Genomic DNA, 71,251 nt, shown 5'->3' on the forward strand with positions numbered 1-71,251 from the left:
TGTATTTTATACTTCATAGTACCTCTCAATTTGTATGAACCACATTTCAAGTGTTCAATAGCCACATGTGTCTACTGAACTGAACAGGTGTTAGAGGGTTTTCATTGACACTCAGCTGTGATGAGACAAATCCTCAATTAAGTTGTTCCCAGACTGGGTGCATAAATAGAGGCACTGTGCCTAAAGTTATACCACTCAGGAGGATTTAATTCTTTTAATGGAAAAAGCAAGGATCTGGGCTCTTTGACATATAAAATCATTACTGGCGCTGCCTAGGACCTGTGTCCAATCATTGATTGTGAGTGCTGGGGCAATTTCAGTGACTAAAATACTAAAATTTTAAATAAGTGAACATTTACCAAATGGTTTTTTCTTCTCTTGCTTATCTCCCAGTGTATTTGGATAAGTCTTTTTGTTCATGGTACAAGTCATTACTAGAGCTAGTAGTAGCTTATCTTTTTTCAAGGAATAGAATAAAATTCTCTATTTCCATTTCTAATAACATTCAATGCAACTTTTCAAATAAGTTTTAAGTTTCCACATCCTGTTCCCTTTTCAGTGATTTCTGGGCACTAATATCCATTCAGGAATCTAGCAACCTAACCAATAGTGAATGCAGCTGAGAAGTAGGAAGTAAACATAAGTGAATGAAAAATAAAATGAATATCCAAAAAAGACGTTAAAAATGCACAAAAGCTCAAGCTCAGAAATATCACCCTTCATTATCTCCATTTTGCAGATCAGAAAACTGAGGTTCAGAAAGGTTAACTGGCTTCCAGTGTCCCAGAGATTAAGTCTGTTGTCAGGCCAAGCATCCTTTCTGCCTTATTACATAGCTCCCTGGAATAACACTTTCCTTGCAGAGCTGAAGACACTACTATCTGTTCCCCCAACATCATTACTTAACATCCTTCTTCCACTGTGTTTATTCTCTCTGCTTGTGAATTCACAGTAGTTGAGTACATTCTCTGGAGCAGGTTGCTTTGGTTCTAATGCCGCGCCCACCACTTGTAAGATATGGGATGTAGCTTGATTTCCTTATCTGTAAACTGGGGGATAACAAGAGTCCCTTATCCATGTCAATGAATTTATCCATGTAAAGCACTTAGGACAGAACCTGGCTCATAGTAGGCACTAATTAAGTATTTCTTTTACTCAGTGGATAAGAGACCAAGTTTTCACTGTTCTTCACTTGCACTTTTCTAACACATGAAAGCTTCTCACTTGAAGGGAACTTACATACTGCCTACTATAACCTCCCAGCCTAAGAACCTCCTCTGCAATACTCCTGGACAGATGGACATCTTTGGTTTACTTGGTGAGAGCTCCCTGCTACTCCACTTTTGGATAGTACTAACTTCTGGGAAAGAAGTTGTACCATAGTGCAAAAAACTTGGGATTCAGAGCCTGGTTTTATGATCCTCCCATCATCCTCCCTACCCCTCCCACCCATTACTATACTTTATTGTGAGAAAAATCCATGGAACTTTGATATAAATCTGTCCAAATTATAATGTGCCTCAGATAAAGTACTTAAAGCTAACTAAAGCTCATAGAGTCCAATGATAAGAAGATATTCCTTTTCAACTCATTAAAGTATGGCAGTTGACCATGGATAAAAAGGAGTGACAAAGCCCCATTAATGTTCTTCTTTGTAGGCAGAGCATTATCTCTATGGGGTCTTTCTAGCCAAGACTAGTAACTCTAGCTCTTAGTATCATCACTGACTTTTGCAGACATCTTGGAAAAGTATTTGCAAGTGCAAATAATGATCAAGCATTCTCCTGGGCTCAGATATGTAAGGGAAATGATCATTTTTAAGAAATGTTCAACTACAGGCAATTCAGTACATAATGAAACTCAAATGTACAAAAAGTCTACTAAACTTATGTATTTATGTGATTTCATTTGTTTTCTAAGATAGTTTCAAATAGTAGCACTGGCTGCTGCTGGAACTATACTAATGGTTGGAAGGCAGATCCACCACACTGCAACAGAAATTGTTGAACAGCACTACACATTCACTAGCAGAGGTGAACATACATGAAAAGTAGAGTGTGATGTGACCGTATAATGTAAAAAAAGTGAAGAAAAGTGAAGGAGGTTCAAAAGTCAAATGTACTCAAGTCACATACTATTTGAATCAGGTGCGTTCAGAAGAGGCAAATGAAATTTGCAATTCTACTTAAAATTCATTTTCTAGAGCCACTGGTAATTCTTGTTCCTAAACAAACCAAAGGCTTTCCAATCATGAGGTCAACAGAGACTATACACATGAAAGGTACCTTCTAAACAGTAAAGCATCCATATCGTGTTTTTATAATTCCCAAATTAAATGGGAGGAAATATACTTTCTTAAGGACAATTAGATCTTTGTGTAACCTTAATTCATGTGTCCCAATCTCTAATCTATTCAGGTTCTTCAAGCTTCTTTCTATAAGATGCCATTGCCGTGTGTGTTTAATTGGGTATGAGGGCTGGATCTTTCTACTCTTTTGCATGCTTGTGCATCCAACTCGCTTGATGGGAGAAGGACAACCCAACTATCTCACAGGAGAAAAGAAACAGGAGTCACGAAAAAAATAACAACAAAATGTATTTAAAAACAGACTTCTCCAGTTGGCATTTTGAATGAGATAGTTAACAATTAACTCCAACCCTCTGTGTTGTGTTTCTTTTGCTCCTGGAGTCCTCTTGCAGCTTTAATTCTTGAAACTCAGGTGGCAGCACCAGACATTAAATCCCCAAAGGGAGAGGTATTAGTAAACCTTTTGCTTGCTGGTCATTCTTTTCTGAATGCAATGGGCAAATTCTTAAGCCCTCTTATTCATTTCATGACGATCATTAGAAAAAAAATTAAACCAAACTTGCATATTGAAAATAAAAACAAAAACACAAAAAGCCCTGCAGATAATAAATATCGCTGATTCACTCATTTTAAACAAAGTCTAATTTTATTCACTCTTAATATCCTTGCAGTCCATTGTATACCTTCTGCATTGATCCTTGTTTCAGTAGCTGTTTGATACCTGAAGAAAGGATGAACAAATCACTCTATTAACAGAAAAGTAACTTCCCTAGAGTTTAAAGAGCATGTTTCATGGAAGGCTCATAAAAGGCCTTATGACAACCATAGATTGAATTAAACAAGTAACTACCAATCTCCAACTGGATTGCATGTAGATAACCAGCCCCCCACACACGTGCATCCAAGATGATCCCTTGTCTCTTTCTCTCAGGCCCACATTCCACATACATAACCCCACAAAACCCTATGAAATGAGGAATGAGAAGAAGCAATAAAAAAGGAAAGAAAACTCTTCAGCTAAGTCTTCCATTCCTCCTTCTTTATCCTCTTTTCATCTCTCTCCTTTCTTTTCTCATTTAGGAGCCTCAGCTGGGCCCTCTTCCAAATCAGTCATCATAGATACCCACCCCTAAGCTTCCAGTCCTTCTATTATACCTCATCTTCCCTTTTGGAGTTTAGTCCAGCTCGTTTGTTTTAAGTCCAGCTCATCTGTTTCACTCCCATACAACCTGTCACTCCCTAGGTTTCAAAGCCCAACTTACACAACCTTTTGTTAACAGTGACACAAGGATTTTTTTTTTAACATTGCCTTTACAGAGAAAGACAAGTTCACTCCTATCCTTGTGTTCTACTAGTATTAATTGTTGATGTCTCATATCACTGGAGGGTTTTGCATCTATTGCCACCCTCCTAACACACATAGAACAACAGCCCCCCCCCACCCCCCCCCCCCCCCCCCACACACACACACACACACTCATTATAGTCCATACCTTCTCTTGCTTCCTCTGTTAACTGTTCTTTTGGAAAATCCACATCAAAAGTGATTATCAAAGAGCCCTTGATGTTGTTGTTGTCAAAGCTGGGGAGCCCTTCCCCCTTCTTCCATAGCTTTGCTCCCGGCCTGGTGATCTTATCCCGGGAAATATGTACCTGGAAAGCAAAAGAGAATGGACTGGAATAGATCTGGCACACCCAAAGTACACTAGTGAGCACTGGTGCACAAAACTAATGTCACAGCTCAGCAAAAGGAAAGGATGAAGAGGCAAAGGAAATGTATTAGGACAATGCAAGTCACAGAAAAAAGGTTTTTTAAAAAAGAAAAATCAAACACAAAAACAAGTTAAAAAAGTAAGGTTTTTGTCAGTAGAATCTATAAGAACGGGCCTGTCAAGGGCTGTGCAGTCAACTCTGAGTAGCTGAAAGGTCTGTGGCACTGTTACTGCTGGACGTTCAGCAGCAGAGTGATGAGAGGAGGCAGAACAAGGTCGAGAAAGGAGTCCCTGTGGTTCTAAATGATTGAGGCAGCTGATATAATCTCAAAACTACCCATATGAAGGCTTTAAAAGGACAGAAAACAAGAAAATTGGTCTGTTTACCTTGTGACCATCCAAGTGAGTAATGTCCATCTCAAAGCCAACCAGAGACTCAACTAGTGAGATTGTCACATTTGTGTACAAATCATCTCCTCTCCTTTCAAATATTGGGTGCCTAAAAACAGAACAAGGTAAAAATTGTTAATTTCCATCTTTCTTTGAGTTCAAAAAGTTGTTAGAAAAATCTTAGATAAAGATGAACACTACTCTTTCAAACAATTAGCATTTATCAGACATGCTTTTGTGTATAGTATTATACACAAAAGACTATAAAGTTGAGACTATAAAGTTGTATAAGTCTTATTAAATGCTACTCTTTTTTTTTTTTTTTTGAGACAGAGTCTCACTTTGTTGCCCAGGCTAGCGTGAGTGCCGTGGCGTCAGCCTAGCTCACAGCAACCTCAAACTCCTGGGCTTAAGCAATCCTACTGCCTCAGCCTCCCAAGAAGCTGGGACTACAGGCATGCGCCACCATGCCCGGCTAATTTTTTCTATATATATATTTAGCTGTCCATATAATTTCTTTCTATTTTTAGTAGAGATGGGGTCTCGCTCTTGCTCAGGCTGGTCTCGAACTCCTGAGCTCAAACGATCCGCCCACCTCGGCCTCCCAGAGTGCTAGGATTACAGGCGTGAGCCACCGCGCCCCGCCAAATGCTACTCTTAAGGAGCTTACAATCAGCAAAAGCCAAAATACGTAAGTAAAACTATCAGTCATCAGATTATGGAAAAGAGAGAAAGACAACTTCTAGCAGAAGTTGGGGAGATAAGCAACTGAAACAGATCTGTGGAGATTTCCCGTGCTGTTCTTGAAGGCCAGGTCAGCTCTGGAGATGCAGATAAGGTAGGTGTGAGGAAGGGGGAATAGGGTGAAAGAATTCTGGCAAAGGCAACAACTTGAGAAGGTACCAGGTTTATTCAGGGAATAGCACATATTCCATTTTCTCTGGGAAGTGATGAGAAAGACAAGGTAGGTAAGGAAAGCTGGGGAAAAAATCATTGAGATTAAAGAGTGAGGTGAGTGAAAAGTCCTAGGCAGTGGTGGGGCATTTTTCCATACTTCAATAGGAACCTGTTTCAACGAATCCTTAGGTATCACTGGTTTCCAAAGTGGTAACAGGAGAGAAATAATAAACAAGAAAGCCCGAGCCTCAGGTAAAATTGTCTAAGCAGCACTTGATGCTGAAAAGCTCACAAAAGCTCTGATCATAGAAGCTGCATAGTATGTAATAGAAGGTCCTTTCTATGGAAAAGTTGCTCATTCTTATATGGTGCCACAGTTTCTCAGCTAAAATCTTTGCTCTTCTTGACTCCCTATCTTGTTTGCTTCTCGTTTATAACTTCTTACTTGTCTTATCCAATCTTTCTTTTTAACATCTTTTGGATTTGTGAGTCTTAAGTAAATAACTGGGGCTCAATCCTAGGGCCCAACCCCAAATTTTCAGTGGTATTATTAAAAAGTTACAAATAATTGTTTAGGGTATGAAGGGCATGAAACAGAAAAATGTCTGCAAGTGCTCTGGTGGCTACCCACATCTCTATGATCTGACTCATCTGAAAAGCTGGGGCTAAAGAGAAGGCCTCTAAAATTAGAGTACTTACTTGACAACTTTGATTCGGAACCGTAAATCTCCAGGCTCCCCATCCACGTGAGGCTCACCTAGTCAGGGCAGATTACAGCATACTGTAAGTCACACAAGTCGAACATCACAAATCTACTTAGCAATTGAGACAATTTTTTAAAGCCACTGCCTGAGGCATTGACTCTGTCAAGTCTACCTGTGAGGGCAGTGTCTATGCCTGGTTATATCAAGTTTCAGGTTACTAGTGAAGATCACCTGTGCCTTGGGTACAGCAATAAATAACATGACCTATTTCCTAAACAAAAGAATGATTCAATGGTTTCCTGAACCTGAAGTTTTAAAGCTTTTTCTTTTCTTTTAGAATTTTAAATTTAAGTCCATAGGTAAGGTCTGAGAGCATTTTATTAATGCCAACGCTAGAGCTACATTATCTTCTTTCATCACTTAAAATTAATCCATTAAGGTCAGAACACCCTAAATTTTGATAAAATTTAAAACTTAGGCTACCTGATAACTTTTGGCCATGATATTCGAAGGATAAGCAGTAATGCCACTGCTTCAAGTGACTAACCATGATAGTCATAAAAAACATTTCTGTATCTTAAAACTGGGTGAAGAGTGTTAGAAATTATATATGCATTTACTATGTGGCCATTAAGATCTGGTAAAGTGGAGTGAGAGGTATTCATAAGCAAGCAGAGAGCAGAAAGTTATAACAATAAAACATCAAATATCAGTATTTCACCTTCTCCAATAAACGGGTACTCCATGCCGTCTCTCACCCCAGGTTCTATTTCTACCTCTAGCGTTCGTTCTTCATTCACTAGTCTGAGAAAAAGAGAATTAAAAAAAGAAAAAAAAAAAAAAATGAAAACACAAACAAAACCCCAGATACAGATAGTAGTTCCAGTTTTGTGTATTTTATCAGAACTTGTGTCTCTACTTGACAAAGCCATCTGATATCCATTTACATCTTCTACATGCTAAAATTCAGGGCGAAACTACTATATATTACATATACACATAAGAATGATCTAACATTCCAATTAGGAAGAAAATGAAGCATTAACACTTGTTAAATACATTCAGAAATAAAGGGTGCTGTTTATTAGTTCAGAAACATAAAAGTATTTAGAATACTTAAGGAAAAAATAAAAAATTCCTTTTTTTTTTTTTTGCTCTTTTGATAGAACATGGTGGGGGAGGGAGAGAGAGCGAGAGAGCAGGGAGGGCGACCTAGGTATGGACCCCTAGCATTTTATTAGACAAATGAAATTACATAGTGTTTCTTGATAGAACAAAGAAGAAGCTTTCACTTACTTGACATTAGGGCACTCATCGCAGACCACCTCCTGGGTCATTTGGAAGCGCCCAGGGCCCAGCTGGGTGGTCCGCATCTCTTGCCGACAATTGCATTTCCGTTTGCCTGGAGCCTGCCTTGCCACAGGTTTGTTTCTAACTACCTAAGAAGTGCATAAACAATATCAGCTTCTCTCTCATGCAAAACAGCCATTAGTTTCCTCTACCACTCAGGGCTCTGCATGCATGGGTAAACTGAAACTTCCCCTTCTCTGGCAAGCTATCCCTCAAGGAGACCTAAAGCTGATAGAACTCTTTGAGGAGGACAGATCAGCCTAAAAATAGGAATGAAGCAAACACATACTTAAATGACTCAAATTCTAAAGTTGGAAAAGAGAGAGGAGAGTAAGAAAGAGAACCAAAAAATAAGATGTATGATGTAAGCATTTCTAAGCCACAACTAAATGGTACTGAGTTAAAGTAGTTCATAGAATCATTATCTTTTAAGAAATCTGAGCTGTGTAAAGCATACTGCGGAACAATCACAGCCCTCAAAAACTGGTATGTGGCTACCATCTAATCCTGTGATTAACCTAATGAAAATGCCTCCTTGCTTCAGGCAACTCGATCTAGGACTATTTTCCTTTAACAGGCAAGAACAGACACAACAACCATCTCTTTATAGCTGACTGCAAACAAACCTTCTGATCCCTCTAAGTATATGAAATTAATATATAGGAAGAAATGTATTCCTATTTTTATCGGTTTAATTAGTCAAACACCAATCACAAGGTATGTGCTCATGCCACAGAATGACAGGAAGGCTTGAAGAAAAATCCCTTAAAGTTTACTAACATATGAAAGCCCAGGACAACAGAAGAAATTATAACAACAATAACAGTAATTAGAGCAAACACTTTTATAGTAATTATTATAATACATGCCAAGCAATGCTCTAAACACTTTTGTGTATTCTTTTAATCCTCATAACAACCTTATGAGGTAGGTACTGTTATGATCTCAATTTTACAGATGAGGTAATGAAAGCATAGGAAGGTTAAGTAACACAACTAAGGCCATGTAACTAATATATGACAGAGCCAGGATTCTAAACTAGGCAGTCTAGCTGCAAAGTTCATGCTTCTAACTATTGTACTATCCTATCTATCCCTCAATGTAATTTTTTCTTAATCAAAGAATTTACCGTGCGGTCATTAAAATAGCAAAGCCATTGCGTCCTTTACAATGATTAGATTAAAAGAGAATTTGTATAGGGGCACACTAACAGCAAAATTGATGTATACTGTGTATTAGTTATGACTGCAGAACAACAGGTTTGGAAGGGATTGTGGGAGTGAATAAGGCTCACCTCTTTTCTCTAAACAACCTCTCCTGTTTTTGAAGAAGAGATGGCTCAAATATTTTTAATGCCCTTTTCTTCTATCCTGCAGCCTGAACAACAGTATTACAAGCCAGTAGCATCTTCCCTGATTGTTTAGTCCTCTTCTTTCAACTATTCAGTGCAAAAGCTACAACTAAGAAGAAAATGCTTCTCATCAAGATGGCACATATGCATAGGTTACTGGCTATCCCCTCCAAAATCCTGGAAAAACTACAAGAAAACATGGATTCCAGGAAATCATAACTGTAAGACAGAATATATGGGAAAATCCCAGAGATAGAAAGCTGTTTTGAACTGATATGTGTGTAGGGTGATGGCTATAACCTGAGCAACAGCAGCTAGTGAGGGCTGTGAGAAGACATGAGGAAAAAGTAGCTGAAGTTCTGCTCTTGCCTCTCTCCTGAACTGCCTTGGAACAAGCACTGTTTGCCAACCCCCCCCCCCCCCAGAAGGAGAAAACAAAAGACCCAGACACCAAACAAAACCCAAAACACCCCCAACAAACAAACAAAACACAGCTAAAAACCACTGGGGAAGGGCTCACCCCAAGATGCTCTACTGGGAAAGGTAGTTGCCAATACCCATAAGGTAATTAATATGTGTTCACAGGCCAAAATAGCTACACACCCCAAGAGTCCAACTATCTGCCCCCTAAAAGACAACAGACTGGATGACATATATTCCAAGCAAATATGCTAGAGAAGACAGACCAGGAATTTAAAATAAGCATGATAATATTTCAGGAGGTATGGAAGACATTATTAGCAAAATGAAAGAGTAAGAAATAATATAAGAATTAAAAATATTTTGTATAAAAATATGAATTGAAATTAAAACACCGCAGATGGGAAATTATTAGAATGGATATAGCTAAAGATTGAACTAGTGAGCTGGAAGATCAGAATGAGGTATTCTCCCAGTAGGAAGGAGTAAAGGAAAAATAGAAATTATTTTTCATACTTAAAAGAAAGTTAAGAGTAGACAGACATGACAAAGGAGAGAATTAAATATTTGAAAAAATACGGAGATATATTTTCCAGAATTTTAAAAACAATGAGTAAACTAAAAAAATGACAAAGTTTTAGTAGAAAATATAGGTGAATAACTTTCTTATTTTATTTTTAAAACTTTTCTAGAGACAGTGTCTCACTATGTTGTCCAGGCTGGAGTGCAGTGGCTGGACCTATTCACAGGTGCAATCATGGCACACTGCAGTCTCAAACTCCTGGCCTCAAGTGATCCTCCCACCTCAGCCTCCCAAGTAGCTGGGACTATAGGTGCCCAGCATTGTGCCCAGGTGCTTTCTTATCTTAGAGCAGAAAAGAATTTCTTAAACAAAACATAAAAACTAACCATAAAAGACTGATAGATTTGAACTAATTCTATTCATTAAAATAAATCTTATTTATAATGAAAAGACAAGTTACAAATCGATAGGATGTATTTGTATTACATACAGCCGACAACAGATTTGCAGCAAGAGTGAAGTACTCTTAGAAATCAGTAAGAAAAGGGCAAAAGAAAAATGGGCAAAAGACATGAACAAGTATTTCACGAGAGAGGAAACAAATATGGGCAATAAACACAGGCAGAGATTCTTATTCTAACTGGTAATCAAGAAAATGCAAAATAAGACCACAATGAGAGAACATTTTATGCCCATTTGATGGTCAAAAATTAAGAAGTCTGATAATTCCAAGTATTAGAGAGATAGCAAATCTATAGATTCTCTTAGTAAATTGCTGGTAGAAGTGTTGATACAATCAATTTCAAAAATAATATGGTATTATCTTGTAAAAATGAACATTAGTTCACATTACTCAGAAATTCTACTCTTAAGTAAATCCACCCAAGAGATATTCTTGCTTATGTGAATGTGGCTATATATGCATAAGAATGTTCATAAAAGCACTGAATGGAATTGAAAAAAACTGGAAAAAAACCTAAATGCCTATTCATAACATGTGGCCACAATAAAATTTATCTGAAATTATAGCTATAAGCAACAAGGATAAATCCTAGTAACATAACAGTAGGTGAAAGAAGCCAGTCCCACAAGATAATGAATAACATACCATTTTTACAAAGTCAAAAGCAATGAAAACAATACATTATTCAGCTGTTTGTATATACATGATAAAACAAACAAGAATGGCAAAGGAATAAAGACAAAATTCAGGATAGGCGTTACTTCTGGAGGGAGGCAGGGAATGGAAGAGAGAAGTAGTGTGAAAGTAAAGTAAGTTATGGTATTGTTTCACTTAGCTCTTGAGCCGGGTGGTAAGTTCATGAAACAATGACAATAGTGTATCATAAATCAAGGATTATGATTCATTCAATTCTGTGCATCTGATTATTCTCCCTTGCCCTCTAAAAGACAGAGAAGGTACACAGAAACCTCTCATTTTAGTAAGAAGTATAAGTTCTGAGAGTCAATACGAGCGGCTATATTGTTTGAACTTACTTCCACAAAATTTCCTGCATACACTTCTTCCAAAGTGACTTCTAGATCTACAATAATATCACTTCCTCTCGGAATATTTCTGTCTTGCTGACGAGGGGTCCCTCCAAACATGAAACCAAAATCTCCAAAGAAGCTGTATATAAGTGTAAAATCATCAGGAAAAGAAATCAGAGTTCATGTTTTATAATTATTTAGTTTTCTTCACAATGATAAAATACTGTTTCCTACCCACACATTGTGCAAAACTGAAAGATATTTTTAATACACTGGAGTCATATACAATACACAATTTTTAATTTATACTATCAACTATATTACTCCTTACCACCAAAAAATTTACTTTTTAATACAATATGGCTCATACATATAGCACAGTATATACACATATAGTATTCCAATGAATTCAACACTAGATTCAACCAATGAAATAACCTGTTTCAATATTGGGAAAAATCCAGTGATGGTGGACATACTGAGAAAGGGTATAGTATATAAACTTACATAATGCTGAACTTCCTGGTTAATTTAAGGAATTTTTAAGGGTAATGTTAACATATGTAGTGTTCGCTTTACATGATGAAAGAAGCTACTGCTGTGTACAAAAATCTTGGGTATGCAATTAAATAAGCTAAAAATGCACTAGCCTTAGTAAAATTCTAGTTCTTAAAGAGAAAGAAGTTCTAGTCTCTACAAGACAAAAATTAGTATTTCTAAGTAACAAAAGAATCACTTTGAGATTAATAAAAACAATGACCTTTAATTATGCAGGTGTTCTAATCTTAATTTTTGGAAGAAGCCTCAGAGATTAGCACAGTGAGGATGACAATTATATATAATAACTTCTCCTCCACCAACCAGCCCTGGTGAGTGAATTCCCTAAATCTCAAATAAAAGCAAAAAGGGAGAATGAAATGGGGGTTATGGGAAGCTTTTTCTCTTTCTGATATCCCTAGGTATCACTTTGGACAGCCAAGGGGAACAGGACACTTTCCTAGCAGGATAAAAAGCCAAATTAATCCTGGGGAAGATAAAGATGTCCTAATCATATTACTCACACATCTTTACAAATCCTAAAAATCCATTGTCACTCCCAAGCACTAAATGGAGAAATCTATTGTATGCAACAGTGATTCTTACTTCTTTTGGGGAAGGGTTCACAGAACCCTTTAAAAATCTGAAGAAAACAATGAACTCATTCCCCATAAAAATACAGTTTTAAATATTTTTTTATTTATAACTTCAGATTAAGATCTCCTAGTATATGGCATCATCAGGGTATATGGAAATACAAATGCTGAACAAAGAGGAGTTTTAAGAGGGAGAGGGAAAGGTGTTTATGATTCCAGACACCCAGCACTCCCAGAAGGCAGGAGATAAAAAGCCTCTACCTTAATCCCTTCCCTCAATGCTGGTTATCATAATCATCCCTCACTTGTTGACAGGATGAAACAGAAGCAGTTCTGGGTATGGGAATAGGAATTTTTCTCTCTCTGCTTACAGTACTTTTGCTCACTAAATGGTTTGCAGATTCCAAGACAGCAAGTAGGCAAGGACAATCTGGTTTCCAATATATATCCTCCATAATTGTCAGGGTTGATTTAACTAATATGGTTGGCTAGAAGGACAGCCCTTTCAATGCTATCTGTCTTTCCTGAAGCTTCCACAGGGAAGACAGTAATTGATTATTGGATCAGCTGACTTGCACTCTTCATCAAAAGCTTCTGAAATAGGGAATGAGGATAATTTTTTAATAATCACTAAGTGTCCTATTCTCAGTCACTAATACTTTGTAGATGGGTAAATCACTTACTGTGAAAAAATGTCTCCATGGGAGCTCTGATGACCATCTTTTAATCCTTCCTCACCATAAGTATCATACTGTTTCCGTTTCTCATTATCTGACAGAACCTAGGGATAAAAACCAGTAAAGGAAAAGATCACGAGCTGGTAATATTCAGTTAAGGCACATTCATGTTTGTGTGTGTGTGTGTTTTTTTTTTCCAACTGTGATAACTGGGTCTAAGATTTCAGTGGGATGTAGTTTTCATTATGTATTCTGTTAAGGCATGTTTATAAAGCTATTTTCTCTAACAGACTAAATTCTTTGATGCACTGTTAATTTCACATTGCTCAATTCATGTTTTTAAAGTTATCAAATCTCACCCAGTCACTTAAATATCATATCTGAGATTAGTGATGTACCTGTGAAGGTCAGGCTGGTAACAGGAAAGAAGTGAGATGGATTCCTCAGGTTTACTTCCCATGCGGCTTGACTCTAGGGCTTATGCTGTTAGCCACCATACTAAATTATCTCTCTAAACTATAAATTAACATATGACTATGAAGATAGAAGCAGTTAATTAGGACAGCCTTACAAATAGCTGGGCCCCACATGTCTACAATCCCCTGACGCCCAAACACACACACACACACACACACACACACACACACGTAAATATTAAGAGATTGGCAAATGAAGGGAATCAGATGATTGGTCCTCCAGAGGTCTACACTGTTATATTTTCATATTCTTTTTTAAAAGACACACTTTTGGCTTAGGGTCTGAATAATATGTAAGGAGTCAGAGTAAAAATTTACTAACATTTAAGATATACTTAAAAGGATTAATAGAAATTGATGCACGAAAGAGCAAGCCTTCTTAAAAACAAAGACAAATGGGTTAGTCCAGAAGTGACCACAGTACTTCTGGACTGTGACAGTCCAGAAGAGAGAAAGGAATGTTTGGACAAAGATCTTTAGAAAATAGGTACTAGGGGAAGCAGAAATAGGCAAGATTAACTTAAAAAAAACACAAAAACAAACTCTTATTACTACATGATTTGAATTTCCAATATTTCTACTGTCGAGTCTACTTCTCTGATCTTGTCTCAGCAAAGAAATAAACCTTGCATTTGGGTCTATAAAAAACACCATTTCAAAACCTCAAAATAATAACTGTTTTAAGTCAGTTTCTTCCTGGACATCAGAGGCTTCTATAATAAGCCCCCCAAAACAACCCCTGAAGTCATTTATTTATCATTTACTTTCTCCTCACTTTTCTTCTAAGGAATGCAATTTTATTCCATGGTCTTGGAAACAATTTTATTTTAAAAGAAAAAAAGGTTCTCAGTTGATTGGCCAACCAACACACTGATTTTCAACAATTAAAATGCCAGCAGTAATCCTAGCTCTGTAGAGAAAACAAATTTCTCTTCACAAAAGATTCTTCATACTGTACTGGGATTCTGATTTGTGAAACCTAATTTACCTAAGACTAAACACAATCAAGTTTGTGACCTGAAGGAAGGTTTCTCTGTGTTATATGGTTTTTTCTATAGCCATAGCTTTTATTCATACTTTATCCTTTTTCCTGATTCACCTCATATGCAGCACCTAGATCCTGGAATTTCTCCTGGGCTTGTGGATCATCAGGATTCCGGTCGGGATGAAGCTGCAGGGCTAGTTTTCTATAGGCCTTTTTAATATCCTTTATAGAGGCACTGCGAGGCACCCCCAAGATCTTATAGAAATCTCGCCTGGGAAGTGGGAAGAGAGAATACTTCATTAAAGAGTTATACATTACATTTTAAAAGTAAAAGTGGATTTTCCCCCCTTTATATTTAGGTTTGTGTCTGAGCCAAGTGGTACAAAAATGGAGATATACGTCACATTCACATATACACAGAATGACTAAAAAGAGAGCACATCAGAAATTGTAATGAGTCTTATATATTGAAGAAATCACAATGAGAGGCTATGTTTTGGGGGCATTGCTAGATTATTCAAAACACCTGTGGCACTCTTCTTTTAGAACTACCTTCAGTTAAGAAAACCATTTTTATCATTTTATGGTCCCATGTTATTATTTTCAGGCAATAACTGTATAATCAAATTAACTCTCCACCCTTTTCCCTATATTGGCTCCAAATGAATGCTGCTTACTTCCAAAAGTCAAATAACAACCTCAAAGGATGAATTCCTTTATTCAAAAAGATTATGTTACATAAATATCCTGACTAACAGTAACACTGTTGGAATGTTAAAGATGAAATAACTGAAATAAACTTCAGAGGTTAAAATAGAGGTAAGCCAAAGCCCAGATAATTCTGAAGAAAGAATAACACCCATCAGGATGCATGAGTTGTGTTTTTTGCTTAAAGAGAAAATATCAATCTTGTATTCATTTCTAGTAATCATACTAGTTTGTCTAGATCAAACCTTTATTACAGACAGCTGCTAAAGCCCACACGCAAGAGCCTCTATGTCTCAGCAGCTGTGAATATGTATGGCATGAACTGGGTAGAGATCCACCGACTTTCTTGCCAGGGACTATGCTGGAATCAAATTAATTGTAAAGCAATCTTCGCAAAAAGGGGTAGTGGGAAGATAGAATAGGACTATAATAAATTCTCAAGGCAGGGATCTTATTCAGCCCATTGAAGAGACCAATAGAAATACACTGAATAAAATGAATAAATAAGAACACTCATAAAAATCTATTTCTTTTGCCAGAATCATTTTAGCCACCAAACTTTATTCTGAAAATGCATTCTCTCAACAGTGGGAATGGGGAAGCTATTCACAATAGAGACAGTAACTTAGTAGTGATGGTAATTTAAAAATGCACTGGAGGGCCGGGCACAGTGGCTCACACCTATAATCCTAGCACTCTGGGAGGCCGAGGCGGGAGAATCACTTGAGCTCAGGAGATGAGCCTGAGCAAGAGCAAGACCCCTCTAACTAAAAATTGATGGCTAAAGCTTGAGGCTATGGTAAACTATTATGATGCCACTGCACTCTAGCCTGGGCGACAGAGCAAAACTCTGTCTTAAAAAAAAATGCATTGGGCTACCAAGACCAGTTGATATATGACAGAATATTAAAAGCTCTTAGTCACACTTTAGGAAAAGTCACTTAATTATTTCATATGTCTGTTTTTAAAATCATCACTCACAAGGGGCTCCATGAAGATTGATTAGGGGCTTTTTCCTCCCCCCCAAATCTGTTAAATTTTTACATCTTTTGAGATAAGAACAAAATAATCAAAAGGATTGCTAACATTAGTAACAAAAGGGCTAACGGTATAAAGAGTGAGGCTTACTTAGAATATGCTTCATATAAAAATGGTTAAGTAACAGCATAGTAAAATGCAGGGAAAAGATGGCTAGCACAGCTCAGCATCAACATTACAGTTCCTAAGAGACTCCTTTATGAATGACTGAAGTCTAAAACAATAGTGTTAATATTTATGTTGATGTTTTCTTAAACACCTAAGGATGTTGCTATAAGTGTAAAAAATACTAACAAAAACAGTATACCAAGAAAAAACAATAAAGCATTTTCTAGGAGTCATCTTTTGAGAAATTTAAGATGTTTCACAAAAAAATGACAACAAAGTTAAAGCATACATGCACAGAGAAAAACCTTTTAAGAGAACCAGTACTTAAAATTTAAAGCTCTCCTAGGTAGTACCTTCCCTGCTTAGAACCTATAAACTGTCAGAAGCTGAGACCTACTATTCCTTGCATTCTAAAATATGAGGCTGGCATACCATATTCTGGGTCACAAGGTTTATAGGATTATGGATGTTAAAGGAAGAAAGAATCCTCAAGGGTTCATCTGCTCCTATTCCCTGCATAAGGGTGGCACATTATTGTCCCAATGTTAGAGAATTTAGATGGTTCCTTCAAGGTTACATAATTCATAAGTGAGGTGGGGGCACCTGGGTAGAATCCCAGTTTACTACCTGTTGGTGAACTGCTCTTCCCGCTCAGATTATTCAGCTTCTCAAGGATGTACCACAGAGAGAGAGGCATGATGACAGTTTAGGCTCACTAAATAGCTCAAGAAGCTGGGAAGTACAAGGGCTCTCCAAAGGGTCTTCTTGCTCTCTCAATCCAATTTCTTTCAGTCCCTGCATGGCTTCCCTCTCCGCCCTCCTCACTCGACCTGACATAACCCACCCACTTTAATGTCAAAGCCCACCTCCCACCCTCCCAGTGGTTCGTCCAGGCTAGGTGTAGCATCGTCCGCTCCTCCAGCTCAGCAGGGCACAGCAACCCATCTCCCGGACCAAGGAAATATCCATTCCCTCAACCTTGGCCTGGCACTGTCACTGCCTTCGTGACCGTCAGGCACCCCTCTTTCTTCCTCAGCTCTGCGTGACACTGCTTCTGCTCACAATCACCTCCTTTCCCTCAAACTGCCTTCATCCCCCAGATGCTGTGTTCAGCAAGGCATCCGACTCCCACTCCTCCGGGCAAACCTAGTTCTAAGGGCCTCTGGATCTAAGGCCATCTCACTGGTGTCACCCACGGTTCTCCTCTCACCCCACTAGCCTGGCCCATAACATTCACTCCTCCGCCCCACAGCGAAGCCCCTCTCCACTCCTCAGTCTGGCACTGCCGCTCCCCCCACAGCCCCCTCCTCAATCCCCCCTCCCCCTCACACACACCCACTTCCCCAGCAAAGGCTGACCCACGGGCCCCGCGCCTGGCGGTGCCTGTTCCTCACCCGGCGATCACCGCCCCGATGAGGTACAACAGCAACAGGCAAAAGGTGCTCAGGTTCTGCGGGGCCATGGCTCTTCTGTCCCGGGCCCGGGCCCACGCACTCCTCACAGCCTCCGCCGCCGCGTCGGCTCGCCAGCCCACCGGGCCCAGAGAGGCAGCCTCACGCCGGGGGTCTCCTACTTGGTCCGCAGAGACAGCTAGCTTACCCCCTCCCCTGTTGGTCCACTTCCCGGGAGTCCCGAGTCCCGGCGAGAGAAGCCCCCGGCAGGAGAGGACCAATCGCGATCCGGGGCATCACACGCGGCCGGCGCCTGGGAACCAATCGGCGCAGTACACTTCACCTCCGAGGCGGCGCAAGCAGCCAGTCAGGCTTCGGAACAGCAGCTGCAGCTCCGGGCCAACTAGAAGAGGAAACGTCAGAGGATCGCGCCGACGCGGGAGTCCGCTCGGCCCAGCTCCGGGGAGTCGAAGAAAATTACGTGAAAGGTAGGGGTGGTGCCACGTGAGGGCACCCGAGGTACCGGTCTCCCCTCGCCCGCCTCCCCGGACTTTCCGCCAATCACGAGGCTCCTCCCCGGCACTGACCAATTGCGGGAGGGAGGTTTTATCTTGGTTACAAGTCTTGGAATTTCATTCAGTTTGAGCTCCAAGCGGGAGGAGGTAGCGGACGCACGAAGGCGGAATGGGCGGGGAAAGTGACTCCACGCCTACTGCGCCTCGGACACTTAGCCTAGGATATCTTATTCCCCTTAACTACCCCGTAAGAAAATTGTATCGGTTTTATGGAAAAGAGGTCTTGTACCTTACAGAGAAGCAACCCTGGAGACAGACCGATTTAAGTTCAGATTCGATCGCTTCTGGGCCTTTTGGTTAAGATCAAGTGTACTGTCTGTTCTTATCAGTTTAATATATGAAACGTCCAAAAATTCTTTTTTTTTAAAAACGATTCGGCTTCTACCACTACTAAGCGGTGAAAGCCCCCACACCCACCCCCAGTCAGAGTCTTAAGTTTATTAACAAAACTGAGGCAGCGTTGTGATTTGTGATTTTTTTAACAGGAAAAAATATCTGTAAATCGTCTAGCACAGCATCTGGCACATAGTTAGCACTCGATGAATAAAAACTTATTAGAGTTTCGAGCAGAACTCTTTGATTCCCCCTCTGCCCCCAGTGTTGCTCATCACAGTAAACACACCACCTAGTTGTTCAGAACAAAACTCCAGATGCCTTCCTTGATTCCTGCATAACCTATCCAATTCTTACCTCTAAGCTTATCTTGAGCTTAGATATAACTCGAGATATAGCTTAGAGCACTGTGCCAGACAAACGGTGCTCAACAAATAATTGCTGTTGCAGAAAACTACTCTACATCTCTATTACTAGGTCTCTGGGCCAAGTCACATCATTGTTCACCTGGCAAGGCCTCCTAACTCGTCTCCTTATCACCCACTCTTAATATCTTACTTAATATCTTAATATCTGTTCCTTACTCTTGTCTCCCACCCCACGATTTTTTAAAAACATGTCAAATCATGTCATTCCCTGCTTAAAAGCCTTGAATGACTTTCCAATTGCAATTAGAATAAAATCCCAACTCTATGCTAGTTTACAAAACCTTGTAAGCTTTGTACCCTCACCTATTATACTCCTCACCATGTTCCAGCAAAACTGGCTTCCTTTCTCTTTCTTGAATACACCAAGCTCATTCCTACCTAGGGCCTTTGTACTAGCTGTTCCATTTATGTGAACAGCTCTTCCCTCCCTCAGATCCTAACATGGGTGATTCCTTTTTTTTTTTTTTTTTAACTCAGATATCAGCTTACATATCACCACCTTAGAGAAGACCTCCCTGACCAACCAATCAAAATTATCCCCTACTGAATCCCTTATTCTTACACTGCCCTATTTCATTTTTTCCATCCCCAGCTCTTCTGGACTCACACATTGAAATGCCAGTTTCGTGAAAGCATGGATCTCTAGACTGTGTTCAAAGATGTATAAAACAGTACCTTAGAACAGTGCCTGGCATGGATCTCAAATATTTCCGAATAGAAGTTGCTTTGACTGTGATCTTCGAATGGCTGGATTCTTATTCTTCAGGCCTCAGCTCAACTTCAGCACTACAAAGTGGCCTTCTCTGACGTCCAACCCCAATCTTCATAGCATTTACTGCTATCTGAAATTATTCCATTTTATTCCTTAATATGTATTGTCTGTTCTCCCTATTAAATTATACACCCCAAGAAAGCAAGGACCTTGTCTGTTTTGTTCCATTGTAACTTTAGTGCCTAGCACTGTGCCAGACACACAGTGATGCTCGACAAATAATAATTGCTGTTGCGGAAAACTAAGGCACAGAGAGGTGATGAAATCTGCTGGGGGTGGGGGGGGCGACAAAAAAAAAAAAAGAAATTTGGTCAAGGTCACTGAGCTATTAAGTGGTGTAGTCTGGATCCGAACCCAGGTCTATTTAAATCTGAAGCCCCTGCTTTCAGGAAGATGCCTAGTAGGGGAGAGAGGCCACTGTAAGAGAAACTAAATTGCATTTTATGATCTGATTTACCTTTGTATCTTTTACACCTAGAGACGCCATAAACGAACTAAGAAAGCAGGAAATGTCCAGAAATCATGAAATGGAGGTTTAAAGGAAGGAGTGAGATTTTCTGCTGGGTGGAATCCAAAAAAATCTTCATGAAGGCAGAAACTAGGAGGTAAAGCTAAGTTAAGGAGCGAACGCTAGGTGGGGTGGGGGTGGGGAGAAGGAGAGAGGGCGGCGCAGGGAGTGGCGGTCTTGCTTCAGACGGCCTGGATTTGAATCTTGGCTGTCTTGTATCACCACCTTAGGGGTGTGTTACTTTCACCTTTCTACGCCCTAGTTTCCTCATCAGTAAAATAAATGCACCTAAAGGGTTCTTGGGAAGACTGAAATAATACACATAAAGTTGCTTTATACAGTGCTCAGGTCATAGTAAACGCTCTATAAATGTAAACTGCCATCATCATCGTTATTATTACTGAGGAAAGCGTGCTGACCTTAACAGCAGCTATTGGCTGACCACAGTTATGTGAAGCAATAGAAAACTTCCTACTCCCCTAGGCTGAAAGGCGCAACACCAGAAAGCCATGGTCTGGCTCCAGGCCCCACCATCGAGATCTCTTGGCCTCAACTAAGTTTCTCCGAGCCGCAGAAGCGGCAACTTGCCGCTCTAGCAACGGGGTCCGCCGGCTCTCGGTGGTGCGAAGCCTCGCGCTTGCGCTGTGGGCCCGGCGGAGGCCGAGGGGCGGGCCAGGGGAGCCGGTAGCGGGCTGCGGTGGCGCGCGGAGGGTTGCAGTGGAGCGACGCCTGCCTTCGCAGGTAACTGCGCCCGGGCTGGCACCAGGGAGGGCGTTGTGGGCCGGTCAAGCTTCAGGCTCGGGCTGGGGAGACTGCCTTCGCGTTTGCCCAATCTCGGGTCGGCGGCGGACCCTGCCAGCTTGGGTGTCTGTGTTCCTGAAGCTTGGTCAGGCGCCTGGGCGGCCCACGCCCCAATCACGTCCGAGGTGGCGGGCCAGCCTCTGGAGGACCGCCATGGGCCCACGCCCATCTCTCGTCCTGAAAAACCCTAACTCCCGCGCACCTCGAGGGCAAGAACCCCAGTGTATGTTTGTTTATGAATTTAGCCCTGCCCAATCTCGGAGTTAGAATAGAGGGTTCATCCTCAGGGTCTGCACACATCAGGACAGGAGCTCAGTCCTCACAGAGCAGCCTGTTACATTTTGCAGAGAACTAAGGTCTTCCTCACCTAATTTTCATCGTCTGGTTTTACTCAGAACGACACCAGGCCAGCCCCATATTCGAAGAGGGCTGTCATTTTACCCTCCCACGCCCTTCTTTTGGGTTCATGCTCCCATGTTGTTTCACCTGGCCCTTAGATGGCCTCATGTCTAAGGCCCTTTATGCTGGTAATTCTCTTCTGGATTCGTTCCCCTTTTTCAGACTCTCCCAAAACTGGGTTCCCAAAGTACATTTGTACCAATGCAGTTCCCAAGTCAGACCTGAATCCTAGTCTAGGGCTGTGCCAACAGAGTATGTGTCCTTGGGTAAGTCCCTTAACTTCTCTAAGCTTCAATTTTCTTACCAGAAAATGAGGACGATCATATGTACTATATCTCCAGGTGGTTGTGAGAATGGAAGAGGTGAAAGATACTGATTATGCTACCTAGCACGTGGTAAGCACGTGATTGATGTCAGTTATTTTTTGAACAGATCATTCTGAAGAGAAGCACAGCTTTCTTAGAATCAATGCAGAACATAACATTTTTCATCTGTCACATAATTAATTTTTATATGATCTTTTTGGATTTTTTAAATGATGCTACTAATGCTAAGGAGTGCCTGCTGGAAGTGGGTACCATGTGAAATGATGGTACAATTTGATAAAATCATATGGAAAGCAGTGGGAATGTATGTCAGGAGTTTCAGAAATGTCTGTTACTTCATTTCACAAATGCACATCAGAAAATTTTCTCTAGGAAATAATTCATAATGCAAAAAATATGAAGAAAGATGGTAGTCATAGCGTTATTTAAAATAGTGACAATATTAGAACTTTTTATAATGAAAATTTTTGACAGACACAAAAGTAAAATAATGAGCCCCCTCATGCCTGTTATCCAGCTTCAACAATGATCAATATTTTGCCTATCTTGTTTTCGTGAAAAATCTTAAACCTACTAAGTGTCTAAAAATGGGAGAACAGTTGATTAAATCAGGGTATGTTTATTTAGAATGCATTGAAGCTTTTATTTGTTTTTGTTTTTATTTTGAGACAGATCTTGCTCTGTCACCAGGCTGGAGTGCAGTGGCGCAATCATAGCTCCCTGTAACCTCAAACTCCAGGGCCAAATGATTCTTCTGCCTCAGCCTCCCCAGTAGCTGGGAATACTGGCACTGCCACCACACCGAGCTAATTTTTCTATTTTTTGTAGAGAACGGGGTCTCACTTTGTTGTTCAGGCTGATCTCCAACTTCTGGTCTCAAACAATCCTTCTACATCATAATCCCAAAGTGCTAGATTTACAGATATGAGCCACCATGCCTGGCCAGAATGCTCTGAAGCTTTTTAAATAATACAGAATTGTATGTGTGATATTATCACAACTATGAAAATTCAAAAACAAACTAACATCTAATCTAAGTAGAAAAAAGACAAGAAATATTAACTAGCTGTCTTTTAGTAACGGAGACCATAGATGATTCCCCCCTTCAATTTTTAGGTATTTTATAAATGTTCCATAAAAATCATGTGTCATTGTTATAACAAAGAAACAACAAACAAAATCCAAAAATACTACACCTGAACTGAGCGTGATAGAGTACGTCAGAGTGGGTTCACTGTTAAAGAGAATAAATATGCTTTAACTTTCCTTGATCTGTATTTGCAGTCTATGTTTACATTAGCATTCTTGTCTGCTACCTCATATTGAACTTAAATGGTCAGCCGACACATGCAAATCTTTAACCAACTGTCCTCCATGTGCAAGTGATTTAACTCTGAAATTTTATTCCCCTTATTTTGACCAGTGTTCCTTCTCAGTGACAAAGTTTCCTGTGATAGGATTACTTCCTCCCCACCTCCCAATTCCTTTTCTTCCTGCACTATGCAGGGATCCTACTCAGACTGCATGCATTTACACACTCTTCCTAAAACAACCATTTCTAACAATTCAAGTAGGATAATTTTATCACAATTTTTTTTTTGCTCAAATGGACTGTAATGAGATCTGACCAAAAATTTATTCTGCTCTTGTTTGATGAACTAGAGCTGCTTTTTAAGCTCATGATATAGTACATTTAACACAGTTAAGGGAAGGGTCACCTTCCAAGAAAATGTATAAATGAGATTTGTTTCAAATCAGTTTATGAAGAAACTTTTTTTCCTAGGTATGCAAAGAAGCCTTTTCACCCAGATGTCCTTAGAGATAATATGGATCAGTCCGGAGTTCTCCTCTGGGTGAAAGCAGAACCCTTTATAGTGGGTACCTTGCAGGTCCCCCCTCCATCCAAGTTTAGTCTTCACTATCTCAGGAAGATATCCACCTACGTGCGAACCCGGGCCACAGAGGGAGCCTATCCACGCCTCTACTGGTCTACATGGAGGCACATTGCATGTGGGAAGCTGCAGTTGGCTAAGGACCTGGCATGGCTTTACTTCGAAGTATTTGATAGTCTTTCAGTGAGGACACCTGAGGAGCGGCTGGAATGGTCTGAAGTTCTGTCCAGCTGCATGTCTGAGGATGAAGTGGAAAAACAAAGAAATCAGGTATGGATTGATTGTGTGTATGTATGTTTAATTACTTTGCGACATAAACCATTCTTAATTTTGGTACTAGCTGTATAGTTTGAAGTTTTAGGTTAATAACCATTTGTGATCTCAGAATACCACTTGAATTTTAGCAGTTCCAGTTTGACAGTATTTAATGTATTCAATAAGTTAGTCCTTACTTACCAATCTTTATTCATCTACTCCCAAAGCACAGGAACACTGTAATTGAAAGAGGGAAATATTTTCATTGACTTTGAAAGTATTTTGATGAGTGTTATGAACCATTGATACATTACCATGAGAGCCCCTGTTTTAAAATGAACATCTGCTATGTGCTGGGATTCAAAGATAATTAGGATAGCATCTCAGCCCTTATGGAGCTTATAGACTAGTAGGGGAAGCTGCTGTGTAAAAAAGTGCTATCCAATAGTGTGATTTGTACAATAATAAAAGGCAGAAAATTGAGTAAAGAATGATTTATTCTGGTGATCAGGAAAGACTTCACAAAGAAAGTATATTAATCAGAGTGACACACAATCCCAGAATTTGAGTGGCTTAGAACAATAACAGTTTATTTCTCACTCATGCAGCAGCCCAACACAGGTACCCCCTGGTTAGACGAATCTCTGAGCTGCTGTTGTCCAAGCAGTGACCCATGATCCATTATTCTATCATTTGGAGTCACAATTATATTAATCAGCTTTGCTGCCATTAAAAACAAACAAAATGAAATTCTAGTGGTTTACTGTAACAAAGGTTTATTTCTTACTCATTTTACCTGTAGGCTACACTTTAGCTGTGGCTCTCTTCCAGGCTGTGTGTTGGCTCTGTATGTCTTCTCATTTGGGGCCCCAGGCTGAAGAAATAGCTTCTGTGTAGGCCATCCCTATTCTTGTAACAGAAGGAAAGAGTAACAAAGGCAGGAGGAAACTCATGATGCCTCTTTATTTTCTTATTTAATGTATGCAACTTGAGTTTGAGGATAGTATATACCACAAAACCATCACCACCATCAAGGCCATAGACATACCCATCATCTCCCAAAGTTGCCCCTCCCTCCTTTATTATTATTATTTTGTGTGTGCATGTGTTAAGAACACTAACATGAGATCTACTGTATACAATATAGTATTATTAGCTACAGACACTATGCTATATAGTAGATCTCCAAAACTTAATTTTCTTGTATCACTGAAACTTGGTATCCTTTGATCATCACCTTTCCATTTTCCCCTCCTCCCAGCCCTTGCAAACACCATTCTCCCTGTTTCTATGAATTTGACTGTTTTAGATTCCACATGTAAGTGCAATTATGCAGTAGTTGTCTTTCTATGTGTGGCTTATTTCACTTAGCATAATATCTTCCAGGTTCACTCATGTTGTTGAAAATGGCAAGATTTTCTTCTTTTTAAGGTTGAATAATATTCAATTTTGTATGTGTGTGTATATCATAGTGTGTGTGTATATACACACTGTATATATAGTGTGTATACACCGCCCCCCACATTTTCATTATCCATTCTTCTATTGATGGATATTTAGGTTGTTTCCATGCTTTGGCTATTGTCAGTAATGCTGCAGTGAACACGGTAATGCAGTTATCTCTTCAAAATCCTGATGTCAATTCCTTTGGATAAATACCCAGAAATGGGATTGCTGGATCATATGGTAGTTCCATTTTTAATTTTTTGAGGAGCCGCCATACTGTTTTCCATAATGGCTGTACTAATTTTACATTCTACCAACAGTGAACCAGGGTTACTTTTTCTCCACATCCTTGCCAACACTTATTAATCTTTTGTTAACAAGTGTGAGGTGATAAATCATTGTGGTTTTGATTTACATTTCCCTAATGCCTTGTGATGTTGAGTACCTTTTCATATACCTATTGGCCATTTGTATATCTTCTTTGGAGAAATGCCTATTCAGGTCCTTTGCCCATTTTTTAATTGAGTTATTTTTTCTTGCTGTTGAGCCATAGGAGTTCATTATATATATTTTGGATATTAATCCCTTATCTCATATATATATATATACACACACACACACACACACACACACACGTATATATATGTAGTTTGCAAATATTTTTCCCCATTCTGTAGATTGACTTTTCATTTTGTTGATTGTTTCCTTTGCTGTGCAGAAGATAATCCCACTTGTTTATTTTTCCATTTGTTGCCTGTACTTTTGGTATCATATCCAAAAAATCAATACCAAGACCAATGTCAAGGAGCTTTTTCCTTATTTTTCTTCTAGGAGTTTCACCATTTCAGGTCTTTAATCCATTTTGAGTTGATTTTATATGATTTAAGCTATGGGCCCAATTTCATTCTTTTGCATGTGGATATCCAGTTTTCTTAGCACCATTTATTGATGCTTTCTTCATTTTGTATTTTTGGCACGATTATGGAAAATTAGTTGACTGTATATGTGTGGGTTTATTTTGGGGCTCTCGTGATGCCTCTTAAAACTTTTGCTCAGATATGACGTACACTATGACTACTTTCAATTCCCTTGGCTGATGCTTTGTCACATAGCCAAGGCTAAAGTCAATAAGATAGAAAGGTAAACTACCATACAGGAGATAAGAAAAATCCCATGGCTATAGGTAGGGCTGTATAAGCCACTTGGAGGATGGGTAAGTGAACAATTGAAAATAATGATGCAATTTGCCACAGCCATGCCCATTAGGGCCTCAGAGTCCTTTGCTTCCATTTCTTTTGGGAGAGTTTTATGGGTCAGGCTTGAAAGTGGTAAATATAAATTAATCCACATTCCATTGACCATAACTCTGTTATACCATATCTAACTGCAAGGAGTGGGGAGTGGGAAATGCCATCTAATTTTGTGGCCAGGAAGAAGAGAAAAGGTATTCAGTTAGCATCTAGCCAGTCTCTGCTTTATGGGGTAATATCTAAACAGAGTTTTGGAAATTGAAAAGAAGTTTATCAAGCAACCAAGAGGGGAAGGGTATTACATTTATTCATTAATCAAATATTTATTGAGTGCCTACTGTGTGCTATGTGTAGTATAGATACTGTGGATACAGAAATGAATAAAATGTTTAGGGATTTCCAAATTTTTTGAGTGCTTATTGTGTACCAGATTCTATGCTAGTTACTAGGGATATAAAAATGGAAAAGGCAAGGATCATACAGTCTCATGGGGAGACTGTATGAAAAAATAATGATAACATAAGAAATAATTGTTAAAAATGTATATAATCAAGGACTTATGCTGAGTGAAAAAAGCTAATCCCAAAAGGTTACATATTATATTATACCATTTATATAACATTGTTGAAATGACAAAATCCTAGAGGTGGCAAACAAATAAGTGATCGCTAGGGGTTAAGGAAAAGGTGTGATTATAAAAGGACAACATGAGAGACTCTTATGTTGATGGAAAATTTCTGTATCTTGACTGTATCAATGTCAGTATCTTGATTGTGATATTGTACTATAGTTTTGTAGGATGGGTAAAGGGTACATGGGATCTCTCTGCATCAGTTTTTACAACTGCATGTGAATCTAGTTATTTCAAAAGTTTAATTAAGAAATAAAAAATTTATAAAATATATAAATTCATGGGGCTTGACATTGAGAGTAGATTGAATAGATTTGGGTAATCTTGAGAATCTGTACTTTTAAGTTCTTCAGATGGTAGTGATTTTTAGCCAGATTGGGAATCAGGGAGAATATAGCTGTACACCCAGATGTATTACTTCATTTTTTTGCCTCTCCTGTTTGTGCATTGGAATGGATATATGAGGATAATCAAGGGCTTCAAATTGTGAGTTTCAAACCAAAACCTTCCTTGAATAAGAAATGACTTTATGCATCTATCAGACTAGTAGTATTTTTCTCTTTAAGTCAAACACCCCTTTAAGAATTTGGCGAAAACCAGCTGGGTATGGAGGCACGTGCCTGTAATCCCAGCTACTCAGGAGGCTGAGGCAAGAGGATTGCTTGAGCCCAGGAATTTTGAGACCAGCCAGAGCAACACAGTGAGACCCCATCTCAAAAAAAAAAAATTTTGGTGAAAACCTGAAGTCTACTTCTCCACAAAATGCGCATACAGAAAAAAATATATACAATTTTGGACGTTGCACTGATACCCTAAACTTTCTTGATGAGTCTGTGGGCCTTAGGTTAAACCTCTGTGTCTTCACTAAATTTCCTTCTTCCTTTCTTCCATTTATTCATTTATTTATTCAAATTACTAAGGTGGTTTTTTAACTGTAACTTTAAATTTCTGAAATAATGTACTTTAAAAAAGTGTATACTTAATCCTTTCCCCTTCATCAGTTTTGGGAGAGAATTTCTATGGCCATAGATGCTATCCAGCTTTCTGCAAAGGTAAATGACTCCACTTTTATTAGGCTTAGAAACTGCATCTCCATATCAGAGACATACATATCAAATGCTAGCAGTGTTTCTAAATTGTTTTCTTAGAATCAGCAAACTGTTGTGAATTTATTATGTTTACTTAGTTGTAGATTAGTGATATTGTTTTAAGATGTGTTTTACTTTTCTGCTGACATTGGGTGAGAAAAACGTTTTTTTAAATAAATATGGCATGTACTCATCATTTATTTTCTTCTTGGATAGATTTCAGTGGACACCCTACAGTTTCTGCTCTTCTTATACATACAGCAGTTAAATAAGGTCTCCTTGAGGACATCTTTGATTGGAGAAGAGTGGCCTAGTCCCAGAAATAGATCTCAGTCTCCTGACCTGACTGAAAAATCCAGTTGTCATAATAAGGTACTGTTTATATCTTGGTCTCTTTCTCTAAAATGGGCAATTTGTGAGGGAGATGGTTCACCTTCATTAAAAATTATGTTGAGATTTTTTACATAAGCTAGTGATTTGATGGCTTGTTTTGTTTCTTTTTACTTTCTCTTAAATTATAAAACAAAATCAATGTGTACAGAGAAGGGTGTATAGAGAAGTGATTTTGATACACTACTTTCACTGATATAAAAGACACTAGCATGATTTTTGGGCAAATCGTTCACTATATTCTGTTAGCATTCCCATTTTTGCAAATGTTAATGAATTTGAGTCTACTCGTTTGACTAAAATAGGATAAACAAAAAGATATGTTTGCAAAGCCTCTTGAAATCTGAAAAATTTTCTATAAAAATATCTTCTCATATTGCTTAATCATGCTTAAGTACTTATATATGATGTGACAACCTAGAAGTTAAATTTAACTGCCTCGCATTGTGAGTTTTAGAAAATGTCTTATTGCTTTTTCTTTCTGTTTTTGTAAAAAAAAAAAAACAACAACAAATGTTTTTACCTGTTTTTGCGGAAGTATTCTGAAAAACTTTAAAATGTAGAACTCAGTATTAATGCCATATGCAGGCTGTTTTACAATGTTCTGAGGCAAAAAAAAAAAAAACCAAAACTCTCTGTTATTTGGCACTTTTATAATCTCTTTTTAATAAATCTGTCCTCCCTTATATTCCATGATGCTATACCCCCTTGATTTGGCTTCTGATTCTTCCTTCTTACCTTTTTTCATAAATTTCTCTCCCCCTGATCCTTACATGCAGCTATTCTGCCTGTGGCAGTTTCCTCACTCAACATATTCATTCAAGGTAATTCTTTCTATTCCCATGACCTCATATATCTCAATGACTCCCAACTTTGTCTTCATCCCAGAATTCTTGCCTCATATTTATCCCATCACGTAGTTGCCCTAGCTATACCTGAAATTCAGAATGTTCAAGTCCAGATGTATCAGTGATCCCAGTCATTGCCTGCTCTCTCAACATGTAGTTCCTGCTGAATGGGCACTAGTAGGAGATGGTGTTTTGAGCCAAGGCAGTCTGCAGTCTTATCTGGCTCTATCACTTAATAGTCACATGACTTTAGGCAAGTCAATTAACTTCTCTAGGCCTTGGCTTCTCCTCTCTAGATGGGGATAATAATGCCTATTTCCCAATGGCTGTGAGAGTTAAGTAATATTACCATGCGACTTGTTGCATACTAAGCACCAGTAAATGGTGACTCTGGTTTTGTGTTATAGCATGACCTTTCCAAGCAACTGATAGGACCAGGGATAGACACGTGTTGCTATGTATTTGAAATTGCTCTGATTTGAAGTGATGACCTGGGGCAGTCAGTCCCCCCAGGTAGAAATTATGATTTGGTGATGAGTGCTTGAACCAAAAACCCAAGTGGCATTGGGACCAGAATAGCCACCATACTTGGAGGTGACCTGGAGTTATGAGGGACTAGAAACTCTGAGGTAATCAGAGAAGCACAGGATGCTTGTCGTCAGAGAAAAAGAAGAGAATGGAAGAGACATGCAGAGAGACACTGGCCCCTGAAAGAGAATCAGATTCTGGTGGCTTCCCATTTCCAGTTCTAACTTCATTTGGGAGATGACTGAGTGTCCCTACAGTAAAATCTCCCTTTCCTGGAGTTAACTTGTACTCCCTATGCCAGTGAAAGTTGCCACCAGCCCACCCATGCTCCTTTCTCGCCACCCATACCCAGTTAGTTGTAAAGTCTTACTGATTCTGCCTCACTATGACATTTTAAATTTTTCCCTTTTCTTCTTCTTACCTAAGCTTTTTTATCTAATGACTTTTTTTTGCGTTGATTTCTTTAATTAGGTTCTAGCTGGTCACCCTGCTTTAGTCTATAGTCCACCTACCACACTGGAATTTATAAAATACAGTTGGATTATATCTATCTCCTGTCTAAACTCTGTCAGTGAATCCTCCTTGTCATTGTTGGGTTCATACTGAATTCTGTGGAGCCACCATATGGCCTACTTTGAGGAGGAGGAATGCAGTGAGAGGGAGGAAGAGCAGATTGAGGCTGAGGACAGCTTACTTTGATCTGTTTTCTTTGGCATCCAGAGGAGAACTTACTAAAAAGAAAAATAAAAGATATAGCTATTTAGAAAATAGTTTGGAAGTCCCTGGCATACAAAATAAAATCCAAATGTTTTAGTATTTCATACAAGCTCTTTCATGATTGGTCCCTGCCTACTCTTTTAACTTCAGCTGTCACTTCCCAGCATGCTTCCTATACCCTACCCAGAATTTTCAGTTCTCTGAACATAGCAGGTATTTCTACTCCATTGGGCCTTTGCATATGATGTTCCCTATGCCTACAATGCCTTTTTTTTTTTTTTTTTTTTTAGACAGAGTCTCACTCTGTTGCCCGGGCTAGAGTGAGTGCCGTGGCATCAGCCTAGCTCACAGCAACCTCAAACTCCTGGGCTCAAGCGATCCTCCTGCCTCAGCCTCCCGAGTAGCTGGGACTACAGGCATGAGCCACCATGCCCGGCTAATTTTTTTGTATATATATATTTTAGTTGTCCATATAATTTCTTTCTATTTTTTAGTAGAGACGGGGTCTCACTCTTGCTCAGGCTGGTCTCGAACTCCTGACCTCGAGCGATCCACCCGCCTCGGCCTCCCAGAGTGCTAGGATTACAGGCGTGAGCCACCGCGCCCGGCCTACAATGCCTTTTTTCTTACCTGTTTGCTTAACTACCAGCATCAATCAAGAATCTATTCAAACAGCAATCCAGTGTGATTTTTTTCTCCCAGGTGGAGTTGTTCCTCTCATGCTCATAGAACATCTTTATTGATCTCTGCTGTAGGTCTTATCTCACTGTGTTGTGGTTATTTGTTTATACTGTCTTCTCATGAGTTCTTTGAGGACTGGAACTATGTCTTAATCAATTTGCACGTTTGTCACTTAACATTTTTCATGTCAATAAGAGGTGCTTAGAAAATTTCTATCAAATGAATGGGTCAAATCACTAGAACATCTGCCAACTCAAAGCTTATTCCCAAAGCTATAATTTCTCTTAAGTCAAGTCACTGTAAGATCAATTGCCTCATTTCACCTAGTAGAATTTGAAATTCCTTCTGTAATTGGAGAAGGTAAATTAAGAAACCTAGTGTTTCATTGAATGAATGTCTATGATGGTTACTTTTATGTTTGATCTGAAACTTTTAGAGTATGTACTAGCTCTGTGATCTTTATCAAGTTCTTTTTACCTTTCTGTAAATCCATTTCCTCATCTGTAAAATAGATATGATAATGGTGTCTATTCTAGAATTACTGTTAGGATTAAATATGTTAAAGTATGCATAGCACTTAAGGTGGAAAGAGAATCTATTTATACCTATCACATACACAAAAAACTTTGTTTGCTTTTTCAGTTTTCTTGAGAGAGAGTTTTGCTCTGTTGCCCAGGCTGGAATGCAGTGGCATGATTATATAATAGTTCATTGCAGCCTCAACCTCTTGGACTTAGTGATCCTCTTACCTCAGCCTCCCAAGTAGCTGGGACTACAGACTTGCACCACCATGCCCAGCTAATTTTTTAATTTTTTGTAGACACAGCGTCTCTCTATGTTGCCCAGGCTGGTCTTGATCTCCTGGCCTCAAGAAACCCTCCTGCCTTGGCCTCCCAAAGCGCCAGGAATACAGGCTTGAGCCACCATGCCTGGCTAAACTGTGTGAGATTTATAAGCCACCTAAATCCTTTTTGGGGATGAGGCAGAGAATAAATACAAAATAATTAAAAAATAGAAGTTTTAGATCTTGTGGAATGTCTTTGTTCTGTTAAGAGTGCTTTCTTTTGATTTTTTTAGAACTGGAATGATTACAGTCACCAGGCCTTTGTCTGGGATCATCTATCAGATCTTCTTGAGCTGCTTTTAGATCCAGAACAACTCACTGCATCATTTCATTCGACCCATAGTAGTCTAGTATCTCAAGAAGCTGTTGTGGCACTCAGCTTTCTTATTGAAGGTACAGTAAGTAGAGCCAGGAAGATCTATCCACTTCATGAACTTGCACTGTGGCAACCACTGCATGCAGAAAGTGGCTTTTCAAAGATCTCTAAGACTTTCTCCTTCTACAAGCTGGAAGCCTGGTTGAGATCCTGTTTGACTGGGAATCCATTTGGTACATCTGCTTGCCTCAAGTCTGGAAAGAAATTGGCTTGGGCTCACCAAGGTATTTTTTAATATTTTAATCTATATTAAATTGAATGACTAGTTAAGGAACCGAATGTTTTCTAGTGTATTAATGATCACACATCTTCTGTGGAGGACCTAAAAAATAGTACTACTATAAAAGAGAAAAAGAGAACATCTGTCTTCTGTATATGACTTTTTCTCTCAAGGCAGCAACAATCTCAGAGAGTTAATTTATTCGTCAAGGTTCTCTTGGTCGCAGTTAACAGAAACACCGACTGTAGTTAGTCCTCTCTTTGCTCTGCTTTTCTCTTCTCTGACTCGCCTTCACGCTGTCACACTCACTTGCTTGAGGCTTTCCTATCTTGTATACAACACAGCAGAATTTGGCCATCTCACGGTAAGAGAGTTCGTAGAGAGATATTGTCTTTTTAGCTGCATAGGCATAAGCAGAGTAGATGTTTCTAAATTGGAAATCTAAATTTTTAGTAGAGAGAATATTGGGTTACATCAGGTATCCCTGAGGATTCAGCAGTGGCTAAATGGATAGGTTCAGGTGCCATATAACTCCTGGGCCTAGGTACAAGTTTAAGAGACACCAGTAGGTGTCTATACTACTGAGGCAAGTACTGGGCAAAATGAATGGGAAAAAAATGCACTAGAATATACTTCTGCAATCTCTGAATTGGAAGATAGAGAAAATATTAGGTTTCATACAAATGTGAAAAAAAAAGTTTTGTATTAAATTTTTATAATTAAAAAAAAACAGAAAATGGTTGAACAACATCTATAGAATCTTGAGCAAAAAGATTGTAATCCAAGAATTCTGTATCCAACTAAGCCCTAACATGAGGTGTAAGACTCTCAGATATGTAAGGCTCCCGTAAATATATAAGAGAATACTACATAATGCTTGATGTTCATAAAAGAATATAGGTTCAAGAGAGTTTTTGAATGTTAAGATAGGCACTAGTAGGAAAAAAGAATGTCCAGCCTCGTAAGGATTGTACTAAAATGTTAACAGTGATGGAGAGTAGGATTACAAAACTTACATAATAAAAATAAACAATAAGAGTTATTTTAAAAGAACGATAGCATACTTATGTGACTGTTCCACATTTGGCCAATATTGTTTACAAGGGTGTCCCAGTGGCTTGCAGGGAATTTCAGCCTGAGAAGCCAGAAGCCAGTCACATAATGGTGAGACTATGTTAGGATGGCAACTTATACATATTTTTTGAGTGTTAGTGTGTGCAAGACACTGTATTTGATAGGAAGGTGTGCTCTTAGGTAGTAATGATCTTAGGAATAAAGACATGAACTCAAACAGTATTCACAGAATAACATGGTAAGTAAATTAGGGGTGCAGTATTAATATTATGGCAATTTAGAGAGGTGAATTATGGTTGGGATGATAAAGTAAAGCATCATGAAGGAGAAGATACTGGAGTTAGGCCAGCTCTGCCACTTACTAGCCATATGATCTTGGGCACATTACTTAGCTTGAAGAGTAGACGAGAAAGAAATCTTTGATCTATAAGCAATCTTAAATGGCTTAGAGGTTTTAAATGTTTTTCATAAAAATTATGAAATAGTACAAATACAGAAAAGAACAGAGAATGGTATAGAAAACACCTCTTTTCCCAATTCCCAGATCTAACATTTTTCCCCTCACATGTAGTATCTAATTTTAGACATGTATACACATAAACATGTGTAACCTCATACGGTTGTTTGTTTTCTTTGATTTGAAACTATCTCATTTATTTATATGTTTTCTTAAATAGTGGAAGGAACAACCAAAAGAGCTAAGATTGCTTGTAATACTCATGTGGCCCCTAGGATGCATGGCATGGTGGTGATGAGCCAGGTTTACAAGCAGACGTTGGCCAAGAGCTCAGATACTCTGGTGGGGGCACACATAAAGATTCATCGGTGCAATGAGTCTTTTATATATCTGCTCTCCCCCTTACGGTAAGCACAGTCTTCATAGCGTTCTGGCATTTTGACATTTTCTTTGGACTATGGCCCTTTTTTTTCCATCAGAGAATAATATTTTAGTCAAATAGTTTTTATCTTATTCAGAGGAATTTATCTCATTTTCTTTTTTCAGATCTGTGACAATTGAGAAATGCAGGAATAGCACCTTTGTCTTGGGCCCTGTAGAGACTACTCTTCACCTACACAATTGTGACAATGTTAAAGTCATTGCTGTTTGCCATCGTTTGTCCATCTCTTCTACCACAGGGTGCATCTTTCACGTTCTGACGCCTACGCGCCCACTTATTCTCTCTGGGAACCAGACAGTAACTTTTGCCCCTTTTCATACCCATTACCCAATGCTAGAGGACCATATGGCCAGGACGGGCCTTGCTACAGTGCCTAACTATTGGGATAATCCAATGATTGTGTGCAGAGAAAACAGTGACGCTAGTGTCTTCCGGCTCTTGCCACCTTGTGAATTCTATGTATTTATTATTCCCTTTGAAATGGAAGGGGACACAACAGAGATACCTGGGGGTCTTCCATCTGCATATCAGAAAGCACTTGGTCAAAGAGAACAGAAGATACAAATCTGGCAGAAAACTGTGAAGGAGGCTCGTTTGACAAAGTGAGTGTTTTTTAGAAGTAATAGTTTATGTGAAACTCCATGGAAAAACAAATTAATCTGTACATTTTTATAGCTGTGCAAAAGTAATGAAAGATATATTGTATCTTTTATGAAGGCTTAGATTTCAGATCAGTATTCTAGGCACTGTTGGGTTGAGGGATGGGAGTGAGTGGATACTCAAGTATTGGACTCCCTTGTTTTAAGAAGCTTAAGTTTAGTTGGCAGATTTAAGAGTTATGTGAATCAAAGAAAACATATATATAATATGCCACATAATTTAAGACTATTCTAAGTACCTTCTAGGTACTAACTCATTTATTCTTAATAATAATTCACTATTAAAGATGAGAAAACTGAAGAACTGAGAGATTAGGTACTTTACCCAAAGTCACACAGGAGCCAGGATTCACACCTAGTCGGCATGGTTCCCGAGGTTCTTAAACGCCTCTGATGTCTTTATCATTTTCTTTCAACTATAGTCACACCATATCATGTCATAGTATATCATACAATACAATAATAACATTATAATAAAGTGATATAAAAATGGATGACCATTGAAAAAACATCCTTTTAAAGAAATTCTGTTGTTCGAATAAGCTTCTGATATTTAGGTGCTTAGATTTTATTACACATGTGAAAAACTTATACACGTATGCAGAGTATGGGATATGGTAAGCACTTGATAAATGTTAACTCTGAACCATAGTGTTTTCAAGTGGTGAGATCCATGGTGACGCTAGAAACAATAAAAATAGTCAATTTGACTTTGGGAATATAGGCAGACAGAAATCAGTTTGAAAACGGACTGCCAATAAGATCCATTTAAAAGTGCTTAGATTTTGTCATTTTCCTGCTCTGACCCCTCTAATGGCTTTTAATCATATTTGGAATACAATCTAAAATCTTTACCATACCTATCAGGCTCTCTTTTCCTCATTTGCTGCCATTCTCTTCCTCATTTACTCCCTCCCAGCATACAACAGTCTTCTTGCAATTACTTAGTCATTGCCATCTAGCCAAAGACTGCTGGGAACATATGTAGAACAAACGTGGATTGTAATGACTCATTGCAAGGAACAAGAGAACTGTGTTTTATCTCAGTGAAAGTTTGGGGATTTTGTCTCGTGTTAGGGGATTTGGGGGAGGGTTCTAGGAAGCAGGGCTATCTGGGACTGAGAGTAATTCTACGATTTGGTAGCTTCATAATTTTTATATCTAAGGCAGGAGGAAAGAAATGGAGCTAAAACTGTAATTGTAAGGAAGCAGCAGTCACTCAACCAGGAAAGGGAGATGTTTGGTCATTTTTGTGGTTTAGACCACAAATTTTTTTTTTTTCTGACGGGGGGCAGAGGGTGTCTGGAATGAGATATGATTATGGAGTGGTCTTGTTCTTGTTATGGACTGTCATAATCCTGGAGCGGCTTTGTCTTATGTTGGTATTCTGTGGAATTGCTTGCATTCAACAGAAGACCACCACAGCCAGGCCAGGTCCAGCTACACCAGGGCCTAGGATAGTGCTAAGCTAGCTCCTGGCTGTCAGGAGCTACCCTTTTCTGTCTTATTGTGCACATGTTAAATATGCTCCAACTTTAGAATCTTTGTCCTTTTTGTTTCTTCTGCTTGATATGTTCTTCCAGATCTTCATTTTGCTTACTCCTTCACTTCATTCAGACCTCTGCACAAATGTCATTTTAGAAAGTTCATCTCTGTCCATTCTTTTTCTAAAATAGCATTTCCAATATTCTCTATTCCTTTATACTGCTCTATTTTTCTCCAAGGCACTTATAACTGTTTAACTGTATGTCATATATTTATTTTATTTGTCTTTCCTGCTAGAATATATGGTCCACAGGGGCATGGACTACATAGATCCCAACATGAGTGGTCCCTCGGGTCGAGTAGTACCATCCAGCCTGAACAGAAGCTTTGTCTCTTCTCCTTTCTTTATACATTTATCCCCATCAATCAGAACACTACCCAGCATTCACTTGCTCCTCAGTAAATACTGACAATGAATAAGTCTTTACAAAGAGAGCATTGTATCTGACCAATCCTTTTTGGGTGGTGGAGGGTGGTCTAGTGTACTCTAAACAGAGAGAGAACAAAAGGATAACTAGAAATAATGAATGATTTAATTGTTATCCCATTAAAGTGTTATGTAATCACTTGGAATTAAATATAGATGAATTAGTGTTCTTATGTTCTTTCTGCTTTCACTTGTGATTTTAGGGACCAAAGGAAGCAGTTCCAGGTACTTGTGGAGAACAAGTTTTATGAATGGTTGATTAATACAGGACATCGCCAGCAGCTGGACAGCCTTGTCCCTCCTGCAGCAGGCTCCAAACAAGCAGCAGGATAGGGATCCTACATCAAAACACTGGTAGGCATTTATAATGTACACCACTTAAAACATTCTTTTGGGGAAATCTTCCAAGTGTAAAAAAAAAGCACAGAATATTATATTATTAAACATTGCCAAATGTTTTCTACCAGTATACACAGACCTTTACATACCCATATTTTTATTACCATATTTTATAGTGAAAAGACTAACCAAAATGGAACCTGTAGAATTTTGGGCAAATATAATAGCCAAGTTTTAACTTTTTTGCCTTTTGCCTGGTACAAGTTGTACTGTCCAAAGATAGTATAACTTTTCCCCACACATGGCTTAAAGTTTAATTTCCTCTTTCTAACACATCTTCGCTCTTTCCCATCCCTCCAAACCAGTTCATAAATTAGCTGATCTTTGTTGATTACACATAGGAGCAGTAATAACCAGAATTAATCCAAATGAAAATTTGATTACTAAACACTAGAGGATCATAGATTAAATAAAAGAGAATTAGGATACAAATAAATTTACTGGAAGTTATTTAATCCAAATATATGCTATTCTTTTCTTAATAGAAATTAGTTTACTTTGGTATTTTAAAACATGAACAATAGAAAAATGGACAAAGGTCATGATTAGATAGTTCACAGAAAAATATTTACAGACACAAAGATGATCACTTAAAGAAATGTAAGATGTTGCTTTTTATTTATCAGATTGGCAAGGATCAAAAACTGGTTGTACACAATACTAGCAAGACATTTCATTTGCCACTGTGAAAAGTATAAATGTATGCAACCCCTATGCAGGATATTTTGACAAAATTAAAAATACAAATATTATTTGATGTAGCAGCAATTTCACTTATTAGAATTTATCTTACAGATATACTTGTGTATGTAGAGATCTATTTAATTTTTAATTTTATTTTTTTAAATTGACAGGTAAAATTGTATGTATTTATTATGTACAACATGATGTTTTGTTTTTTAAGAGATGAGGTCATGCTATGTTTCCCAGACTGGCCTTGAACTCCTGGGCTCAAGTGATTGTCTCGCCTCAGCCTCCTGAGTAGCTGGGACTACAGGCCCATGCCACCAGGCCCAGCTGATGTTTTAAAATATATACATATTGTGGAATGGTTAAATCAAGCTAATTAACATATGTATTACCTCACATAGTTCTCATTTTTGTTGTGACAACATTTAAAATCTACTCTCAGCATTTTTCAAGAATACACTATATTATTGTTAATTATGTCACCATGTTGCACATTAAATCTCTTGAACTTATTCCTCCTATCTAATTGAAATTTTGTAACTTGTAAAGATCTGTTATAAAAAGATGTTTGTTGCAACATTGTTTGAAATAGGTGTAGACTGGAAACAACCCAAATACTTCTCAGTACAGACTGATGCCTAATGAACTGATTCATCCATACCATGGAATGCATCTTCAAAAATAATGAAGTTTATCTGTGTGTGCTGATACTGAGTGATCTCTAAGCTCAGGGGGAAAAGTAAAATGTTGCTTTGTGTGTGTGAAAATAGAGAGGGATTATCAGACATATTTATATACTAATTATATGCCTAAAATTTTTGAAAGGATATAAAGAAATTGTAAACAGTGTTTGTCTTTGAGGAATGAGATCGGGTATCTATCTAGGGTGGGAGAAAACTTACTCTTTGTTTTAAGATACAATCACATAATATGTGAATTAAAATTCACCTTTTTAAAGTGAAGAATTTAGTGGCTTTTAAATATATGCAAAGTTTGGGCAACCATAACCATTGATAAATCCAGAACATTTTTATCACCCCCAAACTAAAGTCCATTGGCAGTCACTCCCCATTCCTCCAGCCTTCTATATCTCCTCTTCCCCTCAGCCCCTGGCAACCACTAATCTACTGTATCTATTCTGGACATTTCATATAAATGGAATCATACAACATGCGGCCTTCTGTGTCTGGCTTCTTTCACTTTGCATGTTTTCAAGGTTCATCTATGTTATAGCATGTATCAGTACTTCATTCTTTTTCATGGCCAGATAATATTCTGTTGTGTGGATCTGCCACTTTGTTTATCTGTTCATCTGTTGATGGACATTTGGGTTGTTTCCACGTTTCAGCTATTCTGAGTAATGCTGCTGTGTACATTTGTGTACAAGTTTTTGTGTAGACATATGTTTTTATTTCTCATAGATATATATCAAATAGTGGAATTGCAAGGACCTATGTCTCACTTTTTAAGGAACTGGTTTTCCAAAGTTGTGAAAATGTGTTCTTTATTATTTATTTTACATACTGTTTACATTTTTAAAGTATGTATTATTTTTTTAAAAAAAAATTTTTACAACATTTAGTTAATACATGGTGAGATTGAGAATTAGAAATCTCATGGGGATTATACAAAGGAAATGGTAAAAATTTTACTTTAAGCCTGCCAATATTTTAAGTCTATGTATGAATTTCTTCTATTATGAACTTATGTGACACCTAGAGAAAAGGAATATAATTAACTTAAACTATCATCTGACCTTGATAATTTATGTGATTTTGTAAATGCATGGTTCTTTTTCTTATTATTTTCTTGAAGGCAATAGAAAATTGTTACTAATTTTTCTCTTATTGTCTTCAGGGCACTGTGGAAGCACGAGGATGAATAGAGGATGGTGCTCATCTTGAAACTAAATTGGGAAGGCACTCTTGCTGCTTCAGAGATGTTGGGGCTTTTTCTTCCTATTTAAGACTTTTTGATTTTCCTTCCATTCATTTATTACTGTTTAGGTTGAATTTTAGCTAAACTTCTGACTTTCATATAAGCATATTGTTTATAGAATATCAGAAGACTCATGTTTATGCCAAAATGAAAAAGTTGATGAAAGCAGTCTTGTATATATGTTAATATTAAAGTGATTGAATATAGATTTGCAAGTCTACTGCCTATTTTAATTTGTATGATGAAAGGATTTCACCCTTTCTAGAGTTAAATAAGAGTTTTATAGTTATTTGTAACTATTTAAAAGGAAATTGCTACTTCTTTTAAAAAATAGAATGAAAGTATGATTTATTGGTATATAAATATGGTAGAAAGTTTTATATGAAGATATTTTAGTCCTTAAAGTATGAAACTTAATGAAATTGTGTAAAAATCTTTATTTTTCATTTTATGTTTTAAATTTTCAATAAACTAAAGAATAATTTTTTCCTTTTGAAAAAAGATAAAGTTTTAATTTTAGAAAAGGTTTCCAGTGTCATTGTGTGACATATCAAAGTAAAATTTACATTTGATTGGGAAAGCCCTGTTCTTGAAGATAAAGGAAAACAATGATCAAATTAGTGAATGAATCAGATCACTGATAAACATTGTTTCATATGCTCACTGGCCATTTAATTAGTAATTATATCAAAAAGGGCTTGTTTTCATATTTCTAAAGTAAAAATTTCCAGAATGTTAATTCTAATTGAAGTTTTCATAGTTTTTATTTTAAGGTGAAATTCAAGCAAGTAGAGCATTACCAAATAAACACTGGTATAACAGAAGTGTATTTTGGAAATTGCTATTTGTTAATGAAATTAATGGTATTAATCAGATACTTTCTTTAAATTTTATAAAATTCAGAAAACTAAGCCTATAGTTTAATACTCTGTTTCTCATTAATCATCTTATCAAGGCAAATTTGCCATTTTCTGAATTGACCATAATACATCTGGGAGGCATCCCATTTATAAAAATATTTGTGGAATAGCTTTGTTAATAGAAAGATGAGGAAGTCAGACTTTTGAGAAGAATACACTTGACCAGGAAAATTAAAATGGAGAAGAGTTGACTTGTTGTTTCTTTGAGTTTACATAGGATGTAATCTCTTTCCTAAAGTCAGAGGTGTATTAATGACCAAAAAACACTCTCCGAACATGTCCCAATATAATATGGGCAGAGAAACACCTAGTGGGTGGCAAGTTGGACTTAGCTAAACCTTTGCAAATTCAGGAGTCCCATGGTAGTTTTCTGGCTCTCTCTTGTGGTTAGAACTCTTTCTTTTTAAATTTGTGTTTGAAAGAATTTCAAACTTAAGGAACAGTTGCAAGAATTGGTCAGTGGACTCCCACATATCCTTTGTCTACATTCACCAGTTGTTAACATTTTGCCATATTGACTTTACCACTCTTTATATAATAGTGTTGTTTTATTTTTGCTCAACAATTTAAGTGTAGGTTGCAGACACCTTCACTCCTAAGTATGTTACCATGTATCTCCTAAAAACAAAGACATTCTCTTACCTAGTCGTACTGAAGGATCAAATTCAAGAAGCTAACCTTTGGCAAAATACTATATACAGTCCACATTAAGATTTTTTTTTCTAGTTGTCCCAACAATGTCCTTTGTAGCGACTTTTCCCCACAAACACAAGATCATGCATTGTCTTTAGTTGTCATGTAAGTTCTTTTGCCTTTGGAACATGTCACTTCTGTTCAGAAACAGAGGATGGTCTTTGGACTTTTATTTCCTATAGGCTTTGTTGAAGGAAAAAAGACATTAGGAATTTCAAAGAGGCTGCTTGCTAAGAAAAAAAAAAAAAGCCCAAATTGCCCAGGGAAGAAGGACTTTTTGTTTTTAATTTTTAAAACTTTGGCTGGGTTTTGGTGTCTTGACTCAGCAAAGTCTATAATGCAGCAGGGCTTGGTAAGCATTAAAGGGGATACTGAAGCTTTCTTTTATTTCATAATCCCAATCGGTTTTTTCTAGAAACCATCAATAGCCTCTAAATGACTGACTCAATTTTTGGATTCTATTCTCATGACTAAGCAACTGTTTGATTTGAAACCAGCCCAGTATAAATGTCACTGTGCCTCTAACTCTCTGTAGCTATTCCTGAATTTCTTTCAGCACTGGGGAAACCAACCTATGCACCAAATATGTCTAAAACTGGAACCAAGGTAAGTAAATGGTCATACTGATTTTTAGCCTACCCACTTTTCACCTAATGATACACTGAAAGGAACACAGGAAAAAGTTTTGGCTTCTTTGCCTGGAGGTGAGTATCATAATTGGGATTGGCTGAGAAGATTAAGAAATGTTTGTTATATTTTCAACGCTAACAGAATTACCAAACATTTTATTAAGGATTATCTTTCTGCATTCTAGCAACTAATATTCTATGAATCACCACAGGAGTAAGACATGCTGATGAAGATTATATGGAGTAGAAAACTTTTAGTAGTAAATTAAAAATATGTTTTGTGAAATTTAGCCTCAACCATTAATGTTCTAAATGGCCAAGGTGGATGGGCCAATCAAGTGAATAAAATCCTACATACCTCCTTCATTCAAGCAGTTATTCTTACCCTTTCCCTAAATAAAGTGCTCCTTTACATTAGGAAAATTGCCTCTAAAATATTTGACTGGGCTGGAAATTGATCTCTCAGAGCTTTGGGATTGAGGGAACATGCCTTCTTTTTAGCTCTTCCACTGACCAGATGTAAGGCACAGCTGGTGCCTGGTTTTTCCTCCAATTTTTTACTCTGAAAATTTTCAAACCCATGGAATCCTGAAAGAATAAGAAATACTGAATGAATACTTGTATATCCTTCACTCCGGTCATTAACATTTTGCCATATTTGGTCTCTCTGTGCCTCTGTCTCCTTTTTACTAAACCATTTGAAAATAAGTAGCAGACTTTCCTATACTTTTGCCTTAAATATTTAGGCATGTACCTCCTAAAAAAACAAGGATATTCCCCTGTATAAACATTGTATCATTATCATGTCCTCAAGATTTATAACTACAATACCTAATATTGAAACCATATTTAAATCTCCCCCAATTGCCCCCAGAAATGTGCTTTGTGGCTGGTTTTTCCCTTAATGTAGGTCCAATCAAATATCGTGTATTGCATCTGGCTGTCGTGTCTCCTTAGCCTCTTTATTTTTTCAGCCTGTGTAATCTAGAACAGTCCCCCTACCTTTTTGTTGTTGTTATTGTTTATTATATTGACATTTTAAAAAATCTAGGCCAGGTATCTTTTAGAAAGTCTTGCAATATAGATTTCTCCAATTATTTCTTCATGTTTGGATTCAGACTAAACATCTTTGGCAAGAAAGCTACTTAGGCAATGTTGTGTACTTCCCATTGTTTCATATCAGAAGGTACCTATTAACTTGTTCCATAATTGATTAGTGCCTGATTTTTTTCCCACTGGAAAATAGAACTAATAATCATGCTTGTCATCCAGAAAGTTTGGGGAGATAACTAAGTATTGTTAGTGCTCTGAGGTTCTTGAAAATATGCCATGCAAATCCCACTAAAAAAGAATTTCAGGTCCTTAGAGGGATATCCACGTGCCTTGAGGGAAGACTGTTACATAACTGTCTTAGACAGATGAAAATATCTCTCGATGTTATTAAAGATTTCCAGAGTAGCAATAGTGTACTATCTTATTTATAGCTGAGTTGTTCATTTAGTTAAATAACTTTTGCTTGCTAGGCCAAAGGATACAGTAAATTATTTTTTACTCTTTCTCATTGCTTAGCTCTTTCCCACTATCTTGCTAGCAGATTAATCAGAGGAGTTATGGGCTTGGTAGCAGGAATGGAGTTTTACTAAGTATGTTTTTGTTATCTCTGGGATACTTAAGACGTTTTTCTTTCTGCTGCATTGGATTAGTAGGCTATTTTTCAAAAATACAAACTTGAAAATGATAGAAATTTTGTAATAATTTCTAGGAAAACCTTCTGTACATTTCTAAGCCTTTTCTACAAATTTTTTTGCCCAAGGGCCAAAACCTCTTAGCTGACAATAGTGTGGATTTCATGGTTCTTCTACAAATAGAAATTGAGCATAGCTAGGTGCAACATTCTCTGGCTCTGAGACTTGGAAAGTCTCCCACTGAAAGGAGACCACGGTCCTGGAGCTCAGTAATGATTCCATGGCAACAGGACAAGTGCTTTGTTTCAACCTTGGGATGGTTGGCTCATCTGCTGGGAGGGTGAACATCCGATGAGCTCATTGAGCGTGGTGTATATTTCCACTTCTCAGACATTGATACCAGTCAAAAAATGTGCAGAGGAAAGTAAGCGTGAGAAACCATGAAGTAAAATAGATAATATTAACCTCACTTCCCATAGCATATCTCTTGCAATGCCTCCTTTTTGGTGAATTGCCAAAAAAACAAACGCGGATTGAGCATATGAATTAAGGAGTTTAGAATCTAGCCATTCTTAGAGAAGTTACTTGATTTTCCTAAAGATCTCTCCACAGGTCATGGGAAAAGCCCCTGGGGCTCAGGATCAGTCTTGTTCAGTGTCTAAGAGAGCAAGTGCTGCCATGTTAAACAGAGCTAGCTGTGCAGGTAGGAAGACAGCAAAAGAGAATGAAGTAACCACAGATTACTAACCAGGAGTTTTGCTCTGCAGTCACCGGCTTGCTTGCAACTAACTGGTAACTAGCTAGTGACATTAGGCAAGTCAATTCTTAATCTGTAACAACTGTCGCAAAAGCTTATTGGCAATTATGAGTCAGGTATTAAACTAAGTACTTTATCAATATTATGCCATTGGACCCTCAGAACATCCCTCTACAATAGATACTATTATACCATTTTGCAAATGAAGAGCTTTAGAGAAAGGTTCAATGCCCTGTCCAAGGTCACATAGCTAGTAAGCAGTAGTGCTGGGATTTTTTTTTTCTTCATCTGTAAACTGAGGTGCCAGGTATCTAAATCTGTGCTATGTCCTTTCCTTCATTCCCTACGTGTAATTAGTCACCAAATTCTAAATTCACATGGCAGTTGTCCTTCAATGGCCCTCATCATCTCACGCCTGGCCCATAGCAGCTATCTATTTCCAGGCACAGATTGCTATGTACAGCTCTCAAATAATCACCAGAGGGATTCTAGCATGGCTCCTGTTGTCATTTTTTCTGGGTTTATTTTCTAATACTTCACATATTCAAAATGTATTAGGCTTAACAAACTATTGTCCCTGTAACGGACCATGTTCTTTCACTTCTTTAATCTTTTGAACAGACTTGTCTTTTTCTTTGCTTCTGGAAAATACCCACTTATCCTTCAATCCTTAGCTCAAGATCATCTCAAGATTCTACCTGGCTCTACTTTCGTCTGAAATGACTCACATGATTTTCTACTTTTAAATCCATGAAGCAAATTAGCCACAAGGGGGCAGCATAATGCTAGGGAATTAACTGCTCAAAGCATGCCATCGGTAGTTTCAGTTTAAATTATAACCTAACATTGATCTTAGATTGTGGAATTATTGAGCAACAAGGAATAAACTCTGCAGTCCATTTGTGGTTTTTATAGTGCTTTTCAGAAAATGCTTTGTGAATCCTTAGGAGTTCCTGGGGAACTCAATTCCCTATTTCAACCTATTGAGTTGTTTTACAGCCAGGGGTTCCCATCTACTCTAGTCCTTGCATTTGACAAAATGGGAAGCTGAAGCCCAGAGAGGCGACTTGACTAAGGTTGTAAGGCTGATTGTGGAGAGGTAGCTCTAGAGCCCAGGCTTCTTATCACTGGTTTCCCATGGCTGCCGTCAGAGACTTAACCCAGGCATTGTGGTAGAAACTTGGCGAGAGTGTGAAGCAAAGGGCATTCCTGACTGGGCACTATGGCTCACACCTGTAATCCCAGCACTTTGGAAGGCAGAGGCAAGAGGATCGCTTGAGGCCAGGAGTTTGAGACCAGCCTGGGCAACATAGCGAGACCTCGTCTCTACAAAAAACTTTAAAAATTAGCTGGACATGGTGGTACACACCTGTAGTTCCAGGTACTCAGAAGGGTAAGGCAGGAGGCCCACTTGAGCCCAGGAGTTCAAGGTTGCCGTGAGCTATGATGATGCCGCTGCATTCCAGCCTGGGCGACAGAGCAAGACCCTGTATCGAAAAACAAAACAAAAAGAGCATTCTTGCCTTTGTTACTTTGCAACTACTCTGTTGGCAATAAGCTGATAATACAGAACATAGTATGTACATTTGCATGTGTATATGCTCTATATCCATCCAAAATATTCTTTCCAAAGCTAAGGTTTATGTTGTATTTTTCACTATATATCACCTATCATGAATTTCTGCATTTGGAACTCACTCATCTTCATCAAACATTTATTGAGGGCTTGTCAAGTGCTGGGCACAGGGGATCATAGCTGAAGAAAGGCTTGGTCCTTGCCCTTGGAAGAAATCTAGCAGGAGTCTAGTGGGAGGGATAGCCATACAAATGGGTAATTTATAATACAAGTACAGAGAGCTGTGGGGACATAAAGAAAGACTTGAGCCTGAAACTGTTGGCTTATATTAGAGCACTCTTCTGTTTTGCTTCATAGTAAGCCTTCAGAAAATACTCATTCCTAATGTTGACAACTACAGTTGTCTGCCAGAAAGCATTTTTTGTGAGGTGAGGTAGAACTACATGTTTTCTTCTCAAAATTGAGGAGAAAGGAATTTCTAAAGGAGGGCAATATGTTCTTAATTTTTATTTCATCTGTGAATAAAGCTACCTAATGCCTCAGTTTTCTTTGTTTGCCTGTACTTCAGATCACTTTCTATGAAGACAAAAATTTTCAGGGCCGCCGCTATGACTGTGATTGCGACTGTGCAGATTTCCACACTTACCTGAGTCGCTGCAACTCCATTAGAGTGGAAGGAGGCACCTGGGCTGTGTACGAAAGGCCCAACTTTGCTGGATACATGTACATCTTACCTCAGGGAGAGTACCCTGAATACCAGCGCTGGATGGGCCTCAACGACCGCCTCAGCTCCTGCAGGGCTGTTCATCTGGTGCGTCTGCCGCCTTGCTCCTGGTCTCTCTCTCCCGCCCTCCCTCCCTGGCTCCCTTTCTTTCTCTCTCTCCCTCTCTCTCTGTCTCTTTCTTGCTTTTATGTGAAAGTTTTCTGGAGGTTTTTCTACGTCTTAATGTGTGGCTGTCTTTTGTTGGCTGCTGACACTTAAACAACATCTTAGATCAGTTCATCACAGGACTGAATACACTAATTATTTTCATGGCACTTCCTCTGCCTCTTGAGTATTTTGAGGAGATAATTTTTTCTTATTAAAAGTCAGCTGTTTAGCACTATTCACAAGAGCAAAGATTTGGAATCAGCCTAAGTGTCCATCAATGGATGAGTGGATAAAAAAAATTGTGGTACATATACGCAATGGAAAATTATATAACCGTAAAAATGAAATCCTGCCATTTGCAACAACATGGATGGAACTGGAGAACATTATGTTAAGTGCAATAAGCCAAGCACAGAAAGACAAATCTCATATGTTCTCACTTATATGTGGGAGCTAAATATTAAAACAATTGATCTCATGGAGACAATAGAATGACAGTTACCAGAGGCTGGGAAGGATAGTGGGGATAGGGCGAGTAAGTGGGGATGGTCAGTGGGTGCAAAAATATAGTTAGATAGAATGAACAATATTTGATAGCACAACGTGACTATAATCAACAATAAGTTAGGGTCTACTTAAAATAGCTAAAAGAGGGGATTGGAATGTTCCTAACATAAAGAAATGATAAATGCTCAAGGAGATGTATATCCCAATTCCCCTGATTTGATTAATACACATTGTATGCCTGTATCAAAACAGCACATGTACCCTATAAAGGTATACAACTATTTTGTTCCCATAATAATTAAAAATAAAAAGAAAGCTATTTCAGTCAGTACACAGTGGAAATGGAAGTTTAAATCATCTAGCTTTCAAGGTAGTAGATTTGGAACGGTACTGTTCTCTAAGTTCTTAACCTGCTGGTGATTTCCGTAATGGTTGCTGTTTGTGTGTTTTTCAGCCCAGCGGAGGCCAGTATAAGATTCAAATCTTTGAGAAAGCGGATTTTAGCGGTCAGATGTATGAAACCACTGAAGATTGCCCATCCATCATGGAGCAATTTCACATGCGAGAGATCCACTCCTGTAAGGTGCTGGAGGGTGTCTGGATTTTCTATGAGCTACCCAACTACCGTGGCAGGCAGTACCTCCTGGAGAAGAAGGAGTACAGGAAGCCCATCGATTGGAGTGCAGCTTCCCCAGCTGTCCAGTCTTTCCGCCGCGTTGTGGAGTAATGATGTGAATGAGGCCATAGGCTTCTTCCTGGGGCCCAAATGCTGGCTGGCCTTTTGGTCCAAATAGGCATCATAAATAAAACAGTTGGCATGCATCCCACTGCTGACTATAACGCCTCTCCTTAAATGCTTTTAGGGACCAGCAATGTAGTGCCCGCCACTGTGGGCAGTCACACAAAGCAACTCATCCATCAGATTACCAGTCTAGATCTTTGTGCCAAACAAAGTGAGATCACATTAAAAGGTTAGAAAATCATACTGCCATGTGGTGGTTCTTTTTGCTTATGTTTTGCATTAATTCAACAGGCACAGTAATAATTGTTGTCATTTATTGAGTGCCTACATTATTCCATTTTCTCTTCACAACACTGTGAGAGGTAGTTTACCTGCATTTTACAAATAAAGAAACTGAGGCAGTGAAATTAAAAACTTGCCCAAATTTACCAGCTGGTGAATGGAGGAGCCAGGATTTGGTCTAGGATATTTCTGTTCCCAAAGCCATTGTTCTTGTCTCCTTATTTCCAGCATATTCATTCAACACATATTGGCTGGAGTTCTCTGCACGTAATGTAAGTACAAGACCCAGAAAAAATGTAAAAGGTGGGAAGGCCGTGTCCCCCCGAAGGTCTGATTGAGGAGACAGAATTCCTATCAAGAATGATCTGTGAAAACAGGGTTACTATTTGAAAATAGCAATGCCATAAGTCACCTGAAGTCCCTTGTTTAAGATCCAGAGACTCTCTGGAAGGAAGAAATGGAAAGCCATTTGCAGAGCTGCAGAGAGAGCTCTGGATATTGCCACCCTACCGTGTTCCTCTTATCTCCAAAATGAGAGAGTTGAACCAAATTCTTTCTGGAGTCCCATCAAGCACAAACGTTCTAATTCCCCAGAGACTAGTAGGAAGACACTGAAAGACTAGCAGATTACCCAAGACTATTGACACTTAGTTTTAGAGGCACAGTTTCTGGAAGTGACCTCAGAGATCTGCCACTCGTTTTCCACTGAAGAAACTGAAGCTGTGGGAACAGAGTGAGTTTGTATCAGTCTCTTCTCTCATATCAACTGCTTGCCACGTTCCTTGGTGAGTCGGTCACAATCTGTTCAAAACAACCAGAAAAGCAGTTCTGGCAGTAGGATGGGAAAACAAGAAGTGTTAGGATGACTAACCACAGTTTCAGAGAAGTAGAAAATGGCTTTAGACAGATAAAAGCAGAATTATCATTTTGGGGTGTAACATGCCTAATCCAGGAAGACATCGCCACCATTCTCCCCAGCTACAGACACACCAATCAACTTTTTGCTTAAAAGGAATTTTACTAGCAATTGATATTAGAAATCAAAACCACTTTATGTCCTTATCTATCAATCAATCTCAGCTCTTTTGGTAGAACATTCTGCTATCAGAACAAGAAGCTGGTGTCCCACCCATCAACCACACCCAGATCACCACCTGATAATTCAGAGTCATCTCCCTCTACCTTTTGTTTTTTTTGTTATTCTGAAATAGGGGATCTCAAGAAAAAAAGGCAAGGATATCCTTAAACCGTTTTATCCCTGTTTCCATCTCAAGCATTCCTCTGAGAGAAGTCTGAATATTTCCCAAATATAGAGCCCACTGTCTCAAAACGCAACATGAAGGGCTTCCATTTAAAGCCTCCAGGGTAGGGTTGCCAGATTAAGTACAGGACAGTATTAGTAAATCCCAAATATTGGGATATAAATACAAATACGGTATAAGTATATTCCAAGTCTTGCATGGGACATACTTATACTAAGAAATTATCATTTGTCTGAAATTAAAATTTAACTGTATCTTGTATTTTTATTTGCTAAATCTGGCAACCTTACTTCAAGGTCAAAGCAACACAGGAGTGACATGGAGCTAAGAGCGCAGGGAGTGGTGCAGGAAACAAGGGCACATGCCCCACAGAAGGCATTTAAATACATTTTCTGAAAATCACTGCAAGCCAACAAAATATGTCTGCATCTGAATCTGGCCCGTGGACCACCAGTTTCCAATCTTGGCTTGTAGGGCAGTTCTGAATATCATAAATTGTTCTTTGCATTGAGCCAAAATCTGTCCCCTGAACCTTTCAACCTGCAGTCCTCATTCTGCTTTCCATCTAGTTCTTCATCCACAAGATAGCTCTTCTGACATTTACAGATCACCCTGTTTGCCTCCATGCTGGCATTTTTCTTTCTTTCTCTCTCTCTCTTTCTTTCTTTCTTTTTTTTTTTTTTGAGACAGAGTCTCACTCTGTTGCCCAGGCTAGAGTGCTGTGGCATCAACCTAGCTCACAGCAACCTCAAACTCCTGGACTCAAGCAATCCTCCTGCCTCAGCCTCCCGAGTAGCTGGGACCACAGGCAGGTGCCACCATGCCCGGCTAATTTTTTCTATATATATTTTTAGTTGGCCAGATAATTTCTTTCTATTTTTAGTAAAGACGGGGTCTCGCTCTTGCTCAGGCTGGTCCCGAACTCCTGAGCTCAAACGATCCTCCCCCCTCAGCCTCCAGAGTGCTAGGATTACCACGCTGGCATTTCTACACTGAACGACTCCTGTTCCTTCCATCATTTCTGTCTTGACGTGTTGGCTCCCAGAATCCTCACCATGCTGGTGCGCGTCTCCTGTGCTGATTGCAGTTTATCTCTTCCCCACCAACGTAGCTAGAATCTGACCAGTGCAGACTACATCTGGAGGATGATGTGCAGTCCTTTCATCTTCCTTTCTCTGATTTAGACTGTTCTTGACTAAGCCCAGCTTGCCTTGTGTTCTTCTACCATCCTTGGTGTGGATCGACTGGCCGCCTTTTCCTAAGAACCGGCACTGCAGCTGAAGGGCTAGAGAGTTCCCTGCCTCTCCGGGGAATTAGACAGAAGTGGATTCAAATGCTGCCACTTTCACATGTCAGCTCCACATCACATAGTCCTACATGTATAACCTCAATTTCCTTATCTGTAAAACTAAGCACATATTTTGCGGGCATTAAAATAAGATAATGTATGAAAAATACATAGCATCTACAGTCAATTCTCATTATTTTCCATAGTTATATTCTATAAGGACACCACAAACACTGAATAGCAAATATTCAACTATTGCTCGTAGAGAAAATATAGAGTTAGGTTTCTGTGAGCCTCTGGTCACAACATTTTTGTCTACTGATCAATACATAACCTTTTTTCATGTATTTTTCTGTTTAAAGACATTTTAATATATATTGTTGATTCATTAACATGGAACTCATGGCCAACATCACTGTAACACATGTCTGAAGAAAGATTATCCAGCACATTTTCTCAGTAAGGCACATCACTGCCTTCTTACGCTTAGGAATACTAGACAGCCCTACAGCACTATCTTTAGGGGCTGTTTTAAACAGTGAAATTACCTACCAAAAGTGCAACAATACAGAAAACATGGCACTAAATAAACTGCGAAAAAGACACTTGTTTACAATACGAGAGCTGAAACAAGAAAGCAAAACATTTGTTTGATCTCGTCTGGGAACATACATTAGACAACTCGAGTTTTTTACTGCTCTGCTTATATCCATGAATGACCATAAAAGCACCACCAGTAGTGATTTTGGGATTACAAATAAATTGTAGTGAGTGAATGAATTCACACATATGGAATCTATGAAATAATGTGAATCAGCTGTACCTTACCACCATGGTTAGCATATTAGTACCATTTCCTTGTATTAAGTACTTCTATTACCAAATTGTTTGACTTTTTTGGTTTTATTTTTTTACTTGCTTAATGTTTTTATACCTCTTTCTGTCCCCCAGTTGTTTTCAGTAAAGCATCTCTCCATTTTTGGCAGATGCTTCACAGTTGGGAAAAAATACATCAGAATGATCCAAGCCTTCCTACTACCTTAAAAAAGAGCTGTATTTTTATTGTCTTAGGACTTTGGCTTTCTCTTAGTTCTCCTGTGAGCCTCTCCCCCAGTTCTAACTCCCAGCAGTTTCCAAGGCCAGGAGGGTTGTCCCCAGAGTTCACACTAATCTCCCTTGTTTTCTAATTTCTACCTCGTCCCTTTTATCTGGGGTGTCTCAGGGGACAGAGGGCAGCTAATCACCAAGCTCTTCTTCCAGCTCTTTGGTTGACCAGCTTCCGGCACACACAGGAGAGAAGGGTCCCTCGTGGATGGGACTTCATTGCCAGAGAAACCTCTCCGCCCACAGACACCTCCCATGGTTACCTCTTTACTCAAGCCTCAAACTTCAAAGTCAGGCAATTTCAGAACCAGAGGGGCTGGGGGCTTTTCCATAGGCCATAATCATGACTTAGTGAGAGGGGGCTTACTGGCCCCAGGAACTGGGGCTCAGAGAGGTTGACCAACTTGACTAAGGTCACTGGTCCCAAAGCTCTTATTCTGTCCACTGTACCATGCAGCTTCTGCGTCTCAGCCTTTGAGGGACAGAACGACAGTAACTTGTCAGTTATAGCATGAGCTATTTCTTTTTAAATAGCTTTATTGAGATTTTATCCACATGTCATACTGTCCACCTGTTTGTAGTGTACAACTCAATGGTTTTTAGTATATTCACAGTTATGTGCAACCATTACCACACGTGATGTTAGAACATTTTTATCACCTCAAAAAGAAACCCAGTACCCTGTAGGGATCACTGCCTTATCTATCTCCCCATCACCCGAGTCCTGAGCAGCCACTAGTCTACTTTCTGTATGTCTATATTTGCCTATTCTGGAAGTTTCGTGTAAATGAAATCATAAAATATGTGATCTTTTTGTGACTGGCTTCTTTCATGTAGCAAAATGTTTTCAAGGTTCATGCATGTTGTAGCATGTGTTGTTACTTCATTCCTTTTTATGACCAAATGGTATTCCATTATATGGAAATTGCACATTTCTATAAAATATTTACCCATTCTTCAGATGATGGACATTTGAGTTATTTCTACCTTTTGGCTATTCTGAATAACACTGCAATAAACATTTGTGTGTACATTTTTATGTGGACATACATTTTCATTTTTCTTGGATGTACACCTAGAAGTACAATTGCTGGGTACACAAGTTATTTCTTTTTAAATGCTGGTGGCATGTGGGGTCTTGAAGCCACACAGACCTAGGCTGAATTCTCGCTCTCCTACTTTCTAGTTGTAGGATTTGGGGCAAACACACCTCCCTCGGTCTTAGCTTTCTCATATGTAAAATAGAGGTAGTTATACCTACTTCCCAGCATCAGATGAAGTAATAAGGGAAACATTCTTAGTCCAGCGAATGACCCACAGGAGCAGGTACTGAACAGAGGCAGTTATTCTAAAATCCTCCAAATATGGACTTCCTGAAGGAGGAGGCATATGAGGAGTTCTTAATGGTAAACAGATTGGGAACCAGTGGGCTGGTGGTCTCTTTAGCCCCTCCCTGCCTTAATGATCAATGACTGACTTTATGAGATCCTTTCTGAGAGCAGGTGGAGGGGAGGAGGCTGGGGAGGGGTGGCAGTGGTGGGGACAGGACAGCAGTGAGCTCCGTGCAGCTGAGCAGGTAGCTGCAGGCACAGAAAGGGGAAGTTAGGCCGCCCCCTCTGCTTCTGCCAGACCTGCGCTGCCCCCTTGCTTTTCTCTTATCTCAACTAAATGATCTCATTTCCTTTCACTCTGGTCTCCTTTCCCCAGCACCAGTGTGTCCCTTTGTGAGTCAGCAACCATGGGTCTCAGCACCCTGGTTGGGTGGTTCTGGAATTGATTAGCTTTCAGGAGAGATCCCGCCAGCATTTTGCCTCTTGGGAGCACAACAGGCAGAGATTTGTTCCTTTTGTTCACGCTCTACCCTCCTGAATAGGCCGCATTAGCCTGTGCATTGAACTGTGGGGCCGGAACAATGGCGGGGCCTGGCTGCAGTGCTGACCTCCGTGATTTCTCAGTACACACTGGACGGTTGGCCTGAGCTCACAGGAAGCCTGCTGACCCCGGCCAGGCTAATACTCCAAGACCCAGCAGTCAGGACAGAAAGACAAGCCTTGTGACTGCATTTCTGTGAGCAGCAGAAGGGGGAAGGAAGAAGGAGAGTGGAACACAGCTGCCTACAAGTTGGTTGTAAAGTGGAACCACTAACAAGCCTCTGGGGACTCCCTAAAGGCCAGGGGTCCTGGCAGTCGTGAGTGAGCCACATTTTCCTGCCAGCTCCTGGTGTCTTCCAACCACCTAGCAGCAGCCCCCATGTGCACATGCTATTCCAGAGTTTCTAAAGCTCCTCGCCATGTAATACCTCATTCGACCCTCACCGTAGTTGTGGGAGAGAGGGAAGATGGTTATCATTATTCCCGTTTTACATACGAATAGACAGAATCACAGAAAGGCTCTGTGACTTTAGGGTGGATTTCAGAAATTCTAGGCTCTCATAGTCAAGAGCAGCCCTTTGGTGTGACAGGTGTTCATGCCAAAAGTCTTCCCCGTGACATGACAGTTTTAAGAAAGCCATTTCCCTCATTTTTGTCACAAGTCTAAGGCACACTTTCAGTGAGAGTGGCCCCTGTGATTTCAAGTAATGTTAGTGAAACACAAGCGGGAACTGGAGTGCTGGGGCGGGGGCGTGTGTGAGCGTCTGTGAAGACATTTCCGAAAGACAAACGAAACTCGTTTACCATCGCTCTGTTGATCGCCGACCCCTCTGCCCTCTGTTTCTCTGGTGTCCGGAGGGCCCTGCCGGAATGAAAAGACACACGGCCGGTGTGTCGAGCAAGGTGGAGGCCTGACCCTTCAGGTGTGTTCCTTTTAAGCAAACTGAATCCTTGGAAAACTTCAAATTTGCGAAACAAGTAAATTGCGGAAGAAATATTCTCTTTAATATGACTATGGGACTCTTAAAATTTTCAAACAAAAATTCAGTTTTCACAGAATGTTTGTTGTCAAAGAGTTGTGTGTTAAATGAGAGAAAAATCTATAGGATGTTAAAAGTTGACATAGGCCCGGACTTGTCCAGGCAGACTCTCCCAGTCTGTGACTTTCTCATACTGTCCTCGAGGCCTGGAAAGAGGAGCCCTTCCCCGCCTGGGGGCCCATACTTGCAAGGATCCCACACATCACAAACTCCACGGTACGCAACAGATCCCATATTCTGTCTTTCCTGTGTAAATCTCTCTCTCCGTCTCTCTGGTTAGGTAACCAGCTGAATGAAGGGAAATTATAGGAAAGGGCAAGGGCTGAATGGCCCCCTAGACTAAGGGATGTGGATCTGAATGCTCAAGTCGGGAGGTGGGGGGAGGGAGAAAAATCACAGCCTCTGCCCTGGGAAACCAGAGAAAGGGGGTCTGACTGGTTTACTTACTGGGTTAGCTTTCCTAAGGTATCATATATTATATAAACTATACAATTCACCCTTTTTTAAATGTTTGGTTTGATGACTTTTGACAAATGTATACAGTTGGGTGACCACTGACACAATCAAAATATAGAACATCTTCATCACCAAAGTTCTTCATGTCCCTTTGTAGTTCGTCTGCCCCTGCCCCCTGCCCCATTTCCTGCTCTGGGACCACTGATCTGTCTCCTCTCCCTAAAGCTTGCCTTTTCCAGAACGTCATGTAGGTGGGGTCACGCCGTATGTAGCCCTCTGTGCCGGGCTTCTTTCACTTAGGGGGACGCTCTTGAGAGACATCTATGTTGTTGCATATATAGTCGTTTGTTACACTGAGGATTATCCTATTGTATGGATGCGCCCTATTATGTTTTACTATTTACCAGTTGGACCACATTGGGTTGTTTCCAGAAAGCCTGCTTTTGTTTATAGCTACTTCAAATCACCCAAAGTGGGTGTCTTACCAGCCAGCTTCCCCAAGATGACTGTGCTCTTTCCCATCTCTCTACGAGGGTGATGTAGTTTGGGGACGTACCTAGAACTGCCTGGAAATCCTGAGTTGGCAAAATGACCTGTGGAGAGTGAAACCTGCCTGCCTTTGCTCCCTGAGGATCTTGAGTATGTCATCCCTGTCCTGGGTTCAGAGGGTCATCAGCCGGGAGTCCTGGGCCCAGGTCCAGCTTCTGTCCCATCCTGCTCCAGCACATCTGAGCTAGCCCCCACCCCCAGGTTCACAGGTGGCGGGGCTGGCCTCAGGAGAGCTTGGGTGCTTTATCCTCTGGGTGGCAAGGCTGATCCTGGGAATGGGTGATGCAGGCTGGCAGTGGGAATTTATAGTTTAATTCATAGTTTCCAAATATTTAGACATGTGGTATGTGGGCCTCCGTTTGCACCCTTGTTCCAGGCCTGCAAATGGTGACGAAGGCCTGCTCCTAGTGTAACTGGGGACAGCATCTGAGAGTTCTCTCCTGCACTCCCGTGAGCAAGTTACTCCTTCAGGCATCAGTGGCCCTCCGGTGGTTCAGAGGAATAAATTCTGTATCTAGAAGTACCTGCTTTGCTCCAAGGATCTAGCTTCTGTGCTGGGAACATCTTACCTCATTATTCCATCTGGTCCCCTGACTGACAGCAGCTGTCAGGACAGGAGAAAACAATCCATGCTTGGCAGTCCTTCTCTGTGTCCCCGTCAACTCCCTCACCCACTCTCAACAGCAGCTGTTTCCTCCTCACTCTCCCCAACCGCCCCAGCACATGGCCTGGTCTCTACGATACCTCCAGCTCCTGAAAGAAAAAGATAATGGGCTGGAGTTCGCTGGGCTCCCTCCCCACTCCTGCACCTGTCTCCCTGTCTCGAGAGTGTCAGTATTTGACACTTTGTTCTTGGTCCTCTTCACACCCGACTCTCCCACAGATTCAACTTCCCTCTCTCCACGTGTGTGGCTCCCAAATCTGTTTCAGAGTCACTCTCTCCCTGCTTCAGAACCCAGCCCTCATCCTGTTCCCATCCTCCCTTCTCCCACACCCAGCTGGTTACAAACTCCCGTCCAGTCTACACTCCAGGGATTTCTCAAAGCCCCACCCTCCTGCACCTCTCTGCCTCGTCCCTCTGCTTGTGTCCTGGTGTGTGCCCCGCAGGCCTGCGGCCTCTGTCACTCCTCAGCAATCCCTCGGCCTCGCTGCTTTTAGAGCGCTCTTTCAAAAACACAGACTATGTCACCTCCTGTATTTAAACCCTGCTAGTCTTTCAGGTTCCAAATGTTTGCTGAACAAAATCCCAACTTGCTGGTCCATGACACACGACCTTCACGAGGCAGCGCACAGAGGGTGACAGAGGGTGCGGCTGAGCGGAGAGGCTGGAGAAAGGGCCAGGAAGGCCCCGCCCGCAGCGGGCCACCCTCATTCTGCTGGCACAGAGGTTCTGTCTGCCCACTCCCCCCACCGCCCACAGCCCCACCTCCAATCTACTACCACTCAGAGGCGATCGCTGGGATTTGTTAAGGGTGTTATGCTGTTTTCTGTCCCAAATAACCCTTCCTATGTTTTTGCCCGTGAGCCTTTTCCTTATCCTTTGTAACAGGTCAGATGTCCCCTCGGGGGCTTCTCTGACAATGACACCTTGCTTCCATGCTACTGTGACACTGCTCCTTCACCCCTATCTCAGTTCCTAGTTTCCTGAGCCATAGTTATTTATCCATGTTTCTCATCGCTTTAGGCCATGACACCTCGAGGTCCAGGACTGTGTCTTTTGTCCATTTATCATCCAGGGTAGATGTTTGTTGCTAAAGGAACATTTATCATGCACCTACTATGTGTCAGGTACTTTGTGTACTTTTGCCAGTACTGATGGGCTAGGAATTAAGAGAAGGAAGAGTTCTCCTGAAGACCTAAACTTATCAAGGATACAGCAGAGATCCTCAAAGTCATCTTAGGGAAACAGACTCCTCATCTTCCCAGTTTCACTATACCGTGATTGAAAGCTAAAAGTTTCTTATGTGAAGAAATAAGTCAATAAACAGGAAAGACTTGGTCAGCCGTGGAATCCAAGAAAAGTGAAGTCCCAGGGACAATTGTTGAGTGAGTAGGTGAGTTTGTCTAAACTTTGCCCCTGGAAAAGGAAGCTTTGGCCAGTACTTTCAGATTTCACTGTCCCATGGGCAGGAGCAAGCAGGAGTCATACTTACTGTAGGGGGATTTAGGCCTCTAGCTGTCAGACACTTGAGTCCTCTAAACTCCCCTCCTTCTGGTCCCTGTTTCTCAGATAAACCTGATTCTGAATTGGCTTCCAAGTAACGTGACTGCTCTTGGTCAGGGGCACTCAAGAGTTCTGTTTCCTATGGTAGTTATGACTCGTTGTAAATTGCCTTAGACAGGCCCAGCTTTATTGGAATAAGCTGGTTTCTGGGCCCATCAGGCTGAAGGCCAGTCTTGGATTCATACCAAAGCAATGAAAGATATTCCCTGAGAAATCCTGGGACACAAATTGCATCTCCAGTAGGTGACATGTCAATAGAGCTATGTAGCCATGGATGACAGCTCTTTAGAATGTAGACAGGCAGTCTAGTGCAATGGTTGACCATGTAGACGCTGGTGCCAGACAGCCTAAGCTCAAATCTTGGCTTTCCCACTTACCGGCTGTGTAACTTTATGCAAGTTACTTGATCTTTCAGTGTCTTAATTTCCTCATTTTAAATAAGAATAGTAAAACTACCTACCTACCTACATAGCTACCATCATTTTCTCCATGCCCATAGGCCCATTTAATTTTTGCGTCAATTCTGAGCCAGTGCCCGGGGAAGGCCAGAAATGCTGGGAGGTCAATGTTCCTGGGAGCATCCCCAGCCGATGATGAATGTAAGTTGGAGGATGTGCACCCATTTCTTCACCCCTCCGGGGGGACAACCCTGAGGCATGTTCTACACTGTCCCCCAGAGAGCCCCAAGAGAATCGAGCTCGTGATGCAGTGGTAACCTGCTTGATGACAAGCTCTCATTGGCTTCCTTCCGTCCCTGTCTCACTTCCCCACTCTCCTACCAGGGCTTCCTGGGGTCACCACCCACATACCTTACCTACACCCAGATCCTTGTCTTTGCATCTGCTTTTAGGGGAACGCACAACCTAACACATCCCTCTTATAGGTAAGGAAACTGAGCTCAGAGAGATGAAGTAACAGGCCCAAGATCAGAAGAGTCCACAAGTGATTCAAACTGGGCTTGTCCATTCCCCGCCCACTGCCTTACCCTGCTAGACTCCACTACTTCCCTTTTCAGCTTTGTGCGGCAGACGGGGTCGCGGCTTCCACCTACGCCCGGTTCCAGCTGCTGCTTTCATTCAGCAGTAGCCTGCCACTGCCGCTGGCAACGCCCACCAGCAAAGGGGCCCCCACGGGCAGCCAGGCAGGTCTGGGGTCTTCAGGTATTTCCATCAGCTCGGCAGAGTTGGTACACTTGTGGGCTGCCTTGTTTCTGGTGGACAGAGTTTCATTTTCTGCATTTGTATAGACACTGCCACAGAGCCTCTGTTTCTAAACAAAAAAGGTTGCTATTTTTAATAAGTTTAATATAATTTTTAAAATTCATCAAAGGCGGCTGATAGCAAAAGTTGCAAAACCCCCAGGGTGCTATTAGCAATTTGGCATTTCTATTTCCGATGGGAATGTTAATGGCGCTCTAGAAGCAGTGTCATGATTAAGGCATTGTAACTGTCAAAACTTAGAAGTGTGAACTTCAGCATAGGAACAAATGCAAATATTCCACTAGAGCTGGTTGTGTGCATGAGTTTCTGTTGGCTCCTCCTTGCAACTAAAGTTCTAATCTTGTTCCAAGAACACCAAGAGGTCTGCTGGGACCATGGACTATTTGAGCTGCTGAGCATGTGAGGAAACCGTGGGCTAGAGAGGATGTATGATTGCTCACAAAGTCACAAAGTCCATCAGGGACAAAGCCAGAGTAGGTTCCAGGTCTTTCCACTACCAGAGCAGTGCTCTTTCTCTCTTTCTCTCTTTCATTATGCTGATTCTGTGCTCCTGTCTCTGAGCCTCAGTTTTCCCCTCTGTAAAATGGGAATTAAAAATAATTCCTAGATTTCAGAGTTGTGATGATTAAATTAGATATTTATGTGAGTTGCTTTGTAAACTGCAAGTGTCATGCAAAGGTATAGGGAGTCAGTAGGGTACAGTGGAAAGGACATACTTTTCAGAGACAGACCCGGTAGGAATCCTTGCTTCCTGCCCGCCAGCTTGTCTGAGCTCCAGCTTCTATAAAATAAGGTGATCCTATTTTCTGCATGACATCGTTATGAGATTTAAATGAGATATTTTATGTAAAATTCCTGGCAAAAGTTCTAATTTTCTCTTTTTCATATGTTCCCTGTTTTTTGAAGGGGGCACTAAAATTGGACATTTGGGAATATTGCTAGAAATAGAAGAATGTTTGTTGTAACAGGAATTGGCCCAAATTAAACACGTAAGGCCTTTCCTGTTCTAAGAGTGCCTATCATCTCCAAAGATGCCAGTGAAGTCAGCGTAGAGAATGGGCAGAAATGACTTTCCATGAGGTTGACAGGGTGTCAGGAGGCTGTCAGAAGGAAAGCCTATTTCTCCAGTGTTCAAGACAAGTGGGCTGTGCTATTTGTGGAAGCCTTGTTTATTTACGTGGAGAAAACACTCCAGGTTTGCCATATTTACAAGCAGGAGCAGATTAGCGCGGTGGGGATGCTGTGTAAAGGGGATGCTTCCTCCGAGCCTCAGAAAAGGAGGGAGCAGGTGCTGCTAATCCTCTCGCCAGCCCCGTTCCCGTCTGTTGTACGAGTGAGACACCAGTAAGAGACTCTGGATCAAATTTCTCATTTTTTTCCAACCTGTTTTTTTAGGCTCAAGGTGTCCTGCTTTCCTGCTCTTACTCCTTTTTAGTTTCTTTTTTTAAGGTAGTACCCATGTGTGGAAAATGTCCACAATACAGAATGGTCCTCAGTCTCTTTCTCATCCCTCTCCTACCTCTGATCCCACCTCCCCCCAAATAGGTGACCATGAATGCCATTTTCTCATTCTGTTCTGATTCCTCATTTCATACATACTTATTGAGTGGCTGTTCCAGGAACTGGGACCAGAGCAGTAAATGAGGGAGTTGAGAGTCCCTGCCCTCCTGGAGCTTCCATTCAAGTGGTGCTGCCACTTCTATCTGCTCCTAAATGGTCATATGCATTTTATATCATCTACCCTGTTCTAGCACATCAGTCATTACTTATCATACACACTGCTTGTGCCTTGCTTTTTTCATTTCATCGTGCATCTAGGATATGTTTAAACCTAGCCCACAGGCTTTTTGGATTGGGTCACCTGGGCCCACAGACATCAGTTGCAGCCCAAAGGAAGGCAAAGTCTGACTGACTCCTGACCAGACAGAGGTGGGAACAAAGGGCTAGCATGACAAAGCTGTCTTTTTTGGGACAGCTTTGCTAATCAGGTCCAGATTCCTGCAGGAGGTTTAATACTGAATTAGGACTCCTTTTTTTTTTTTTTTTTTTTTTTTTGAGACAGAGCCTCACTCTGTTGCCCAGGCTAGAGTGTCGTGGCATCAGCCTAGTTCACAGCAACCTCAAACGCCTGGGCTCAAGCAATCCTCCTACCTCAGCCTCCCAAGTAGCTGGGACTACGGGTGCACGCCATTACCCTGGCAAATTTTTTTTATTTTTGGTAGAGATGGGGTCTCACTCTTGCTCAGGCTGGTCTCGAACTCCTGACCTCAAGTGATGCTCCTGCCTCAGCCTCCCAAAGTGCTAGGATTACAGGCGTGAGCCACCATGCCCAGCCCAGTCAGGTTTCTTTATGTTCTTAGCATCAGAAACTCAACTCAAACTGGCTTAAGCAAGAAAAAAGATATATATATCCTGGCTCTCCAAGCCAGGAAGTACACAAGGGCAGCTCCTGGGGCAGACAGGGAAGCCAAAGGAACCAGCTTGCTGGCGCAAGATTACTTCCAACTCTCCATCTGTCTCTCCACTCTGCTTGTCTCTGCTTCAGTGGGCATGTTGGCCTCCATCTGTCCCCCAGCAAGCAGACCCTTTCTGTGTCGTGGGGAACTGGTGCTACAGATCAGGCAGCGACTCCTATTGGCCAGGACAAGGTCATGTGCTCACCCTTGTGTCCAGCAGGATAGAGTCTCTCACCAGGAGAAAGGAGATAGGAAAGTTCTTTCAATAGACAGCAACAATTACTAAAATGTTGTTTAATGAATTTCTACAATCACTTTTCAGGGCCGTGTCCCTATCAGTCTAATGTTTCTTGGACAAAATAGCATGCTTAAAACTTATGTTAGAATTAAAATTTCCAGAAGTATTTTAGACAACTTGTTTGCATTTTGCTGTACTGACACTTTATTCTTTCATTGGTTCATTGATTCATTGATTCATCCAAAATTAAGCACTTGCCCTGTGCCAGGGACTGGGCTGGTCTGCTGAAGATACCTGGTTCCTAGTCTGGAAAGAGACTCAATCCTTGCCACAAAAGCATGGGGAAAAGAAATGGACAAATGGCTCTTTCAATCATAACTACACATGGGATTGTGTACAGCAGAACTGTGTACAAAATGTGGTAGGAAGAGAGGCAGGAACAGCTAGCTCTGCCTAGAGAAGACTTCAGAGAGGGGAGGCACACACAGCAGAGTCTTAGAGAGGTTGAAGGGGCTTGAGGTATCTATTACGACTGTTTACGGGACAATAAATAGGAAGCAAATTTAGCTAACTTAAGTTAAAAAGTATCATAAGATTGCAGCTGGATTCTGGAAATCCCAGACTCAGGCCCTGGAGGACAAAAAGTAACCCAGGCAGCAGTCTTCTCTCTTCATCTCTTGTCTTTACTTCTCTGTCTCTGTCTCTGTTTCTCTCTCTCTCTCCCTAACCTCCTCCCCACCTCCCCAGACCACCTCTCTCTCCTCTTCAGTCCACAGCAGGAGCATGGTGTGGTGGAGGGTCAGGGGGAGAAAGAGACACTGAATGGGAGAATAGAATGAGAGCTAGGCAAAGGCTAGATGGAAAAGTCCAGAGTTGCAAGCCAAGGACTCCTAGTGTCCTCATGGAGTCCCCACCACGCGAGTCTTCCCAGAAAGCAGAATGGGGTTGACTGGCCACACAGTGCAATCTGTCATGGCAGAACGACGGCCAGTTATTTCCAAAGAACCAGGAAGGGAAAAGATGCCTGACCTCAAAGAGGGAGGAGCCTTCCAGCTGGAGGGGCCGCCTGACGAAGAAACGTCCCAGAGAACTAAGGGAGGGAGTCTGACCTTCCACCAGAAGGACAAAAAAAGAGAGAAGGTATGTACCTCTTTGCAGAGCATACGCTTGTCACAAGCCAGTGAATTTTGCTCAAAATGAAATGCAACAGAAGAAAGAAGGAAGTACTTTCAGTGGGAGTTTTACTCTCACACAGCCTTGTTTTCCCAGAAGCCCAGGCCCCTCGGGCCCTGGAGTCAGGAGTGACTGGGAAGAGCTTCCTCAGCAGTCCCTGCAGCTGCCCACAGGAGACTGAGCTCGCCAGTCACGGTCCCCTCTCCCAAGAGGTCACAAACTGTGGGCGCAGCAGTGCTGAGTGACAAATAAGTGAACTCACTTTTTCTCTGGACTCCCCAAGCAGGTGCCTGGAGAAGAAAATGACGGAAGAGTGTCCCTTCCACAACATGTCATCCATCCCTCAATTTGTTTACTTGTGGCCTGGATTCTGAAATCACTAACATCACACACACACACACACACACCAGCCCTTACTAGGTGATTCTCCATAACTGGGCTGAGCAAAGCTACGTATTGTTCACTATCTATTTCTGCCTGAATGCTGGGACAAGGAAAATGCTTATCCACCCTCTAGACTATTCCAATGTCAAGGGCAGAGGGGTCAACTGTGTGTTCAGACTTTAATTTATTTATGTACTGAGTGGCTTTGTATTTGCTGTGCAAAAATTCTTCCCATCTCTATTTGGAGCAAAGGATTGGGTAGCCTGGGGCCAGGGAGGTGTCAGAGGGATGTAAGACTGCCTGTTGCAGGAAGCTCTGTTACTTCTCACTCTCCTTTGGGGTGTGCCTCTGGGTAGGTGGTCTCATTTATTTTCTCCCAAATATTCCATTTGCTTCCTCCATCCCACCTCTTCCCTCTTATATGGGGCAGCCAAGTTCCTGATAATATAAAAGAATAAAATGCATCTGGAAGTAGAAGACCATGAGCTGGTGGGTTTTCAAATGGGACGCAGCTGGTGCACGTGCTCAGTCATTCCCTTTCTGCAAGCCTGGGCTTTTGAAGACACATGGTGACATCTGGAGCCAAGCATTCCGGAGACCCACATGAAGGGGCACACCCAGATAAACTCAACACTTACAGGAAGTCATTTTTGAACACCTGGAAGAGGGATCTGGGTTCAGATCCTGCTAAAACAGTAGTTTGCATTTGTTGAGCGCACATTCTGTATCAGACATTGTGCTAAGCATTTCACATGGATTATGTCATTTAATCCTTACACATCCACTCCAATAAATAGGAATTGTTACCCCCATTTAATAAAAGAGCAAGCTGATATTCAGAGAGATTAATAATTCACCCCCAAATCTCACTGTTTGTAAGTGGCAGAGCCAGAACTCAAATCCAGTCAGGTTGAATTCAGAACTGATACTTCACACTGTCTTACTACTTAGCTATGTGTTTGGGAGAAATTACTCAACTTGTCTAAGCTTCAATTTCTTTATCTACAAACATGGTTATGATAATAATACTTTATTTAGGGTTATTGAGGACATTAGATGGGATAGTGAGTCTGAAGCAGCTCCCAGCACACAGGGAACAATGGGTGGTAGCAATTATTTTGCAATTCTTTGCGAAAGACAAGTATTCCCCCCAGACCCACAGTGAATGAAGTTTTCTCAACCCCTGTGCTGGTATCCAGGGTTCTGTGGTCCTCGATGCTCAGATCGCTCCAGGGGAGGGTGGCTCAGGATGGGCCTTGACTCAGAAAGGCTCCAACAGAGAGGTGGAGGTTCTTATTAGGTACAATGTGGGGCTCTCGGTCCAGCTGAGTGACTGCTGCTCCTGCCTCTTGCTCCCCCAAGCCAAGCCCCTTGGGGTTCAGAGTCAGGAGCCTCCTCTGCCTGGCACTCAGGGGAGGACCGTGTTGGGATAGCCTGTGTGCTGCTGGCGGCCGTGGGTGGTGGGTGGTCGCTCTAGCTGGAATGCTTCTGAGAACAGATGGGGCTTTCTGAGCTGTTTGAAGGTGGCAGCTTGATGTATATTAACTGGCAAACTGCTCATTGTGTAGGGGCGGTCCGGAAGGAGGCCTGCGGTTGTAAGTGGGCGAAGGGGACCACAGAGGGAAGTTGGCAAGCGGGAAGGCACGATGTGGGCGGAGGCAAGGGCACAGCTGTGGGCGGGGTGTGTTCGGGAGGTGAGGAGGTGAGACAGTTTGTCTCAGAGCATGCTTGGCCTGGACTCGTCACCAAGAGAAGCATATTGGGTAACATTTGCTTAACTTGTCTCATAGAAGCAGCATGATGGGAGCCTGGAATCAGTGTGGTGGCTTCTCGCAGCTCTTCTGCAAGAAAAAGGTTTGCTACACAGTAACCTGTCTTCCTCCTGGTCAACATTAAAGTCAGTTTCTCTGGAAATCCAAGTATTCAGACAATTTTACCTTTTTTTTTTTTTTTGAGTTTTAAAAGTATGATGATCAACACAAAAGAAGTTTTAAAAGAAAAGAAAAAAAATCATCTAATACTCATTAGGATCATTTTGTTCTTTCCTTTTCAGGCTTTAAAAATGTATATTTTTATGCAGCTGCAATCAGAGAGGAGAGAAAATTCTGCTGTCTCATTTAATAGCTTGATAATTTCTCATGCTACAGACTTCAGAGTTGTCACAGAACGCTACATCTCATTGTTTTACAATAAATCAAGGTTCAATGAAACAGAATTGAACTCATGTAATATGACTGGGTCTGAATTAAGACTTTCTTGGCAATAGCTTCATGTCTGTCTGGTGACCCTCCTGTCCTATCAGGCCAGATCATATGTTACAAAAAGATAATTTGTAGCTAAAATAAGAAACAGAACAAGGCAGGAAACTGCTTGAGTCTGCCTGTAACTCCAGACACCACCAGTGTTCATGTTCTGCAGTACAAGGGTTCTCATCACTGGCACACATTAGAATCACCTTGGGAGCTTTTAAAAAATATTGATGTCTAGACCCTATGCCCGGAGATTCTGATTTAATTATGTGGGGATGAGACCCAGACATAGGTATTTTTTTCAGAGCTTTCCAGGATCCTGCTATGCATCCAGAACAGAGAACTACTGGTCTAAATAGGTTAACTTCTTAGAAAGATCCTCACTGCATGTCACACAAAGGATAAAGGCGGGTTCATTAGAACCCTGTCCTATAACAGAGTAGAGACTTGTCATCAGTATTGCATGACAGCTACTTAACGCATTTAAAATTATTTGGCAGGATATGGCTAAGAATAATGGGAGGGTTGTTTAATGGGAAAGAAATGGAGGTGATCAGAGGGAAGTCTGGGAGTGCGTTTTGAAAGTGGGGATGGTGACATGGAAGATTTATTCCTGGCCCATAAAAGGGACTTGTGGCTTTCTGATTCTGAGGCTCAACAATAATTCAAAGACCTAGGTTGGTATTGTCTGGTGAACTAAGTGTTTGCAGCATCCACCTCAGCCAGGCTGTGATGGACACCCCTCGCCACCCTCATGGACTAGAGTCCTCCCCCTAGAACCTGCAGGAGCCGTCCAGGAGGTGGGGAAGTGTGGTCTTGGCACAGGAGGCACCAGGCCCGCAAATACCAGTCTGTTGTCCGTGAGCAAAGAGTGATGATCACCTCTAGCCTCTTCCATCTCTTTTTAGTTCAGCTTTTTAAAGTTGGCTCAAAACTTTTCCTTTCCTCCGGTTTGGAAAGCTTTGCCAAGACTGACTTGGCACATTCAACTTCACTAGTCAATACTATGTGCTCTGGGATTTCCTTAATTCTCTCTGTCTGGGTCTTCTTCAGGCTGCCTGTCTGCCTTGAGGGACTGTAGAAGGGAGAGGAAATGAGTTCAGTGTAGCAGACATTATCTGAGCATCTTCTCTGGGCCAGGAACAGTGATTGGCACCAGAGCTACATAGACGAGCAAGACAAAAATCCTGCCCTTCTGAACTGTGTTGTGAGTCAGACTGGTAAGTCTCTTTCACAGGCACCAAGAACTGTGGAAGTACATGGAAGAGAGAAATTCATTCCACTCGAGGGCTCAGGGATCTCTTCACTGTGAAGGGAGTATTTGACCTGTACTTAGAAAGCAGTTGTTCCAAAAATCTATTATTGTATAACAAACCACTTCAAAACTTGGCGGCTTAGCACAGCAATGTGTCATACGCTCTCATAGTTCTGTGGGATAATTGGTGGTTCTCACCTGGGGTTTCCCTTGGAGTTGCAGTCAAGTTTCAGCTGGGGCTGGAATTATTGAAAGCTCAGATGGGCTGGGCATCCAAATGGCTTTGTCACCCATATGTCTGGCACCTCATCTGGGACGGCTGAAACAGTTTGGGCTGGCAGAATGGCTCTCTCTACATGGCCTTTCCACTTGGCCCACTGGGCATCCTCACAGCATGGCAAAGTCAGGGTAGCTGAACCTCTTGCATGGTACCTGACATCTCAGAGCATGCATTCTAAGAAGCTAAGGGGAAAGCTGAGAGATTTTTAATGATCCACCCTGGGGAGTCATACAATGTCACTTCCACTGCATTCTATTGGTCAAGCCAGTCTCAAATGGAAGGGGATTCCATGAAGGCGTAATGACCAGGAAACGTGGGTCTCTGGGGAGGCTCTTTGGAGCCTAGCTGCCCCCAGATGAACAGGATTTCCACATCCAAGAGGGGAGGAAGACAGCATCCTCAGCAGAAGAGACACCACGAACAAAGCGCTGGCATGTATGGAGCAGTTTTAGTTTTGAGCACTTTAAATCCAAGTGGAAGATAAGACCGGCCAGGTAGGTGGAGGTCAGTCCATAAAAGAATATGAGTTTTCTTCTATCAGCAATCGGGAAGCACTGCATGTTGCAGGGTTGGGAAATCCACATAATTATTACTAGATCAGTGCTTTGCTTGGAGCACTCTTACAGCAGTGTGGAAAAGGATTTGGTAGATGGAGGAGTCTGCGGGCAAAGAGACCTCTCAGAAAACTCATACAATCAGCCAGGTAAGAGAAGGTGAGAAGTCCACTGAGGTCAGGGCAGTGGGGCCGACTGGGACGAGGGGAGAAGATGGGTGCAAGGAATTGTTCAGAAATGAAACCAACAGGATGGAGCAATCGATCACACACACGATCACACATGAGGAAGAGGCTGGAGGAGAACATGAGACTGGGGCTTCAGGACTTGGTGACTGGCAGGAGGGAAAGGTCTTCAGGAGAGAAGCCTAAAGGCTGTCGTGAATCGGCAGTATTCAGAGTCACCAGCCTGCAGGTGGCAGGTGAGGACCTTGGAAAGCATTGTGATCCAGGGACATACAAATCTCCGGAAGAACTCATTAACAACTCAGATCCCTGGTTTTGAGAGTCGGAATCAGCAGGTCTGGGATGGGTCCTGGGATCTGTACTTTTAACGCATACCCCAGGCGATTGTGATGCAGGCCCGAGGGCCCCAGTTTGAGAAGTGTTTATGTAGATAATGAAGATAATACTAGTTACTATGCTGGGAAAGTTAGTACATAAAGTTTGTAGAAGGAGAGGCAGAGACAAATAAGGGGTCTGAGTAGTTATCCAGAGAATCCTGCCTTTGAAGAAGGAAGAGTAAGCAAGCGGGGCGCATGCTGCAGGGGGTGAAATGAGGCTCAGAACATTCTCCATATTTCATGAGGTCTTTTGTGACCTTGGGGTAGTAGAAGCCAGAGTACAGGAGACTAAGAATGGATGGATGGTGTGAGGATGGGTACTCAGGAAAGTGTAGATGCCTCTTCCCAGAAGTGTAGGGGGTGGAAGCGAAGAGGAAAGAAATGATTGTGCTACAGAGGTGTTGAAGGGGACTGTCCTTTCAGGGTGAAGGGGACCTGAAGAGGAAGGAGTTGGTGGAGAAGGAAAGAGAGAAAACAAGGGATGGGGAGAGAAGGAGACAATAGCAGAGCATAGTGATTAAGACCACAGGCTTTTATGTCTGTCTTCTAATGCTGATTGTTCCTTCCTGGCTATGAGACCTTGAGCAAGTGACTTAATCTCTCTGAACTTCAGTTTTCTCATCTGTACAGTGAGGCTGACACTACCCTCCTGGGCGGCCGTGGGCACCACAGCACTCAGAACAGCTCTGATCCCATTCGGCTGCTGCTGCTGCTGCTGCTGTTGCTGGAACAGGGGACAGATGTAATAATGCAAAGAATAATATCTGATGCCAGAAACGCGAAGAGGTTCATTTTCTTACTTTATTATAAACTTCTCAAACATATACAAAAGTAGAGAGACTTATACAATGAACACCCATATACCCATCACTCAGATTTGATAATTCCTAAAATTTTACACACTTGCTTCATCTATTCTTTTTTGTCATTGCTGAAGTGCTTTAAAACAAATGCTAGCCCTCCTATCATTTTTCCCTTTTACGTCTAAAAATCATGGTTTTTGAAAAACATTTCTTACATAAGCACAATGCCATTACACACCCAATAAATAATCATCAACTCTTTGGTAGCACCTAATATCCAGTTCGTAATCAAGTCTCCCCACTTGCGTAAAAAATGATTTGTTCGGCCGGGCGTGGTGGCTCACGCCTGTAATCCTAGCACTCTGGGAGGCCGAGGCGGGTGGATCGCTCAAGGTCAGGAGTTTGAGACCAGCCTGAGCAAGAGCGAGACCCCGTCTCTACTAAAAATAGAAAGAAATTATATGGACAACTAAAATATATATATAGAAAAAATTAGCCGGGTATGGTGGCGCATGCCTGTAGTCCCAGCTACTTGGGAGGCTGAGGCAGTAGGATTGCTTGAGCCCAGGAGTTTGAGGTTGCTGTGAGCTAGGCTGACGCCATGGCACTCACTCTAGCCAGGGCAACAAAGCGACACTCTGTCTCAAAAAAAAAAAAATGATTTGTTCAATTGAAAATCCAAAGTACTGCATTCAGTTCTTATGTCTTTAAATCTCTTAATCTGGAATAGTCTCTCCTTCCCTTTTTAAAGCCACTGGAGTATTAAAAAAGTCAAATGAGTCGGTTGCCAGGCAGAATAGATCACGTTCTGGATTTGTCCACTTGCCTCCTCGCAGTGTCACTTCACTTGTTTCTCTATCCCTGGAAATGTTTTTAGCTAAAGATTAACTTGAAAGACTTGACTAGAATGAGCTTCTGTGGGGGCTGGTGTGCTCATGCTGGTGTCTTGTGCTTCGTGTGGCACTCTTCTCAAACTCGGTCTCTCCAATGAGCTGGGGGCACTTTTTAAACAGCTCGGTA

At 40.7% G+C, this 71,251-nt stretch overlaps 3 protein-coding genes and 1 pseudogene across 6 annotated transcripts; 3 read left to right on the plus strand and 1 right to left on the minus strand.

The window, feature by feature from the left end:
- Positions 1-2,578: 2,578 nt before the first annotated feature.
- DNAJB11 (DnaJ heat shock protein family (Hsp40) member B11) lies at positions 2,579-18,012 on the minus strand. 2 transcript variants are annotated; one of them, XM_069472800.1, is made up of 10 exons: positions 17,666-17,993; positions 14,532-14,688; positions 12,963-13,060; positions 11,153-11,285; positions 7,308-7,450; positions 6,733-6,815; positions 6,007-6,064; positions 4,408-4,519; positions 3,802-3,961; positions 2,579-3,029 (listed from the first exon to the last, which is right to left on the minus strand). In XM_069472800.1, the coding sequence occupies exons 1-10, from the start codon at positions 17,731-17,733 to the stop codon at positions 2,965-2,967; spliced, it is 1,077 nt and encodes a 358-aa protein (XP_069328901.1). In that variant the 5' UTR covers positions 17,734-17,993; the 3' UTR covers positions 2,579-2,964. The 2 variants fall into 2 exon arrangements, with proteins under 2 accessions (XP_069328901.1, XP_069328902.1); XM_069472801.1 differs by lacking the exons at positions 7,308-7,450; positions 11,153-11,285 and having other exon boundaries at positions 17,666-18,012.
- A 502-nt stretch (positions 18,013-18,514) lies between these two features.
- On the plus strand, positions 18,515-18,627 carry LOC138388672 (U2 spliceosomal RNA; annotated as a pseudogene).
- A 1,723-nt stretch (positions 18,628-20,350) lies between these two features.
- On the plus strand, positions 20,351-40,867 carry TBCCD1 (TBCC domain containing 1). Of its 3 annotated transcripts, none has more exons than XM_069472802.1 (8): positions 20,351-20,375; positions 23,588-23,966; positions 28,583-28,738; positions 32,608-32,974; positions 34,722-34,908; positions 35,048-35,545; positions 37,778-37,928; positions 40,521-40,867. In XM_069472802.1, the coding sequence occupies exons 1-7, from the start codon at positions 20,356-20,358 to the stop codon at positions 37,905-37,907; spliced, it is 1,737 nt and encodes a 578-aa protein (XP_069328903.1). In that variant the 5' UTR covers positions 20,351-20,355; the 3' UTR covers positions 37,908-37,928; positions 40,521-40,867. The 3 variants fall into 3 exon arrangements, with proteins under 3 accessions (XP_069328903.1, XP_069328904.1, XP_069328905.1); XM_069472803.1 differs by having other exon boundaries at positions 28,628-28,738; XM_069472804.1 differs by lacking the exon at positions 20,351-20,375 and adding an exon at positions 20,969-21,019.
- A 1,878-nt stretch (positions 40,868-42,745) lies between these two features.
- On the plus strand, positions 42,746-49,222 carry CRYGS (crystallin gamma S). The gene is made up of 3 exons (XM_069472805.1): positions 42,746-42,820; positions 47,430-47,672; positions 48,694-49,222. Exons 1-3 carry the CDS (start codon positions 42,800-42,802, stop codon positions 48,964-48,966), a joined length of 537 nt encoding a protein of 178 aa, XP_069328906.1. The 5' UTR covers positions 42,746-42,799; the 3' UTR covers positions 48,967-49,222.
- The last annotated feature ends 22,029 nt before the right edge of the window (positions 49,223-71,251 follow it).

The sequence above is a fragment of the Eulemur rufifrons genome, chromosome 7 (assembly GCF_041146395.1).
Source record: "Eulemur rufifrons isolate Redbay chromosome 7, OSU_ERuf_1, whole genome shotgun sequence".
Classification (NCBI taxonomy): Eukaryota; Metazoa; Chordata; class Mammalia; order Primates; family Lemuridae; genus Eulemur; species Eulemur rufifrons.

What these genes read in the sequence shown, in the direction of transcription:
- DNAJB11 (XM_069472800.1), bottom strand. Translation starts at nt 17,733, where the DNA reads ATGGCCCCGCAGAACCTGAGCACCTTTTGCCTGTTGCTGTTGTACCTC. An exon ending in GATGAGTGCCCTAATGTCAA is followed by an intron (nt 6,816 to 7,307) that starts GTAAGTGAAAGC and finishes TCTTTTTCTCAG; the next exon opens with ACTAGTGAATGAAGAACGAA. An exon ending in CTCACTTGGATGGTCACAAG is followed by an intron (nt 3,962 to 4,407) that starts GTAAACAGACCA and finishes TTTGCTTTCCAG; the next exon opens with GTACATATTTCCCGGGATAA.
- TBCCD1 (XM_069472802.1), top strand. Translation starts at nt 20,356, where the DNA reads ATGAAGGCAGAAACTAGGAG. An exon ending in ATGAAGGCAGAAACTAGGAG is followed by an intron (nt 20,376 to 23,587) that starts GTAAAGCTAAGT and finishes TTTTTTTCCTAG; the next exon opens with GTATGCAAAGAAGCCTTTTC. An exon ending in AAGGAGGCTCGTTTGACAAA is followed by an intron (nt 35,546 to 37,777) that starts GTGAGTGTTTTT and finishes TTGTGATTTTAG; the next exon opens with GGACCAAAGGAAGCAGTTCC.
- CRYGS (XM_069472805.1), top strand. Translation starts at nt 42,800, where the DNA reads ATGTCTAAAACTGGAACCAAG. An exon ending in TGTCTAAAACTGGAACCAAG is followed by an intron (nt 42,821 to 47,429) that starts GTAAGTAAATGG and finishes CCTGTACTTCAG; the next exon opens with ATCACTTTCTATGAAGACAA. An exon ending in CCTGCAGGGCTGTTCATCTG is followed by an intron (nt 47,673 to 48,693) that starts GTGCGTCTGCCG and finishes TGTGTTTTTCAG; the next exon opens with CCCAGCGGAGGCCAGTATAA.